Genomic DNA, 72,089 nt, shown 5'->3' with positions numbered 1-72,089 from the left:
ACGATGTCAAACTCTGTGAGTAGGATTTACCATTTTGTGAACCTGCCACTAGGCTTTGGCTTTTTGAAGATGTACTTCAAAGGATCCATTCTGGATATGAGGTAAGTAGTGTAAGCGAAAAGATAATGTCTCAGGTTCTGAGCGACCCAAGTCAAGGCACAACATGTCCTTTCTAAAAGGATGTACTTAACCTCATAATCGATGAACTTCTTGCTCAAATAATAGATTGCCTGTTCCTTTCTGCCTGTTGCATCATGCTGCCCCAGAACGCATCCAAAGGAATTATCCATCATTGATAGATATAAAAATAAAGTCCTACCAGGTTCAGGTGGGACTGGTACAGGGGGTTTTGACAGATAATCTTTGATCCTGTCAAAAACTTTTTTGGCAATCCTCTGTCCATCTGGCAACGACATCCTTTTTCAGCAAATTAAAGATGGGATCACACTTGGTTGTGAGCTGAGCAATGAACCTACTGATGTAGTTCAACCTCCTGAGCAAACTCATGACCTTCGTTTTGTTCTTTGGGGGTGGTAGATCTCGAATGGACTTTATCTTAGATGGATCCAATTCGATGCCTCTCCGGCTAACTATAAAACTGAGGAGTTTCCCAGATGGAACCCCGAATGCACACTTGGCTGGATTAAGCTTAAGGTCATACCTACGAAGCCGTTCGAAGAAATTTTCCAAATCACACACGTGATTGGCTTGTGTCTTTGATTTTATGATGACATGGTCGACATATACTTCAATCTCTTTGTGCATTATGTCGTGAAAAATGGTGGTCATGACCCTCATGTAAGTTTCCCCTACATTCTTTAAACCGAATGACATGACCCTGTAACAATAAGTACCCCATGGCGTGGTGAAAATGGTCTTTTCTGCATCATCCTTATCCATTAGAATTTGGTGGTACCCAACATAGCAATCCACAAATGATTGGATCTCATGCTTTGCGCAATTATCTACAAGAATGTGGATGTTTGGAAAAGGAAAATTGTCCTTTGGACTAGCTTTGTTCAGGTCCCTATAGTCGACACAAACTCTGGTTTTTCCATCCTTCGTTAGCACGGGCACAACATTTGCCACCCAGGTGGTGTATCGGACAACTCTAACCACATTGGCGCTTAGTTGCTTCATTATTTCTTCTTTGATTTTGTCGCTCATGTCTGTTTTAAATTTTTGTTGCTTTTGTTGGACTGGTGGAAAACCAGGATACGTAGGAAGCTTATGAACCACCCGATCAATGCTTAAACCCGGCATATCTTCGTAAGACCAAGAAAACACATCTCTATATTCAAATAAAAGTTGAATCAAGATATCTCTGGTTTTTTGTTCAGTGTGTATGCTTATCTTCGTTTCTCTAACTTCTTCAGGACTTCCGATATTAATCGTCTCAGTTTCATTGAGGTTTGGCTTAGGCTTGTTTTCAAATTGTTACAACTCTCTTTTTATTTCCTCAACAATATCATCTTCCTCATAGTCAACCTCTTGATGTGTTATTTCGATATTAGACAGCTTTTCAAGATCTAGGCATGAATTCCGCATGCATGTCATGTTATTAAAGCCAACACTAACAAAACTGAAATGAAAATAAAATGACAGGAATTAGGAAAAGGAAAAGATAGGAAACTTAATAGGAAACTGAATGCATTTTATTGAATTCGCAAAACAATCATCCTGAGATATTTAGATTACAACCCAGAAAGTAACCCAAAATACAAAAAAGAAGCTGCAAAAGCAAACTACCAAGACTCCTTCCTTGTGGGGAGAGGAGTTGCTTCCCAGTTGGTGAGCGTGGTGTCTGGGTTAATTAGTTGCACATCGGCACGACTAATGCCTTCACCAGCCTGGATCATATTCACTTCAGAAAACATCTCGCTGAGGTCATGGCAAATTTCATCAATGTTTGCATGCGCCGAGGAATTTTGACCATCTCAGAGTCGTGGCTTGACAAAAGTGTAGAAAATATGAGGGATAGGCTGTTGCAAGACCCATCTACTCTTTTTGCGGTGTTTGGATTTGTTTTTGTCTGCTTGTGTTGGCCTGAAGCCTAAGCCAAAAGTACCCTGGTTGCCTAACGGAGAAATAGGCTCTGAAATTCCTTGCAATGATGCCCCCAAACCTTTTCCTCGCTCATAACCTTGTCTCATCATAACCGTAGCCACCATTACAGATGTGGCTGAAAGATGAGGATGCAGAATGTGCTTTCCTTCCTCGATATGGTCCACAACAACCACTTCAAAATCTTGATAGACAATGGACTCAAAACCTTTCTTGGCCTCAATACAGGGGATTAACGAGTCTTTATAAACGGAAGACTCGTCTTCTCCATGAATAATAATTTCTTGCCCGTCATGTTCGAATTTGAGCATCTGGTGCATGGTGGATGGCATAGCTCGGGCTGTATGGATCCATGGCCTTCCAAGAAGAAAGTTATAAGAAGTGACCATGTCCACTACTTGGAAAACAATCTCAAAGTCCACCGGCCCAATCGTCATGGTGAGGTTGATTTCCCCCATGGTATCTCTCACTGAGCCATTGAAAGCACCGATGCGAACATTACTGGGTCGGATTCTGTCCGTATTGATCTTCATGCTTTGCAAAGTAGAGAGAGGGCATACATCTACACTTGAGCCTCCATCAACCATGACTCTCTTTACATAATGCCCCTCACATTTGACCATCAAGTTCAAAGACCTATTGTGCCCGGCTCCTTCCTCGGGAAGTTCATCATCGGTAAAAGAGATTCTGTTTACCTCAAAAAATCTATTGGCCATATTCTCTAACTGATTCACTGTGGTCTCCTCTAAGATATGTGCCTCATTCAGGACCTTGATTAGTACACGAGCATGCTCTTTGGAATGTATGAGCAGAGATAGTAGAGAGATTTGTGCGGGAGTCTTTCTTAGCTGGTCAATGATTGAGTAATCCTGAGCTTTCATTTTCTTCAAAAACTCTTCTGCCTCTGCTTCAGTGACTAGCTTCTTTACCGGCAATTGGCCTTCTCTGATTTGCTTGGCCTTTATCAACTCTTCTGGAGAATAACACCTTCCCGATCGAGTCAAACCTCTAGTTTCCCCCACTTCCTCTATGATTTGCTTGCCTTTGTAGGTCATTACAGTTTTGTTGTAGCTCCAAGGAACAATTTTCGTGTTTGTCACAAGGGGTTGCACGACAGGTTTGATTATGATCGGCTCTGTTATGCCATTCGTACCACCCCGATTCTGCCTTGTGACAGGGTGGCCTCCAAGGAAATACAACCTTGGGCTTGGAACATTAGAGCGAACCTCTAACCTCGAGACCTTGGGCACAAATAAAGTTACCTTTTCTGAGTTCGGGGCACCTTTCACTATCAACTGCATATCTCAGCTTGGTCTTATTTCCATACTTGTTCCTTCTTGAATTGCTCCCACTGTCATTTCTGTTTGGACGACCGGCTTGTATTCCTGATCTCGGCCAATCATTCCCACGAAATGAACATCGTTGTGTGCCAACAATGGGTTGTTTGTCACATTAGGAGGGTCCTTGCCATTCGTTACTACAATCAATTTTTCAGAAATGAGTCTTTCTATGGCTCCTTTCAGAGTCCAACAGTCATCGGTGCTATGCCCTGGGGCACCTGAATGATATTCACATCTAGCATTTGCTTGAAATCCATGTGAATTTGGATGCATATGGTGGGGAGTGATGGGTCTAATTACGCCCATTTGCTTCAGCTTCTGGAATAAACTAGAGTATGATTTAGCCAATGGAGTGAATTTTTCTGTCGGCCTTTGCTCTCGGCCATAATCCTGTCTGGGACGAGCATTGTAGGGTGCCCAAAATTTTTGTTGCTGAGGTCGGGGGCCCCTTGGTGCTAGTGCCCGTACCTGTTGATTAGGAGGCCGAGCATATGATTGAGCATTGAACACTGTATATTATGGTAGGCCCACACAGTATTGAGGAATTAGTGGGGGATAGTAATGTTGAGGGTAGATGGATCGTCCCTGCTGAACTTGCACATAAGGGTGCGATGCCCCTCTTTGAACTTCCCTACATCCTGAAGTCATCATAGAACCTTCATCTCTCTTTTTCCTATTTGCAAAACTTCCCGACCCATTTTGGATCGCTTGGGTGGTGGCTTTGAGAGCAGCCTGACTTACAATCCTGCCAGTCTTTAGGCCATTTTCGACCATTTCCCCTATCTTGATTGCTTCAGCAAAAGGCCTACCCATTGCAGACATCATGTTTTGGAAATAATCAGGCTCTTGAGCCTCCAAAAAGACAGTGATCAACTCATGATTATCCATGGGTGGCTTAACTCTGGCCGCTTGCTCCCTCCACTTGATGGCGTACTCCCTAAAGCTTTTCGTTGGCTTTTTCTTCATATTGGATAGGGAATTGCGGTCTGGTTCAATATCAATGTTGTATTGGAATTGCTTGACGAAGGCCTGGGCCATGTCATCCCAAACATGCCAGTAAGAGATGTCTTGGTCAATGAACCATTCAGAAGCTACCCCCACAAGGCTTTCTCCAAAGTAAGCCATCAGCAACTCTTCCTTTCCTCCTGCACCCCTCAGCTGGTTGCAGTACCTTTTCAAATGGGTGATAGGGTCACCGTGTCCATCATATTTCTCAAATTTTGGGGTCTTGAACCCTCGTGGCAAATGGGTGTGAGGGAACATGCATAGATCACTGAATGAAACGCTTTTGTGACCACCTAGTCCCTATATGTTCTTTATATTCTGTTCAAGACTTTTCATTTTCCTGGGCATCTCATCTGGCTCAATCGTTGTGGCAGGCTTTTCATTTTCCACTGGTTATTCGTATCGAGGAATCTAATTGTATGGAGCCGAGACCCCAAAAGCCATATTAGGAGAATAACATTGTCCATCATAAGCATGAGATAATGGCTCATTGTTTGGCCTCGTCACAGGAGGTAGTGGCGGGATTGTATATATCGGTGCACCAGACACGACAAGAGGGGTGTTCCTGACCGGTACGACTGGAGGTCGCATAATAGAGGTACTGGGGGCAGCATGGAGGCTGTAGTTCGGCACATACCCTGGTGGTATAATGGGATCGCTCGTTTCATGGAGTGGTGGTTGAGTAGCCTGGGTTATGGTGTAAGTTCCCTCTGAGGGACCTTGGGGTGGAGGTAGACCGGAAACCCAAGCTTGATATACATCTGACAGTTGTTGTCTCAATTTTATTATCTCCTCAAACTCTTGCTCAACTGACTGACCCTGCGAATTGTCACTGACCAACTCGATTTCATCACTGTTATCCATTACTACTGGTCCCTTAGATCTTGTGAAGTAATGATGTGCTACCAGATTTACCACAAACCAATCACTTTAAACTTACTGATTAGGATTCAACAAACGTGTTAGGGTTAGGCATTTTATAGATATGAATTACACGTAATATGTCATGCTCCTAACATCGCCACCATTTCTAAAATGCTTTTGGAAGGCTTCAATGTTTCATTCCGGCCTATCAACTTGTTGCTTATTGACACAGTTATTTCCTTCTTCTTTTTTTCATTTTTTTTCACTCTCCTTATTTGACCCCTTACTTTAGAGCCATTTTAAAATAAATACTTGATCGAACCTTTTGTGGGTTGCCTACGTATCATGTCGCTGCATGAATCAGATCATTACGTAGTTTAGAGATGCAAGACACTTGATTGATTTTTTTTAAACAAAAACAAACACACACAATATTTTGAAAAATAAAATCTTTTTGGGTTTTCAATATATATTTTTTGTTTTGGTACAAGACGTTGAAACAAAATGCGCAAAGAAAACTACAATAGACTCGACTAGATTGAAACAAGACTCCACAAAACCAAAGTCACAAACAGACCCCTCATAGACTCAAAAATAAAAATACACCTACTAAAACATCTTAAAAAGTGAATGCAATAAGGACTCCAAATTTGCAGACTATCCACTTGTCATCATCTTGGTTGGGGCGCTCCCTGCCCCAATTGGTTGGACATATCTTTGTACAGGGCCTCCAGATCTGTAGCAATGTGACGAGCGAGGTTGATTGCGGATTCGATAAACATTTTCCTATTCATTTTCTTACAATCTGTGCACCCCAGAGTAGTGTACTCGGCTATCTCAACTATCCTTCTTTTAACATTCTCCTAGAACGCAAACATGCCATCGATTTGACGCCCATGGGTATCGGCCAAATTCAGTGCATCTGCCTCGCGGTCCAATGCTGAGTTCCTTTGTTTCATGTCTTCGGTCAAATCATTTTGTATCCGACCTATTACCTCATGATAGTGACGTTTCTCCATCTCGAATTCAGCTAGTGGATGATTATCAATCGACTCGAATTTTTCCCTCTGGAGATCAAACTCCATTTGTTGTTGGTGCATTGCTTCCTCGACGATGCTCAGGTCTTCTTGCAACTTGTGTATTTTAGAGAGTCGACCCTTCTCAGCTTTTTTAGGGCCGACTTAACCATGTATGCAAGTTGTTCCTCTAAACATGCCAGATTCATATGAGTGGTCTTTAAATCCTTATCCATAACCTGCAGGGTGGCTTGGTAGTCTTTATTAACCTCCAACCGGATCTGAATGATGTTGGCCTGATATTGGGCTTGTTGTTGAAAGATGGTTTCTCTAGCTTGGTCCAGTTCTTACTTTAGCATTTGTACAACAAGGTGGTCACTTCTTCTTCTGTTGGACCCTTCTGGCCTATCTACCAATGATGAGGGGTCGTGAAACCAAGCAAGGTACCCCAGGGCCACCTCCCCTCTTTCACGGTCTTCTACCATATTATGAAACTCAGAAATTCCACCCCCGAACCAACTGTTCATAACTTCCTTATCATCGACCGGCTCTTCTGGAGAAATGTCATATGCGAACTTGCTCATGTCCCTTATTAGTGGTATTTCTCGGCATCGGCCTAATTGGCGCATCACTCGAAGCGGAGCGTAAGGTTGGACGCCGTTGAGCCCCATTAATATCAGGAAAGGTTGATAAGAGGATTCATAAATAACATCCTTCGCAGAAGACCAATGGTAATTTAAAGTGACTCGATCTGCAGTCAAGGTGATAAATAACGCTTTCCAAGCTCCAATTCCTTCAGGAAACTCACGTGTTTCAATCCTCTCTTCATGATTTTGAACAAAATTAGACCAATGCGGGTCGAATTTCTCGATGACAGGATAACGGTAGAAGTGTTACAAAATCCACATCTGTAGTAATATGTTGTAGCCCTCAAAAATTTTTTGTCCTTCTCGGCACCTGGTCAAAGCCCAGAATAAACTTGAAAGAATCATAGGGACAAGAGTGGGTTTTTTCATGGTAGTCAAAGCTTGTACTACCCCAGCTAATTGAATGTCGATACGCCCGTCTACATCTGGAAAAATCATATGGCCCAAAAATGCAACCATATAGGCAAAACGCCTATGCATCTTCCTTGTTTCTATGTCCCCGTCATTTTTGAGTTGACCAAAATTGTTTTCAAAAGCATCTCTATTGCTATATCTGTCAAACAAGAATTTCAAGTGACCCATCGATCGGATAACCCCTTATACTTTCCATGATTGATCTTCAAAAGTTCCAAAAATTTGCATGCATGTACTCTTTTTGGTATGATAGGTCTTTCATGGGGAAGATATTGGCCTATTCCAATGAAGCTCGCGACCTCTTCTAGTGTGGGCGTCATTTCACAATCATTAAAGCGAAATACATTGTTATCCGGGTCCCAACAAGGAATTAGAGCTTCTATAACATCATTTCTTGGTTTGATCTCTATTATGTGAACCAAATGTCCCAAGTATCGTTTTATTTGTCTTTGTTCATAACCATCTATGTCATTCCACCAAATTGATAGAAGTGTGGGTACCTCATCGACGATAAAAAATTGCGGTGTCTCCTCGTCCATAGGTCTCTTTTCAAATTGTTGACTCATCGTACTCATGTCGTACCTGAAAAGGAGAGAACATGGCTACGACTTATCTAGACCGCAAAGCTCGAATGTATTGATCCTTTGACTCCCACAAATCCCACTTGAGGATAACCCTCATTTAAATTGTGGTCAATTAAAACCCAAATAATCAAGTAAATGACTGACCCAACTAATTCGGCGGAGAAGAAATAAGCCCTAGACATATTACCTATGTGCCCAACCTCAAAGGCAAAATATATGTACATGCAGCTTGTGCAAAATAATATTTGAAAGCAAACATCTACTCTAGGAATATTTTGATAAAACAACACGACATGAGGGACCCTTAATAAAAATGGCTAACTTAACGTAAACAAAACTGCAACACATCCTAGGAAGGTTTCAAGGCTATCACGGTGAAAGGTAAAACAAAACAACAAAAGGAAAAAGGATAAAAATGAAAAAATTAACTATTTTACAAAAACAACCGCTCTGCACTCCCGACGGAGGCAAAAAGCGCAAGAAAATATTTTTTGAATTTCTTTTTTTTTAAATTGGGGTCGGAACTGATGAGGTTTGCCTACGTATCTCACATCCGGTGAGATATCAGACCCGCGTAGTTCGGTCAAAATGAGTATTTTTCTCTTTTGATTTTATATAAAAAATTAATCTTCACACATCACGCTAGACTACTACAAAATCTTAGTAAAGAAATGATTATTTGTGCTAAACTAGGAGAATGATGATTTTTTTTTAAAATTATGCTAAACTAATTTTCTAAAGCCGGTGAACAATGCAAACAAGACTTCCAAATGATGTAGCAAGTATCACATAAGTGGACATGCTGGTCTCAAAGAGGATATTTGTCTTATACGGACCCGACCCCTGTGCCGAGCTTCGCTAAGTCGAACGATGCAAAACAAAAATGATCCTACTAGGAATAATCAGGAATGTGGCTTGTTCTTCTAGGTTTTTTAAATCCTACAGGAGAAAGTATCTAGACTGGCTTACTCGAGCGAACAACTTGAGCCGAGGAGCGTCAGTGTGCCGGCCGTAGAACGGTTCCGGCTTTACTGGTGGTTTTCCCCGCCTAAACATGTGTGACTAAATCTTTCACCAGGAGCAGGTCTACACACTGGCTTTATCTCAAACAGAAAATTTTATGGAGCTGGTCAGCACACACAACACTATTATTTATCAGAAGACTCAGATGGGGTGTGCGAGAAGATAATTTATATATACAGTCAAGACAATATCAAAGCAAAAAAAAGCGAACAAGTACCACATTAGGCCCAAATAAATCATAATATATACAAAAATTAATAAAGCCAAATAAAGTTAATGTACAAGCTCGAATTCTTGAAAAATTCCCCAGCAAAGTCGCCAGAGTTGTCACACCCCCTTTTTACCTCTCCAAGAGATAAGTGTAAAATATTATATATTTCTTCATTCTTCTCCACCAATAGTGCTGTCTCAAATCCTGATACATCTTCGCAGTACCCGGATGGATGGAATACCACGAGGTATGGGCCTCCTCCAAAATCAACTTCCGAAGCCCATCCACATTGGGCACACAAATCCGGCCCTGCATCCTCAACACCCCATCATCACTGATGGTCACATCTCTGGCATCATCATGCTGAACTCAATCCCTAAGGAAAAGCAAATGCGGATCATCATACTAGCGCTCTCTGATGCGATCATATAAGGAAGACCGAGAAACCACACAAGCCAACACCCGATTGGGCTCCGAAATATCCAACCTCACAAACCAAATGGCCAAGGCCTGAACATCAACTAAAAGAGGTCTCTCCCCAACTGAGATATATGCCAAACTCCCCATACTCACTGCCTTTTGGCTCAAAGCATCGGCCACCACATTGGCCTTGCCCGGATGATATAATATAGTGATATGATAATCCTTAAGCAACTCCAACCATCTCCACTGCCTCAAATTAAGATACTTTTGTTTGAACAAATACTAAAGACCGCGATGATCAGGGAACACCTCACAAGATACGCCATACAAGTAATGCCTCCAAATCTTCAATGCATGAACTATGGCAGCCAACTCCAAATCATGAACAAGGTAGTTCTTCTCATGAGGCTTCAACTGACGAGAAGCATAAGCAATAACTCTACTCTCCTGCATCAACACACAACCAATCCCAACTCTCGAAGCATCACAATACATGGTATATGAACCTAAAGCTGATTGCAAAACTAATACTGGAGTTGTTGTTGTCACACCCCCTTTTTACCCCTCCAAGAGATAAGTGTAAAATATTATGGATTGTAGGTTAAAGAGCTTTTCCAATTAAAGTGATAAATTTAAAATAGGGATTATTTTATTTACAGAGTCGCCACTTGGAATTGATTTTTGCTGGTGTTCCAAGTCACCTTTTATTTGAATCCCTATTCAAAGGAAGGTTTGACTCTATTATTATTGGTCTGCGAAAACAAAGTCCGGGTAAGGAATTCTGTTGACCGGGGAGAAGGTGTAAGGCATTCCCTGAGTCCCGTAGTTCTAGCACGGTCGCTATATTGACTACATTTGACTTGAATTAAACTTGGATAAACTGTGATTTATTTGATTTTTATGCTTTTCTTATGTCCGTTTTTATTTATTTTAAAACAAATTAAAGAAAAGATTTGAATAATAATCTATAACTTAACTAATGAGAGAAAATTATTGTTATGAGAACTAATTTAAAATATGAAAGTAATGAGAGAAAATTATTAATTGACATTGCTTAAAACTAGTAAGATGTGGGTTTGTCTTGACATTGAATGAGTCAGTCCACTATTGGGTTGATGGAGTCAAATGGGCTCATGTCCAAGACAAAATCCAAAGCCCATATGCTTTTGGACTTTAAATCTGCATATATGGTCTTTTAAAGCTATGTTACAGATTTGGCCCTATCTTGCTATTTGCAATCCGTAGCCAACTATTTACAAAAATAAGTTTACAGATTGTCTTTCTAATCTACAGCTTAACTACCTTACTAAATAAGTATTTTTTAAGAGATAAAAAAAGATTATTGGGACTCTAAAATATAATAATAATAATAATAATAATAATAATAATAATAATAATAATAATAATAATAACTTAGTTTGGTGACAACAAAGGGACAAACATGGCCACAAGAGTTCAAATTTTAATATATATGCTCCTTTCAGACAACCAAATGCCAGTGGAATTATATCTAATGCTTTGCAAAAATAAAAATAATTAAAGATGCTGTGAGCACGTGATTTTTGTTTTCGCGCGACAATTGCTCCAAAAAGAAATAAAAAAAAATATATATATATATATATAATTGGCCCTGCTGTACAATTTTCGGATTTCTGTGCGGCACCTTGTTGATTTATTTGTGACTTTGACCCATTTTTATTTATTTACTTCATTAAAATAAAATTCAAAAATATATGTGTCCTGCATAATTCAAACCGTAATCCGGTCGTTAAATAGAAAATCATGAATAGGCATTTTCGTCCGTGATTTTATTTGGTTTGACTTTACCTGTTTTGAAATATTTTAAGTATGTGTGCAAATAATTGTATTTGAGTGTGTATTTAATTTTAATTTGATTTTTTGGCTTAGTTTTGTTTTAAAATAAATAAGAAAAGGAAATAAAAAAAAATAAAAAAAAAATAATAAAAATAAAGAAAAGACCCCTTCCCTTCCGGACTTGGGCCAATTTTAACAAAATTGGCCCAAACAAACAGCCCAAGACCCAGGCCTGCCCGGTCCAGGCCACCTGATGCCCAGGACGTCCAAACGACGTCGTTTGAGTCGTGCCTGATCTGGGCCGTTGATCTCAGAGTGATCAACGGCCAAGATCAATTCCCCATAACCCATCAATAAACCCGACCCATCTTACCCGGACCGAACCCAACCCTCAACCCTCAAAACGACACCGTTCCATTTAAGCCTTCAGATCCAGACCGTAGATCTAGATTGATCTAACGGTCGAGGTTCACCCACCCACTAACTATATAAACCATTCACCATACCCTGCCCCCCTAGCCAACACCCCCGCCTTCGTCTTCACCAAACCCATCCCCTTCAAACCCTAGCCGCCCCTGCACACCTTCACCAAAAACCCGGCGGCCTGAACGCCGGTGACCTCCACCTGAACACCATAGAACCCCCATGCCACCCTGAACCTAAATCTACCAACCACACACTTCGAATCACCCCCCAGGTCCTCGAATCTTCATTTGAAGATTCGAGTCAAAACTCGATCTACACCAAACAACCCCAGCTTCATACCAGACACTCCCCGGACCCTCCTCGTGACCAAACCATACTTGGTTTGGTCCGAATCTAACCAGGGAAACATGAATCCCGGATCTGAGTTTTGGAACTTTGTAGTTCCTCGTCACTAGTTCATACCCGTTCGAGCCAAAGAAATTAAGGTCCAAGGGACCTTAATCGAAGTGTTTCTCATCTGAGAAACACTTCGATTAAAGTCCGTTCAGCCTTAAGAAAGTCTGTCCAAGTCCGAGTCAAGGTTCCCGATTTTTCAAGATTTGAGGTGAGTCTGCCTTCTTCCCTTATTTGTTTTGGTCCATGTGAGTGATTAAATGTCTGTTCATGTTTTGTTTCAATTTGTGTCTTTGAATTTTTACCAACTTCCGTTTGTCCACCTTGCCTGAACCACTATGTTTGTTTGAACCCCTCATATTCTGATAAGACATATGTATTGGTTGTATTCCAAATTTGTACTGATTAGTTGACTCCTCGAGGGTATTTCTGTTTAGTCAGTATAATTCAAACCATGTATCGACACTGTTTAAATGTCTGATTTTTGGCTACGATTGTGTATGTTAATGCTAATATAGTCGAGTCGACATGTGTCGTCAATTAGTTTCAACTGTCTGAACAAAGTAAACCGATTTGCTTCTGATGAACATTTGCTTTGAGCCAATTAAGAACCAGTTTTTGCTTACTTATAGCTTGTGTGAATTGATCAATAATGTAAAAAGGATTGTTTTGTTTAAAGTTCTGAAATGGAGGGCATGTGCACTTGGCACAACATGTGCATTGGTGCACCTCATGTGCCTTGTGCACAGCCTGTTTTTCCTGCATAAAAGGGCTTTCAATTTTAAAAATGGTTTGACAGCATATGCTGTCAGATAGATTCTACTGCCCATACATTGCTTTAAGTTTAAAAAGTATTAAACCTTTTAAAAGTTAAATCTACCAGGGAATGTTGATGGAGGTTAATACTTAAATAACTAATAGGAATCTGAAAATGGGAATGCACATGGGAGGGTACTGTGATATTCTGAAAACAGGATGTTAAAAGGGCTGAGGTTTAGGCTTATAAAAGGGGATATACATACACCATAGAAAAAAAAGAAGGGAAAAGAGATACAGAGAGAGGATCAGACCTGAAAAGAAAATATACACACACAGTGAGGGGATTGGGAACTTTAAGAGCTGAAAAGGAAAAACAAAAACACAGATAGAGAGAGGTTAAGGGATAGAAGCTATACAACCAACAATCAGAAGCTTTTTCCTCCTATTATTACTGGGTTTCAGTTGTTAAACCTGTTTCAAATCAATTCTGATTCTTTGAAATTCCAGTTGTGTCTATTAGTCGAGTGTTTTCATTGGTTTACTACTGGTCTGGTCTGTTTGGATTTCTGTTTCTATTCCACTGGGTGTTGCTGCTATTTGGCTATTACTTTCTATTGGCCATATTTGCATCTCTGCACTCGAGCCTGTTTCTTGCTATTTGTTTTGCCTGCTGCTATTCTGCCCTGTTGCTGTTGGTGCTGTTACTGCTGCTGCATTTGTTCATTGTTACTCTACTGATTGCCCTTTTTCTTCAATTGCAAATATTCCCAGGTACACAACCTTTGAACCTTGTATTGTTGAAAGTTTGAAGTTGAAGCAGAAATAAAGGAATGAACGCCAGTTTATGTTATAGCATTGGTGTAAAAAGATAGTTCGAATGTTGTTTGGGCCTGTATTCTTACTGTGAACTGCAAATATTCTGTAGGAACTAGCATACATTTTGTTTAAGATGAACTGTTAGATAGCATGGCTCAATAGTAATGACAGTATGACATGGACAACATGTTTTGATTTAGTATACATTCAGTTCAAGTATAACACTTGTTTGATTTAGTATGACTGTATAACATAGAGTCATGGTAAGCATTGTATGTATTTTGCCTAGACCACTGAATTGACAAAACTGCGATACTGGGGTCCGGGATAAATGTATCCCCAAACAAACTCCCATACAGTCACACTAAGAGTATGGCTATGAATGCCAGTTCTCTTGTCAGTTCATTCGTTCCAATACAGGTTCGATACTGGGTTTCGTTACAGATTTTTATTTCGAAATGATGTAATGATTGTTGAGAAAAACTGATAATCATTTTTGAGTTCAATTAGTAGTAATTTTTCCTAATAAAGCAGCCGATTTCTTTATCAATTTCGAATAGGTTAGAGTGTTAAGAATAGAACTTGGAGGTCGTTAAAACATAACTCAACATATGTTGTTAGTTTGTTTGCAATCTCACTTAGCGAATTAATAAGCATATTCACTTGTTGAAGACAAAGCATGCCGTAGCTCTCACCTCATGAACAATCAATCAAGTAATCAAACAAGTTTAGGTTCGGCAAACATAATAAGGATTCAGTCCGTATTTGTCTAAACCAGCAAAATTCGGCATCATCCTTCCCTTAAAAGATAAATGTAGTAAAATGTAGTTCTTGTAGGGTACCCTTCTAAAATAATGAGACGAGCCTCGCCAAATCAAAAGGCAAATTGCGGGGCCCTCAATAATTGGTCATAATAAATACTTAGAATTTGGGACGGGCTGTTTAGTGAATTCCACTGCCCTCCCGAAGACAATAACGCGTTAGATTCTTTAGGCGCGACTTAATCAAATCACATTCTTAAATTCGGGTGCGCATTTATGTGACCCAATTTCAAATCTCAACGGAGTCGAAATGTGTTAACAACTACGGGTGCATTGATTGTGACGTGGTTCGAGATACATTTTCACGACGTTGCAATTCTATAAAAGTAAATGATAATAATAAAAGCGGTTAAAACTTAATAAAAGCACATAAGTCACAACATGTATTTAAATCAGATATTTAGCCATTATAACAATTTAAGCGACCGTGCTAGAACCACGGGATTCGAGGGTGCCTAACACCTTCCCTCGGGTCAACAGAATTCCTTACTTAGAATTTCTGGTTCGCAGACTTCATTTGGAAAAGTCGAAAATTTCCTCGATTTGGGATTCAAGATAAACCGGTGACTTGGGACACCAAAAGCCAAACCTTTCCCAAGTGGCGACTCTGAATTAAATAAATAATCCCATTTCGAATATTGTCACTTAAATTGGAAAAACTCCCCTCGCGCATTTAACCCTTCGGGGCGGGCGCGCAAAAAGGAGGTGTGACAGCTCTGGCGACTCTGCTGGGGACTGCTGTGACCCAGAACCACTGGTTCAGGGTCCAAGAATTCGAGCTTAGAATAATTGTTATATCTGGCTTATTATCTGATCTTTATTACATGTTTTGCATAAAAGTGCTAAATGTTGTCTTTTACCGCTTTTGATATTATCTGAACTGTATATAAACTGTGCCGAAACCCTTCTTTTCTTACCTCCGGGGAGAAGCTCGCTGGTCGAGACTCCCTATTCTGTTAGTGTCAATACTTGAAATAAGAAAGAGGTCGGACAAGTTACAAAGCCGGACGATCTCGCGGGTCCCCGGTACGTAGCCCCCTCCTCGACTCGAGTTGTCCGCTCGGGTACACAGTCTAGGGCAAATACCAAGGTTTAAACCTAGTATAACGAAACTTCATGCCGGATCCCTAGTAGGAACGCTTATTTGCATCATATGGCATTTGACTTAGGGGACTCAACACAGGGGTTGGGTCCGTCTAGGACAGGCAACCTGAAATGGAAAGACCATCATGCTGCATTCCTATCTGTGTTATGCATTTATTTGCTTCGGTTCCGCATGTCGACCGGTTCTTAAAAAAAAAAAAGAAGGGAAAATAACAGCGCAGGGGAGATAATTACTTATTTTTGGAAAATAAAACCAATGTCCAAGTAGTGTCAAAACCTCGCCGGAATTTTTCTAAAAAAAAAACTGTTTTGTTTATTGAGAGTTGTTAAAAAAAATATATACAAAATTTTTTCTTTTATCACTTTCAAAGATCAAAAAAAAAAGAAAAGGTATTTATTTTAAAAGTAAAAAAAATCGAAAATTCATAATTCAAAAAAATGAGTTGTTTCTTTCGTAGTACCCCTTTTATGAATTCAGACTAATAGTCCAAATTTTTATAAATTCAGACTGATAGTCCAAATATTGCAAAAATTATTTTTTCTTTAGTCTTTATCTTTCTTCAAAAATAATAAAAAATACTTATTTCTGATTTTTAGGTTTATTTAATTTTCTCTATTCACGGTATGCCCGAACTACGCCGGTTTGATTCTCACCGGATGTGAGATACGTAGGCAACCCTCGTCGGGTTCAACCCCCATTTTGCTAAAATAGCCAAAATCAAAAAAAAATATGTTTCAAATTTTTAAAGAGTCATAAATAAGTCAGGTGATGCTGTTTTGTCATAAATAGCCGAATGTTCCCGAAAGGGACACCAGAAGGCTAACTTTGCATAAACAACCACCTTTGGGTCATTTTTAAGGTTTAGTCCAGTTGACCCACACAACCTTAAAATCTTCGTCCCCTAGGCGTTGAAAGGTCGTGTTAGCAATATTGAGTTTCCTAATTTTTTTAAAAAAAAAAAAAAAAAAAACGTTAAAAAGGGTCGTAAATGAATAGGGTGACGCTGTTTTGACATGAATAGCCGAATGTTCCCGAAAGGGACGCCGGAAGGCTGACTTTGCATAAATAGCCACTTTTGGGTTTTGCTTAGCATTTTTAGACCCACACAGCCTTAAAATCTTCGTCCCCGAAGTGCTTAAAGGCCGTGTTCAAAGCTTGGTCCCCTCTGTAAAATATTTTGAGTCAGTCATTTTTGTTAAAATCACCTTAATAAATGTGCAGGATGAGCACGATGCAAAATGAACATTTTTCAATAATGACCAAAATCCCTATCAAGTTACGGCTATGGTGGAATGATCTAGGTGTTGAAGGGCAAAATGAGGTTAAGAAAAATCTGAAAGGTCTTGTGGGTCTGTTGGAAATCCAGCCTCGGGGAGATATCATAAGAGCTTTGGTTACCTATTGGGACCCGGCGCACAATGTTTTCCATTTCTCTGACTTTGAGCTCACCCCAACTTTGGAAGAAATGGCCGGATACATCGGGAATACTGAACTTCCGTTGAGGGAAAAATACGTGGTCGCCCCAAGAGTCGTCACGGCACATCGATTCCTAGATTCATTGAAGATACCCAGAACAGTCCACAACCCGGATCTAGCAGCCGGATTCTGTACTCCATGCTTCATATATGATAGGTACGGTCATGAGGGGGGATTCAATAATCCAATCAACAAACTGTGCAGCAAAGGAGTTCGGCAGAAGTGGGACGAGCACAGACGGGTAGCATTCATGATGATGTTCCTGGGCCTTCTGGTATTTCCCAGGAAAGATGGAAACATTGATTTGAAGATATCTGGGGTCGTCAGCACCTTTACTCACGCAAAGTGACAGTACTCTCGCGCCTATGGTGGTATCCGACATCTTTCGAGCTCTCACAGCTTGTAAAGCTGGGGGAAATTTCTTCGAAGGTTGTAACTTGCTCCTGCAGATATGGATGACCGAGCACCTTTGCCATCATTCCGAGATTTTGAGCCATGGTTCCCCGGAAAAGACCCGCATAGAAGAATCTTACGCGAGAGCCAAAGAGATCAGTTTGCCCGAAGGAGTCCTGGCTTGGACCTCGTTCTTTCAAGCTCTTACTGCCAGCCAAATACAATGGAAGTTGGGATGGTTGCCCGTTGATGAGGTCTTATATATGTCAGCGGCTAAAACTCATTTCTTGCTGATGGGGCTTAAGAGCATTCAACCTTACGCACCCTGCCGAGTTTTAAGACAGTTCGGAAGATGCCAGACAGTACCTCATGAGGAAGATCTAAGCACTCAAGCAGTTGAGATAAGTCCTAACGGACAGTTCCCAGAAGCAAAGATTCGCCAAATCTGGAATGAGGGTCAATATTTGAAATCAGATACTTGCGTGCGGGATCAAGCCAAAGGAGAAACGGCGCCAGGTTACCTTGCATGGTACAGAAGGGAACTCGAGCATGAAAGGCCAGCTAAGAGACCCCACATCCGGAATTTTACCGAATCATCACAAAAGCAGTGGGATTGGTTAGCAAAAGAAAGAGGCTATTGCACCGAAATCAGCAGGTTAAAGCAACAAGTGGAAAACTTGAAATATGAACACAACGTGCAAGTTGCTACCGATCTGGGAGAGCGGAACAGGTTAATTCAAGAAAATGAAATGCTCAGAGCCCAGATCAAACAGATAAGGTTGGATGCAGATAGACAACCAAGGCGTCGATCGGACGAGCAGCTGATAAAAGGGCTAAAAGGTGAAATCAGGGAATGGCGAGATGGTTTGGAGAAATCTGAAAACATCATAGCAGAGCTCAAAGCACAGTGGGATACAAGAACGGATAAGCATCGCAGGTACCTGAATCGATTGGAAAGCGACCATGAGAAGACTGTTGCTAAGATAAAGAGAGAGATGGCTGCACTTGAGATCAAAGCAGCTAATCAGGCCAAGGATTTCCAAATTGAGAGCAGATACTGGTATGACTCAATAGCCCAGATGAAGTTGGAAGTACGACGACTGAAGCATCAGCATGTACAAGATGCTCAAGTTTTCAAGATATGCAGCGATCAGACAAAACGCCTGCTCGTAGAGAAGAAGCAAACCAGAGATAGGATCAAGGCCATTGCCCATGCCATCACCAGACGATGCCTACGATGTGAGAACATGTCCAGCGCTACCGTCCTCTCGGCAGTAATGGGTTATGTCAAGCAGACTATGCACGAGCTGGAGCAACTTGAGAGGGATCTCACGCCTAGGACCGCGGCGAGGCCGAACGATGCCCCGCGGAAACCGATTTTTAAAACCATAATGCATTCATAGGTCAAATCTGTATTTTAGCATCTTCTGCCTATTATTTTTTTTTCATCAAGGTGATTTTCAGTCTATTTTGAGTCTAGGTTCATTTTCCAAGTTTGCTTTTTCTTTTGCAGAATGTAGCTTGTAATAGAACATTTCAACAATGAAGAGGTTGTTTCTTTTACGTCCATTTGTGTTTTTCGAACTACGTAATGATCTGATTCACGTAGGCATCATGATACGTAGGCAATCCTCATGGGATCCGGTCGCATTTCTTTTACTACAAAAATAAAAAATATATATATATATAATAAATAAAATAAAAGGGAAAACAAAAGAGAAAAGGAAAGAAAAAAAAAGGGAAAAACTAATAAGAGAAAAAAATGCCGGAATGACGCATGCTCTTGTAGCAAACATATAGTAATCCACTTAACTGTATAGGTGCATCATGCCCAACGTGAGATTAACTATCTATTATTTGCTGCAGAATTAACCGTGCGTTTGTCATTGAGCATTTTTCCCAGGGTTTTTGAAAAGACGGTTGGTTTGGTGAAAGTCTGGCCTCGCATTCATACTTCACGAGATCAAGGAGAGGTGTTCAACTACCTGTTGTTAGGACTAGAAGCAGTACTCACACTTACTTCACCAGGTCAAAAGGAAGTGTGGAAATGTCTTCGGAAATTCCATTGCAAACAGTCCCCGTCTCTGAGGAGAGCTCAATCTCAGCCGTCCTCACGCCTGAATCCGCAACTGCGGAAGAAAATAGAATCCTACGGCTCCGCATGTTGGAAATGCTGGATGACTGGAACAATGGGAAAGAGCCGCCAAGTGTCGTCCCCGGATTCCCTGAATTATTCTCCAGGTCAGGTGGGACTTCTAATGTCCCCATAAATTACCCTGCTACCCCATTCGGGTACCCAGCCAACTCCGCCTTCTCCGCAGGATCACCTTCTGAGCCTCATCCCCGAATGTCGGCCACTGATGCAAGCATGAACATCTTTACTGCATCGCCTTGCCCAGCTACGGCACAGCCTGCCACATACAAGCCAAGCTTTGACTCATCCTCTTTTACATTCCAAGCACCATCGTTCTCAATGGAACCAACTAGGTTCGCTACCAATAATAATCCTCTACCGCCTCAGTGCGAACTCGCACCGGGACAGGATCAGAACCCCAGGATTGCAGAACAAAATGAGATTGCTAAGAGAATGAGAAGCCTTGAACAAAGTTTGAAGAATATGCAAGGGTTGAGCGGACAAAAGAGCGTCTCTTACGCCGACCTGTGCATGTTCCCTCACGTGCACCTGCCAACGGGTTTCAAGACCCCCAAATTCGAGAAATACGATGGGCACGGTGACCCCATTGCACATCTTAAGAAATACTGCAACCAATTGCGGGGAGCCGGCGGAAAAGAAGAACTGCTCATGGCATATTTTGGGGAAAGTTTAGTAGGGATAGCTTCGGAATGGTATATGGATCAGGAAATGTCCCGATGACATATATGGGATGATCTCGCCCGAGATTTTGTAAAGCAATTCCAGTATAACATCGACATTGCGCCAGACCGAAACTCTCTGTCGAATTTGAAGAAGAAGCCTTCGGAAAGCTTTAGAGAGTATGCTATTAAGTGGCGAGAACAGGCGTCGAGAGTGAAGCCTCCCATGGATGAAGTGGAAATGGTCACTACCTTTCTCCAGGCTCAAGAGTCTGACTATTTCCAAAACATGATGTCGGCCATGGGTAAGCCATTCGCGGAAGCGATCAAGATAGGAGAGATGGTAGAGAATGGGCTGAAAACGGGTCGGATTCTGAGTCAAGCAGCCATAAGGGCAACCTCTCAGGCCGTCCAAAGCGGGTCTGGAGGGACGACAAGGGGGAAGAAGAAGGAAGAAACGGCTATGGCAGCCTCTGAAGCAAGGGAGTATCGTCATCCCAGGCCCCATTTTCCGGAAAGGGCCCCACAACACTACTACCCCCACTCAAATGTGGCATATGCTCATCAACCTTATATGGTCATGAATGCCCAACCTTATAACCATCCACCACAACAAGCCAACCGAGGCCCAGCTCCACCTCCCAGAAATCAGCCTCCTTACCGCAACCACTATAACCCACAACCCCCGCAGAATAACTACCGCCCCCAGGAGCCACCTCGACGGCGGACTTTCACGCCCATCGGTGAACAATACTCTACATTGTTCCCTAAGCTAGTCCAGTTGGGTTTCTTGCAACCAATTCCCCAAACAAGGCAAAACCCGACATCTCCTTCTTATAAAGCCGGAGTCAGATGCGCTTATCATTCAGGGGCCGAAGGACATGATACAAATGACTGCTGGTCATTGAAAAGAGTGGTCGAAAATTTGATAGAGCAGGGGAAGATAGTGCTAAGGGACGAAGAGATCCCAAATGTGACTAACAATCCATTGCCCGCTCACAATAATGGGCCGCTGATCGGCATGATTTGTGAAGACAAAGAGTTCGACCCTGCCTTGAAAGCCATAATTGCCATTGTCGACACGGGGAGGAGGCCTGAAATAGACCAGAAATCAGAAAGGGGGGAGGAGGCCAAGGCTGCAGAAAGCAAGCCTGAAAAGAAGGTGGAGAAGAAAGTAGTACCAGCAAAGGGTGGAGTTCTTTACATACCGCGAGGTCAAGCCAAGAAGACGCAGAACTTCGGGATCAAAAAGACAAAACCTATGTATGTGCCAAAAGGGGCCTATGTGGTCCGGGGGACGATTCAACCACCTCGGCTGAATGAGCCAGTGGTTATCGGACGCGTGCCACAAAAGCCAATGACCAACCCGTCCACAGTGCCGTGGAATTATCAAAAGACTTTGGTAACATACAAAGGTAAGGAGGTCATGGAAGAACTTCCAGAAAATACTTTCGTTGGAGGGTACTCAAATACCCAAGAACTGAACAACGCCACACAAAGGCGCTTCCCTCCAAAGGAGCCCGTGAGTGTTGAAGAAGCGGAAGTGTTCTTCCAACAGATGAAGATGCCGGATTACGAAGTGATAGATCAGCTGCGCAAGCACCCTGAGCAAGTATCCATGCTGTCATTATTAATGAGGTCAAACGAGCATCAAAAGATCCTGCTGAAAACCCTGAATGAAGCATATGTACCGGTCGAAACCTCGGTGGAGCAACTAGAGCGGATGACAGAAAGATTCTTCGCTGTCAACCAAATCTCTTTCAATAAGAATGATTTACCCCCGGAAGGAGCAGCACACAACAAGGCCTTACACTTAACAGTGAAATGCGAGGACTACTATGTCAAGCGAGTAATGCTGGATGGGGGATCAGGTGTTGACATTTGCCCGCTCTCCACGCTACAAAGAATGGAAATTGGGGCAGGAAGAATCCGACCCAATAACGTCTGCGTGAGAGCTTTCGATGGCATCAAGAGAGATACCATGGGAGAAATAGACCTGTTGTTGGTCATAGGACCAGTCGAATTTCGAGTCACTTTCCAAGTGATCGACATGGACACATCTTACAATTTCCTCCTTGGCAGGCCTTGGATCCATGCGGCAGGAGCCGTGCCTTCTACTCTTCACCAGATGGTGAAGTTCGAGTATGAAGACCAAGAGATCGTGGTCCATGGAGAAGACGAACATGCCATTTATCGGGACCCATCTATCCCGTATCTTGAACCAAGAGAAGGGAGCGAGCATACGGTCTATCAAGCTTTCGAGGTGGTATTGGCAGAGCAGCACGAAGAGGGAGTACCTTGCCCCCAGCCTTTCTTGTCTAACGCTTCGGTTATGGTGGCCAAAGAGATGATCCGACACGGATTTAGGCCAGGGAAGGGGCTTGGACGAACCCTTCAGGGAATGACGGAACCCATTACTTTACCAGTCATCAAGAAACCTTTTGGACTAGGTTTCAAACCTACTCCAGCAGACGAAAAATGGGCAAAGAAAAGGAGAAATGAGGGCTGGAAGTTGCCTCAACCACTGCCGGATTTACATGCGACTTTTGTCAGGCCAGGGTACACTGAAGAAGAAGAAGATGAGGTCTTCACAGTTGAGGAAATCGAGGAAATATGTGGGGCAATGAGGGAAATGCTCTACGAGGTCCACATGGTTCAACCAGGCGAAGGCACGAGCACTGCTGAGATGATATACATGGGGCCAAACGCCAAGCTCCAAAACTGGGAGATCACGCCATTCCCAACTAGACGGAAGTCCGGGTAGACCTGTCCTGCCACCTTTCCTGTATCACAAGTTATCTCCGGGACATAACTTGAACATTTTCTTCTTTTCAATTGTTGTTTTGAATTCCCAGTTGTAAACATTGTTGTCTTCCAACTTTCCAAAGAAAATATACAAAAAAATCATCATTGCTTTCCTATTCTTTCTTTTGCTTTGATTTTTTATTAGTTTTTCTTTTTATCTTCCTTTTCAGTCCTAATAATGCGGCTTTGAATATGACATGCTTGCGGACTTCACGCCCAGATCACAATGAGCTATTTAACTGCGAATTAATGAACCCAGAACCAGAATATGATGCGGAAGAGGCTTTTAGGGAGATAAACCGAGAGTTGGAATATTTTGAGAATAAACCTAAGCCGAATCTAAATGACACTGAACCGGTAAATTTAGGAACCCCGGAAGAAATCCGGGAGACCAAGATAAGCATTCACACGGACAAGAAAACGAGAGAGGCGATAATTCAACTTCTTTTCGAATTCAAAGACGTGTTTGCTTGGTCATATGATGACATGCCGGGACTAGGTGTCGATCTAGTGGTTCACAAATTGCCGATTCATCCTGATTGTCCTCCAGTTCAACAAAAGCAACGAAAGTTCAAAACTGAGGTTAGTGACAAGATTAAAGAGGAGATCACCAAGCAGCTGAAAACGGGAGTGATCCGGGTAGTCCAATATACAACATGGCTGGCGAATGTGGTTCCAGTACCGAAAAAGGACGGGAAAACTCGGGTATGTGTAGATTACCGAGATCTGAACAGAGCAAGTCCTAAAGATAATTTCCCGCTGCCTAACATCCACATCCTCGTTGATAATTGCGCCAAACACGAGATACAGTCTTTCGTAGATTGTTACGCTGGATACCATCAGGTGCTGATGGATGAAGAGGACGCCGAGAAAACCGCTTTCACCACGCCTTGGGGCACCTACTGTTATCGGGTCATGCCATTTGGTCTAAAGAATGCTGGGGCTACTTACATGAGGGCCATGACCGCCATTTTCCATGACATGATGCATCAGGAAATAGAGGTGTACGTGGACGATGTAATAGTCAAGTCCAGGACACAGGATAATCACATCCAAGACTTGAGGAAATTCTTCGAGAGGCTAAGGAAGTATGACTTGAAGCTAAATCCAGCCAAATGCGCTTTCGGAGTTCCGTCAGGTAAACTTTTGGGTTTCATCGTAAGCAGGAGAGGTATCGAGCTAGATCCGACTAAGATAAAATCTATCAAAGATCTACCTCCCCCAAGAACGAAGAAAGACGTGATGAGTCTTTTGGGCAGGCTGAACTACATCAGTCGGTTTATTGCCCAGCTGACAAGCACGTGTGAGCCCATATTCAAGTTGTTAAGAAAAGATGCGGCGATTAAGTGGACAACGGAGTGTCAAGAAGCCTTTGATAAAGTCAAAGAGTACCTTTCGAATCCCCCAGTCTTGGTCCCTCCAGAACCGGGAAGGCCACTTTTCTTGTATCTGACAGTCTTAGAGAACTCTTTCGGCTGTGTCCTCGGGCAACACGACGTAACCGGGAAAAGGGAGCAGGCGATCTACTACCTGAGCAAGAAATTCACCAGCTACGAGGCCAAATACACTCTGTTGGAAAAGACATGCTGCGCTCTCACATGGGTTGCTCAAAAGCTGAGGCATTATCTCCAAGCCCACACTACATTCCTCATAAGCAGGTTGGATCCCTTGAAATATATATTTCAGAAACCAATGCCTACTGGGAGACTGGCTAAATGGCAAATCTTGCTTACGGAATTCGACATAGTTTATGTCACTCGCACGGCAATGAAAGCCCAGGCGTTAGCAGATCATTTGGCCGAAAACCCGGTCGATGAGGAATACCAGCCATTGGATACCTACTTTCCAGATGAAGAGGTAAACACCGTAGAAGTGATCTCAGAGGAAGCTCATGTTTGGAAGATGTTCTTTGACGGAGCCGTGAACGCCAAGGGTATAGGGATTGGGGCAATTTTGATCTCACCTGCCGGTCAGCATTATCCCGCCACAGCTAGACTTCGTTTCTTCTGCACAAATAATACAGCTGAATATGAAGCCTGCATTATGGGCATACATATGGCAATCGATCAGGATGTCAAAGACTTACTGATTATGGGAGATTCTGACCTGATCATCCGGCAAGTTCAAGGCGAATGGGAAACTCGGGATGTCAAACTTATCCCATACCGACAACATGTGGAGGACCTCAGCAAGCGCTTTACCTCAATAGAATTCAGGTATATTCCGAGGTGTCACAATGAACTGGCAGATGCACTTGCTACTCTGGCTTCTATGCTACCCTACCCGGGCAACGCCCACGTCGATCCTTTGGAAATCCAAATCAAGGAAAGACACGGTTACTGCAGTGTAATCGAGGCGGGATCAAATACGCAGCCTTGGTACCATGACATCAAGAAATTCCTGAAGACACAAGAATACCCCGAGCACGCTACTGGAGATCAAAAGAGGACCATTAGGCGACATGCAAGTGGTTTCTTTTTGAGCGGTGATTTGTTATATAAGAGGACTCCGGACCTCAATCTCCTAAGATGTGTCGATATCGAGGAAGCGAAAAAGATCATGCACGAAGTACACGCAGGTGTGTGCAGACCTCACATGAACGGGTATGTCTTAGCAAAGAAGGTCCTTAGAGCAGGTTATTACTGGATGACCATGGAGAAGGATTGCTTTAGCTTTGTTCGGAAGTGTCATCAGTGTCAGGTGCACGGTAATTTGATTCATGCACCTCCCACGGAACTGCATCCCATGTCCGCACCTTGGCCATTTGTCGCTTGGGGCATGGACGTCATTGGACCAATTGAACCAAAGGCTTCGAATGGACACAGGTTTATACTGGTTGCCATCGATTACTTCACAAAATGGGTAGAAGCCGTCACTCTCAAGTCGGTCACCAAGAAAGCTGTGGTGGATTTTGTACACTCAAATCTTATCTGTCGCTTCGGTATTCCTGCGACTATCATTACAGATAATGCAGCAAACTTGAACAGTCACTTGATGGGAGATGTGTGCGAGCAATTCAAGATAACACACAGGAATTCCACTCCTTATCGGCCAAAAGCCAATGGTGCTGTGGAAGCTGCAAATAAAAACATCAAGAAGATTTTGAGGAAAACAATACAAAGTTCCCGACAGTGGCATGAGCAGTTACCTTTTGCATTATTGGGGTACCGCACTACGGTGCGCACATCGGTGGGAGCAACTCCTTATCTTTTGGTTTATGGGACCGAAGCTGTAATACCGGCAGAGGTAGAGATTCCTTCGCTTCGAATCATTGTCGAAGCCGAAATCGAAGACAGCGAGTGGGTCAAGGCTCGACTGGAGCAATTGACGTTGATTGATGAAAAACGGATGGCTGCAGTTTGTCACAGACAGTTATACCAACGAAGGATGGCCCGTGCTTACAACAAGAAAGTCCGACCCCGGAATTTCGAAGTAGGTCAGTTGGTACTAAGGCGTATTTTGCCGCATCATGAAGAAGCAAAAGGAAAGTTTGCCCCAAATTGGAGAGGCCCATACATCGTAAGGAAGATATTGCCGAGAGGAGCATTGTATTTGGGTGATATCGAAGGAAATGACCCCGACACAGCAGTAAATGCAGATGCAGTCAAGAGGTATTACGTCTAAAGCATACTCCAGTGGTCCTGACACGTTGAAAATGGCGAAGGCGTTTGTTCCCCACTACTCCTCAAACACTACCCAATCCTCTCCACCAACTTTTGAGCCGCTTACAAAACAAAACAAAACAAAAAAAAAGAAAAAAAAAAAAGAAAAAAAAACAAATTTGATTGAGGCCTGAACTACGTTTGACTTGATTCCGAAAGGATACGTAGGCAGCCTCTCCCTGAGGTTCAGTCACACCAACAATAAAATCCCATTCACCCTGAAATTGAAACTGGGGCACGTCGAGCAGTTTAGGAGTTAGTATCATCTACCTCTCTTTACCAAGCACAAACCTTCAAATCAATTACCAAATATGATGGGGAATCAATAAGCGTCACAAACAAAGACCATCACACTCTGAATTGAGAGAGATAAAATGAGAGAGTCTCGGCGGTGAAAACCTTCGGGCACCACGAGGCGACGGGAGTAGAGAAACCAAAATGAGAGAGCTTGTTTAGTAAAAACTCGCAAAGAGTGCTATCAAGCGATGACAGGAAGAGAAATGAGAGAGGTCAGCCAGCGAAAACCCGCAAAGGGCGTTGTTGGCCGAAAAGGAATGACGCCACCCCAAGAGGGTCTCGGCAAAGTTCCACCGGTTTTGGAATCACAAATCTGTTCTGGTTCAGGAAAACGCAAGTTCATGGAAGGTCGGACGTCCAGTCCAAAGAGCATGTCATGTCATTTAAAGCCAGCGTTATCTTCCTCAGATAAGTCTTTCTCGTCCCGGAAAGGGTATTCTTTTTCTGATTTGTTTTCCCCTTCTTTGTTTCTTTTCGAATCCCTTTTGCATTTTAACCCCGAGTTCAGGACACACCGGAAAGAGCAGGTGGCAGGTTTGTTTGCACGGAATCCCGTCTCATGAAGGAAAGCACCTCATCTCGTTGATATGATTACCCAAGCATGATGAATCATGACGTCCCGGAGTAGAGGAAAAAGAGAGAAATCTTGAAATCTTCCCCAGCAAGTCCACCTTCGGACAAATCCCCACAGAGTCTCCCCCTGTACAAAATCCCACAGAGTCTCCCTTTTTGTACAATCTCCCACAAAGTATCCCTGTTGGAAGTTCATCAGCACATCCCCAGCGAGTTCTTTTGTAAATATTCCCCAACAAGCTTACCCCAACAAACCCTGGGAAACCCGTTTTGAAACCAAAACCCAGCATACCCCATTGTACAGAATCCGCACAAAGAATCCACTTTGTAAATATTTCCCCCACATAGCTTCCTGTTGTACAGTTCCCACAGAACACCTCCAATAAAATCCCCGTTGAGAACCTTCAATCAAAACGGGACAAAAAAGAAAAAAAGGGCCTTACGAGGCAAATCATCACAGAATCCGGAAATACAAGCCTGAGCAGTCTAAAGGCTTCGCCGTTCAATTCGAATCAATGGCGGGATTTCGCAACAGAAGTAAAGACGCAACGAAGCAATTGGGAACGATCAAGGTCACCAAACCGACCGTCATTTTCAAACTAACAATTGTTCTTTGTCTGAGAAATTGAAACAGGTGTTAATCCAAGACAACCGTGCAAGAAGCAGGTGTCGCCCAAAGAAGAAGGTACACGGGTACAAGAAACATTTTGGCAATAAGGAATTCACTCGAAAGGTAGGTTTCCACGAAACTCCCTTTTATCTTCTACTAAAATAAGAAAATTCAAAAAAAGAGGTCGCTTAACTTTGTCCCCAGCCAGTCAGCATTAGGGTTTTAAACCCTAAACTGAACTTTTTCCTTTCAGCCAGCATTAGAGTTTTAAACTCTAAATTGAGCTTTTCCATGCAATCAGCATTAGGGTTTTAAACCCTAAACTGAATTTTCCTTTTAGTCAGCATTAGGGTTTTAAACCCTAAACTGAACTTTTCTCTTTCAGCCAGCATTAGAGTTTTAAACTCTAAACTGAGCTTTTCCATGCAATCAGCATTAGGGTTTTAAACCCTAAACTGAATTTTCCTTTTAGTCAGCATTAGGGTTTTAAACCCTAAACTGAACTTTTCTCTTTCAGCCAGCATTAGAGTTTTAAACTCTAAACTGAGCTTTTCCATGCAATCAGCATTAGGGTTTTAAACCCTAAACTGAATTTTCCTTTTAGTCAGCATTAGGGTTTTAAACCCTAAACTGAACTTTTCTCTTTCAGCCAGCATTAGAGTTTTAAACTCTAAACTGAGCTTTTCCATGCAATCAGCATTAGGGTTTTAAACCCTAAACTGAATTTTCCTTTTAGTCAGCATTAGGGTTTTAAACCCTAAACTGAACTTTTCTCTTTCAGCCAGCATTAGAGTTTTAAACTCTAAACTGAGCTTTTCCATGCAATCAGCATTAGGGTTTTAAACCCTAAACTGAATTTTCCTTTTAGTCAGCATTAGGGTTTTAAACCCTAAACTGAACTTTTCTCTTTCAGCCAGCATTAGAGTTTTAAACTCTAAACTGAGCTTTTCCATGCAATCAGCATTAGGGTTTTAAACCCTAAACTGAATTTTCCTTTTAGTCAGCATTAGGGTTTTAAACCCTAAACTGAACTTTTCTCTTTCAGCCAGCATTAGAGTTTTAAACTCTAAACTGAGCTTTTCCATGCAATCAGCATTAGGGTTTTAAACCCTAAACTGAATTTTCCTTTTAGTCAGCATTAGGGTTTTAAACCCTAAACTGAACTTTTCTCTTTCAGCCAGCATTAGAGTTTTAAACTCTAAACTGAGCTTTTCCCATGCAATCAGCATTAGGGTTTTAAACCCTAAACTGAATTTTCCTTTTAGTCACTGGGGCAGAAAATTTCGTTCGTTTGTTTGTTTTTTCCCGCAGGTCTAACCTCGAGCCACACGGATCGAAATGACCTACGAGACGAGTCTCAACTCAGAATCAAAGAAGAAAAAGACAAAAAAAAAAGAGAGACATTCCGAGATATCAGAGTGAATAGAGAGCGGATTGACTCCGACGTTTAATTAAGGTCTTGAACCTTGCCAATCGCGTCCCACTCAGTATCCCAGAGGTTACACAAGTCGCCGCAACTCGCAAGCATCAAGATTCAGATCGGAGTCTACAAGCAGAATCAGCTAAGACCCAAGATCAAGTCGTAAAAGAATCATAGATAGGAATCTTGTAACTAGCAGTTGACATACACATAAGTAGTTAGTTCAGTTTCTAATTTTCGTCTGTTTGTAATAAGGCGGTCAGTGACGTAGCAGTGACAACAACAGCAGCAGTAGCAGCAAGCATTGCAATCCCATGGTAGTCCCAGCTACCAAAACTTCCCGAACTACATTGACCTGATTCCTGTTTAGCCCAGGATATGTAGGAAATCTTTGAAGCAAGATTCGGTCAAATCTTTCAGAAACATGCTTCATACGGAGTAGTCCATAGGCAAAAATCGCTCATACACGCTCACTTTATCTTTGCACGAAAACTCTTCGTGTTTCCGAACAAAGAGGGGCAGCTGTGAGCACGTGATTTTTGTTTTCGCGCGACAATTGCTCCAAAAAGAAATAAAAAAAAATAAAAATATATAATTGGCCCTGCTGTACAATTTTCGGATTTCTGTGCGGCACCTTGTTGATTTATTTGTGACTTTGACCCATTTTTATTTATTTACTTCATTAAAATAAAATTCAAAAATATATGTGTCCTGCATAATTCAAACCGTAATCCGGTCGTTAAATAGAAAATCATGAATAGGCATTTTCGTCCGTGATTTTATTTGGTTTGACTTTACCTGTTTTGAAATATTTTAAGTATGTGTGCAAATAATTGTATTTGAGTGTGTATTTAATTTTAATTTGATTTTTTTGGCTTAGTTTTGTTTTAAAATAAATAAGAAAAGGAAATAAAAATAAAAAAAAAATAATAAAAATAAAGAAAAGACCCCTTCCCTTCCGGACTTGGGCCAATTTTAACAAAATTGGCCCAAACAAACAGCCCAAGACCCAGGCCTGCCCGGTCCAGGCCACCTGATGCCCAGGACGTCCAAACGACGTCGTTTGAGTCGTGCCTGATCTGGGCCGTTGATCTCAGAGTGATCAACGGCCAAGATCAATTCCCCATAACCCATCAATAAACCCGACCCATCTTACCCGGATCGAACCCAACCCTCAACCCTCAAAACGACACCGTTCCATTTAAGCCTTCAGATCCAGACCGTAGATCTAGATTGATCTAACGGTCGAGGTTCACCCACCCACTAACTATATAAACCATTCACCATACCCTGCCCCCCTAGCCAACACCCCCGCCTTCGTCTTCACCAAACCCATCCCCTTCAAACCCTAGCCGCCCCTACACACCTTCACCAGAAACCCGGCGGCCTGAACGCCGGTGACCTCCACCTGAACACCATAGAACCCCCATGCCACCCTGAACCTAAATCTACCAACCACACACTTCGAATCACCCCCCAGGTCCTCGAATCTTCATTTGAAGATTCGAGTCAAAACTCGATCTACACCAAACAACCCCAGCTTCATACCAGACACTCCCCGGACCCTCCTCGTGACCAAACCATACTTGGTTTGGTCCGAATCTAACCAGGGAAACATGAATCCCGGATCTGAGTTTTGGAACTTTGTAGTTCCTCGTCACTAGTTCATACCCGTTCGAGCCAAAGAAATTAAGGTCCAAGGGACCTTAATCGAAGTGTTTCTCATCTGAGAAACACTTCGATTAAAGTCCGTTCAGCCTTAAGAAAGTCTGTCCAAGTCCGAGTCAAGGTTCCCGATTTTTCAAGATTTGAGGTGAGTCTGCCTTCTTCCCTTATTTGTTTTGGTCCATGTGAGTGATTAAATGTCTGTTCATGTTTTGTTTCAATTTGTGTCTTTGAATTTTTACCAACTTCCGTTTGTCCACCTTGCCTGAACCACTATGTTTGTTTGAACCCCTCATATTCTGATAAGACATATGTATTGGTTGTATTCCAAATTTGTACTGATTAGTTGACTCCTCGAGGGTATTTCTGTTTAGTCAGTATAATTCAAACCATGTATCGACACTGTTTAAATGTCTGATTTTTGGCTACGATTGTGTATGTTAATGCTAATATAGTCGAGTCGACATGTGTCGTCAATTAGTTTCAACTGTCTGAACAAAGTAAACCGATTTGCTTCTGATGAACATTTGCTTTGAGCCAATTAAGAACCAGTTTTTGCTTACTTATAGCTTGTTTGAATTGATCAGTAATGTAAAAAGGATTGTTTTGTTTAAAGTTCTGAAATGGAGGGCATGTGCACTTGGCACAACATGTGCATTGGTGCACCTCATGTGCCTTGTGCACAGCCTGTTTTTCCTGCATAAAAGGGCTTTCAATTTTAAAAATGGTTTGACAGCATATGCTGTCAGATAGATTCTACTGCCCATACCTTGCTTTAAGTTTAAAAAGTATTAAACCTTTTAAAAGTTAAATCTACCAGGGAATGTTGATGGAGGTTAATACTTAAATAACTAATGGGAATCTGAAAATGGGAATGCACATGGGAGGGTACTGTGATATTCTGAAAACAGGATGTTAAAAGGGCTGAGGTTTAGGCTTATAAAAGGGGATATACATACACCATAGAAAAAAAAGAAGGGAAAAGAGATACAGAGAGAGGATCAGACCTGAAAAGAAAATATACACACACAGTGAGGGGATTGGGAACTTTAAGAGCTGAAAAGGAAAAACAAAAACACAGATAGAGAGAGGTTAAGGGATAGAAGCTATACAACCAACAATCAGAAGCTTTTTCCTCCTATTATTACTGGGTTTCAGTTGTTAAACCTGTTTCAAATCAATTCTGATTCTTTGAAATTCCAGTTGTGTCTATTAGTCGAGTGTTTTCATTGGTTTACTACTGGTCTGGTCTGTTTGGATTTCTGTTTCTATTCCACTGGGTGTTGCTGCTATTTGGCTATTACTTTCTATTGGCCATATTTGCATCTCTGCACTCGAGCCTGTTTCTTGCTATTTGTTTTGCCTGCTGCTATTCTGCCCTGTTGCTGTTGGTGCTGTTACTGCTGCTGCATTTGTTCATTGTTACTCTACTGATTGCCCTTTTTCTTCAATTGCAAATATTCCCAGGTACACAACCTTTGAACCTTGTATTGTTGAAAGTTTGAAGTTGAAGCAGAAATAAAGGAATGAACGCCAGTTTATGTTATAGCATTGGTGTAAAAAGATAGTTCGAATGTTGTTTGGGCCTGTATTCTTACTGTGAACTGCAAATATTCTGTAGGAACTAGCATACATTTTGTTTAAGATGAACTGTTAGATAGCATGGCTCAATAGTAATGACAGTATGACATGGACAACATGTTTTGATTTAGTATACATTCAGTTCAAGTATAACACTTGTTTGATTTAGTATGACTGTATAACATAGAGTCATGGTAAGCATTGTATGTATTTTGCCTAGACCACTGAATTGACAAAACTGCGATACTGGGGTCCGGGATAAATGTATCCCCAAACAAACTCCCATACAGTCACACTAAGAGTATGGCTATGAATGCCAGTTCTCTTGTCAGTTCATTCGTTCCAATACAGGTTCGATACTGGGTTTCGTTACAGATTTTTATTTCGAAATGATGTAATGATTGTTGAGAAAAACTGATAATCATTTTTGAGTTCAATTAGTAGTAATTTTTCCTAATAAAGCAGCCGATTTCTTTATCAATTTCGAATAGGTTAGAGTGTTAAGAATAGAACTTGGAGGTCGTTAAAACATAACTCAACATATGTTGTTAGTTTGTTTGCAATCTCACTTAGCGAATTAATAAGCATATTCACTTGTTGAAGACAAAGCATGCCGTAGCTCTCACCTCATGAACAATCAATCAAGTAATCAAACAAGTTTAGGTTCGGCAAACATAATAAGGATTCAGTCCGTATTTGTCTAAACCAGCAAAATTCGGCATCATCCTTCCCTTAAAAGATAAATGTAGTAAAATGTAGTTCTTGTAGGGTACCCTTCTAAAATAATGAGACGAGCCTCGCCAAATCAAAAGGCAAATTGCGGGGCCCTCAATAATTGGTCATAATAAATACTTAGAATTTGGGACGGGCTGTTTAGTGAATTCCACTGCCCTCCCCGAAGACAATAACGCGTTAGATTCTTTAGGCGCGAACTTAATCAAATCACATTCTTAAATTCGGGTGCGCATTTATGTGACCCAATTTCAAATCTCAACGGAGTCGAAATGTGTTAACAACTACGGGTGCATTGATTGTGACGTGGTTCGAGATACATTTTCACGACGTTGCAATTCTATAAAAGTAAATGATAATAATAAAAGCGGTTAAAACTTAATAAAAGCACATAAGTCACAACATGTATTTAAATCAGATATTTAGCCATTATAACAATTTAAGCGACCGTGCTAGAACCACGGGATTCGAGGGTGCCTAACACCTTCCCTCGGGTCAACAGAATTCCTTACTTAGAATTTCTGGTTCGCAGACTTCATTTGGAAAAAGTCGAAAATTTCCTCGATTTGGGATTCAAGATAAACCGGTGACTTGGGACACCAAAAGCCAAACCTTTCCCAAGTGGCGACTCTGAATTAAATGAAATCCCATTTCGAATATTGTCACTTAAATTGGAAAAACTCCCACTCGCGCATCTTACCCCTCGGGGCGGGGCGCGCAAAAAGGAGGTGTGACAGATGCTTAACACAATTTTATTAACTAACATATCGTTATAACATTATCAAACATTCAAGAGCATATATAAATGAATTACAATAGAAGGATGAAGCTACTAATATTTCCCAGCGTCATTATCTTTCATTCCAACTCGATTTTATGAGTTTACATGGTTCGAAAATTACCTGGACAGTAGAAAGAAGAACAAATACAACAGAGTCAGCTCTTTCCAAAATCAACAGCAAAACAATTAAACGGGCAACAACAATAGAAAAAAACAGCGACAACCGGCAGATTCAAACCCAAGAAAATAAACTAGAAATACCCCAGCAAAACATTACAATTATGTAATTCTAGAAAAATCTTTCAAGACTACTCTATTTTTCTTAAACAAGTTTTTCACTTAAGAATCAACTCACAAAAGCTACTAAGGGATATTATAGCTACTAATTTTTTTCTCTTTTTGTGTGTAGAGATCTCTCAGTAAGATGGAGTGTCCTCCTATATATCAAAACAACCAACTATTTGAAAAAATTAAAAATCAATCTTTTTGACAGATTTTTCTACAAAATCTGCTCTTAAATTCAAAAGGCCAGACTTTCTGGTTCAAATCTTGTCAAGTATTTCAAACAAAATCTGCTCTCTACTATTCAAAGACAGACTTTTATTCAAACACTGTCCAAAGGTCTACATTTTCTTACCAAACAATTTGACTTTTGAGTGTTGTACTCAAAGAGTCTTGAAGCAGTAAATAAACAACCAAACAAGTACCATATACTCTTAAGTATTTTTAACTACCTCACTTCTATCAACGCAAAACTATTTTACTACTTCAACAAGTGCAAAAACAGAAAAATTAACATTTCAACTTAAAAAACTAATGCTAAAATAATTAATAATATACAAAAATAAAAGCTGAAAAAATAAAAATAAAATAAAAAAATCAGCCATGAAAAAGAATAGAATTTTTACCATTTTACAATTCAAGTGGCCAAAAAAATGGTGGTATACCAAAAGAGGGTGTTCGGGGAGGTTGCCGGAATTTGGCCGGATTTTGGGGTAGAAATTGGAATCAAAAGGTAGGTCTTGAGGAGTTCTATCCATTGATGTAGGTATTGTGGGATGGTAGTAGCCGGAGCTTCAAGAATTTGGGGCAAAAAAATGGCGGTTAAAATTTCCTAGATCTAAGATTCAAGGAGTTTGAGGGAGTTTTGAAGGATTTGGTTTGGAGATATGGAAAGAGGAGGTGTTGGAGATTACATGGTGAAATTTTAGGGTGGATTGGAGGACGTCCGCCGCCGGTGGGGGATTTCCGGCGGCGGCGATGGGGCGGCAGCGGCTTAGGGGGAGAGAGAAGAGTGAGTGATGAGAGGGAAAGAAGAGAGAGGAAATAAGGGGAAATGGGGCAAATTTTTGGGGATTTTAGGCTTTATATACCTAGGATGAAGATCAAACTAAGACCGTTGGATTAAATCAAGATGGGTGGATGAGATTTAATCTTGTCACTTAACCAAAACGATGTAGTTTCAAGACAAAACTATGTCGTTTTAAGCTCTTCTTGGCAGCCCCCCTTTGGGCCGGATTTGGGCTCTTTGGGGTCAAAATTTGGGCCAATTTTGGCACAATTTTAATTAAATTACACTAGCCCAATCCCAACCTCATTTATCAAACCATTACTCAACTCTTAAAACCTATACATACAAATAAGAACAAACACACACACAGAGATATATATATATATATACATATACATATACATATATACAAGGCAAAAATTAGGCATTTACAGCTGCCCCTCTTTGCTCGAGAACATGAAGAGTTTTCGTGCATAGACAAATAAATGCCATGGATAATTTTTGTGCACATTCACTCTAGTGGAAGCATTTTGAAAAAGGTGGTGACCGAACCTTGCTTTTGAGGTTGTCTACATATCCTTGGCTATAAAGGAATCAGGTCAGTGTAGTTCAGGGAAAATTTGGTAGGTGGGACTACTAGACACTGGAGTTAAGACTGCTGTTGTTGCTGCTGTTGCTGATACTCTTACCGTTACTGCTTCTTACATCAAAAGAAAAAGAGAAGAGCACTACATATGTCTGCAAACTAAGAGTACAAAAATTCCTATCCACGTGTCTTCCGGAGTCAAATCTTGATTCTTGACCTGCTGGCTTATGTTGACCTTAGATTGGATCTTAATTCTTTTGAAGAAAAGATTATGACTCAATCTCGATGGCTTGCTTTCTGGATCAGAATTTGAGAAGATGAATCTCGAGAAGCTGGGCTACTGACACATTATCAAAGCTAAACTCCGACTATCTTGTGATTGAATGATCTGATGAGAAACTGAAACTGCAAGCTTTAATCGTCACTTGTGCTATACGGCAGAGCCTGCAAAGCATTCAAAGACAAACAAAAACGAACAAAATTTTTCTGTCCAGTCTAGCAATAGAAAATTTTTGTGAGTTATTAGGGAAATCAATAAATTATCTAATTTATTGAAAAGGAAGACAGAAACAGTAGTAAAAACTAGCTAAAAAGGGATAAAATTTGGTAACGAATGATTGTGTAACCAGGGATCGGTACCCCGTACTACTGAAAGGAAATGTAATTAGGGGTTGGTACCTTCTCTTACTAGAAGGAAATAGAATCGGGTGTTAGCACAATGTATTATTGATAAAGTGTTGAATCCTTCTAGGTGAAAAAAGGTTTGATCTGAGTTAAACTGTATTAAACAAACTGAGCGAAGATTACTTCTACCCGATACTACGAACTGGATCACCCTAGGCAAAACGGTTCTATCTGGGTTAAGCTACATAAAACACCCTGAGCGAAGAGTACTTCTTCCCGGAAACTATGAGCTAGATCCCCCTAGGCGAAATGGTTCTACCTGAGTTAAGCTAACACACCCTGAGAGAAGAGTACTTCTACCCGGAACTATGAGCTGGACCCCCCTAGGCGAAAAAGGTTCTACCTAGGTTAAGCTACATAAAACACCTTGAGAGAAGAGTGCTTCTACCCGGAACTATGAGCTGGATCCCTCTAGGCGAAAAAGGTTCTACCTGGGTTAAGCTACGTAAAACACCGTGAGCGAATAGTACTTCTACGCGGAAGCTATGAGCTAGATCCCCCTAGGCGAAAGGATTCTACCTGAGTTAAGCTGCGTAAAAACAATTTGAGCAAAGAGTACTTCAACTCAAAACTATGAGCTGGATCCCTCTAGGCGAAACGGTTCTACCTGAGTTAAGCTACGTAAAACACCTTGAGCAAAGAGTACTTCAACCCGGAACTATGAGCTGGATCCCTCTAGGCGAAATGGTTCTACCTGAGTTAAGCTACGTAAAACACCCTGAGCGAAGAGTACTTCTATCCGGAACTATGAGCTGGATCCCCCTAAGCGAAAAAAGTTCTACCTTGGTTAAGCTACGTAAAAATAACCTGAGTGAAGAGCACTTCTACCCGGAGCTATGAGCTGGATCCCCCTAGGCGAAAAAGGTTCTACCTGGGGTTAAGCTAATGTAAAACACCCTGTGCGAACAGTACTTCTACCCAGAAACTATGAGCTGCATCCCCCTAGGCGAAAGGATTCTATCTGAGTTAAGCTGCGTAAAAACAACCTGAGCGAAGAGTCCTTCTACCCGAAACTATGATATGGATCCCTCTAGGCGAAACGGTTCTACCTGAGTTAAGCTACGTGAAACACCCTGAGCGTAAAGTACTTCTACCCGGAACTATGAGCTGGATCCCTCTAGGCGAAACGGTTCTACCTGGGTTAAGCTACGTAAAAATAACCTGAGCGAAGAGTACTTTTACCCCAAGCTATGAGCTAGATCCCCCTAGGCGAAAAAGGTTCTACCTGGGTTAAGCTAATGTAAAAACAGGAGGTGTGAACAATAGTGATGTATGCCAAAAGTAAAAGAAGTAATGGAGATTTTAAGGAGCTTATGTTTGGTGACATTCGTTCTTTTAGAATCACCATTCTGCATGCTTTGTTCCTGCTTCAAACAAAGAAAAATTTATGAGTTTTCAAAGTGGTGGTTGGTTTGTGGCCTTGATGCCCTGAGTAGCTTGATTCACGGCCACTGCTGTCGAAGAACCGATTCTGTCAGTGTGGTACCGAGATGCTTTGCCGCTCTATATCATTTTCTAGAGACCTTGGCTTTATAATGTTGCCCCCAACTGTTTCATACACCAGATGTCCATGGTAACGCTACCCTTATCTCTAAGGCAAGGCTATTTTTCTTTAAAATCAAGCCCAGTTGTCTTGTACCCAGTATCAGTTTGTGTCCGTAGTGCTTTATCGACTTTTCTCATGAAGCAGGTCTTGCTTAGGCGACCTTTTCAGTTTCTTTGAGACACTTTGTTTGCCTTATAAAATGAGATCACAGATGGATTCGTGCCTTTGTCAATGCCATATATGCCCCAAATTGTGTTCGACATTACGGGGAAACTGTAGCTAGTTTTGCAACCCTTTCTTTGCTTCGATTTTGATGCGAGATTAGACCGAAAGGGACTCAAAGAAAAATTATGGGTAAAAACAGAATACTAATTGGAAGCAAAAAAGAATTGTGCTTAAACAAAAGGTGTCCCTTTCGGGGGAAGGAATATGGAGACTTATCTGGAGGTATGTGCCGACTTTAATGAACCATGGCATGCATTTTGGACTGGACGTCTGATCTGTCTGAGCTGTCTAATTCTCAAAATTCGTCGCAAATGTTCATCTTGAATTTGTCTTGGTTGTGCTCATGTCGGAGAATCAAGGACCCTTATTCGGCTAGTAGCACCCTTTGCAAGTTTTCGCTAACTAACCTCTCTCATTTCTCTACTAACCGTCGCCTTATGGTGACCATATGAGTTTTCACCAATAAGACTCTCTCATTTCTCTTCTCACTGCCACCTTATAGTGCACGTGCGGGTTTTCACTGATAAGACTCTCTCATTTCTTTTTTTCTTTTTTTTCTTTTGTTTTTGACTAAGATACTGTATGAGGGAGGTTACCCAACACCTTGGGCCTGGGGACTTCAATCATTCTTAAAAAACATCGATCAGAAGTTCTTGAAAGGTAAAAAGGCGAAATGAACCTTGAACTGAATTACAACTTTTGGAATCATTTTTACAGAAAAATCGTGAAATAAAACAAACTTCTGCCCCAGTTTTGGAGTATTGGGAATATGGATTTTTTGTTTTGATAGGACTGAACCCAGGGTAAGGTTGCCTACGTATCCTTTCAGAATCAGGTCGGACGTAGTTCAATGATTTAGGGATTTGTTTTTTTTTACAAGTACACAAGTTCCAAAAAGTAAGAAACAAAGAAGACAAATACGGCTCAAAAGGATTAACAAAAAGGGTGACACCTATTTGGAATAGCGGGCAAATTATAGCCTTCGCCACTTCAATCTGAGAAAATCAATGCATGAAAATTCTATAATGGGTATATATCAGACATAATATCTTTTGACTGCATCTGTGTTAATAGTCATGTCTGGTACCCGTCTTTCTTCATCTACCAAGTGCAAGACCCCTTTTGGTAACACTTTCTTGATGATGTAGGGTCATTGCCAGTTCGGGGCAAACTTTCCTTTAGCTTCTACCTGGTACAGAAGGATGCGTTTCAAAATCAGCTGGCCTACCTCAAACTGCCTTGGGCGCACTTTCTTATTGTAAGCGCGTGCCATTCCTTGTTGGTATAATTGGCCGAAACACACTACTGCTAGCTGTTTTTCATCGATCAACATCAATTGTTCTAATCGGGTCTTGACCCACTCTGTGTCTTCAATCTCTGATTCCACAATAATTCAGAGAGAGGGAATTTCGACTTCAGCGGGTATTAAAGCTTCAGTTCCGTATACAAGTAGATACGGAGTTGCGCCAATAGATGTGCAAACAGTCGTACGGTATCCCAAAAGAGAAAAAGGCAACTTTTCATGCCATTGCCTGGAACCTTGGATCATCTTCCTACGAATCTTCTTGATGTTCTTGTTTGCCGCTTCAACGGCTCCATTGGCTTTTGGCCGGTAACGGGTAGAATGGCGATGCATGATTTTGAATTGTTCGTATACCCCCTTTATCAAATGACTATTTAGATTGGCTGCATTGTTAGTGATAATGGTCTTTGGGATACCAAAGCAACAAATGATGTTGGAGTGAACAAAGTCTACCACTGATTTCTTGGTGACTGCTTTGAAAGTGACGGCTTCCACCCACTTGGTGCAGTAATCAATTGCAACCAAAATGAATCTATGCCCATTTGAAGTCTTTGGCTCGATCGGCCCAATAACATCAATTCCCCAAGCTACAAAAGTCCACGGAGAGGACATGGGATGAAACTCCGAAGGAGGCGAGTGAATCAGGTCACCATGAATCTGGCACTGGTGACACTTGCGAATAAATCTGAAGCAATCTCGCTCCATGGTAAACCAGTAATACCCTGCCCGCAGAATCTTCTTTGCCAAAACATATCCATTCATGTGAGGTTCGCATACCCCTGAATGCACTTCACTCATGATCCACTCTGCTTCTGTAGCATCTATGCATCTCAAAAAGTTTAAATCTGAGGTCCTCTTGTACAGAATTTCCCCATTCAGGAAGAAACCACTGGCGAGTCGCCTTATAGTTCTTTTTTGATCGCCTTTGGCATGCTCTGGATATTCTCTTGTTTTCAGGAATAGTTTTATGTCATGATACCACGATTCACCATCTGGTTCTGTCTCGATTGTATTGCAGTAACCGTGTTGATTTCGAACTTGGATTTCTAGTGGATCAATATGAGTGTTGCCTGGATAAGGGAGCATCGAGGCTAGAGTAGCCAAGGCATCGGCTAGCTCATTGTGAAATCGAGAAATGTACCTGAACTCGATGGATTTGAATCTTTTGCTCAAGTCTCGCACACATTGTCTATACGGAATAAGTTTGATGTCTTGAGTCTCCCATTCGCCTTGGGCTTGCCGGATAAGCAAGTCAGAATCTCCCATAACCAATAGTTCATGCACATCCAAATCAATGGACATTTTCAAACCATGATACAAGCTTCGTATTCTGCGGTATTATTGGTACAGAAGAACCAAAGTCGGGCTGTTGCAGGGTAATGATGTCCAATAGGTGATATGAGGATTGCCCCTATCCCAACTCCTTTGATATTGACAGCCCCATTAAAATACATTTTCCATACAGGGTGATCGTCTGGAACCATTTCCTCTATTGAGTTGACCTCTTCATCTGGGAAGTATGTGCTAAGTGGCATATATTCATCATCAACTGGATTCTCTGCCAAATGATCTGCCAAAGCCTGTGCTTTCATCGCGGTGCGAGTGACATAGATGATGTCAAACTCTGTGAGCAGGATTTTCCATTTTGCGAGCCTGCCACCTGTCATTGGCTTTTGGAAGATGTACTTCAAAGGATCCATTCTGGATATGAAATAAGTAGTGTAAGCCAAAAGATAATGTCTCAGCTTCTGACCGACCCAAGTCAAGGCACAACATGTCCTTTCTAAAAGAGTGTACTTAACCTCATAATCAGTGAACTTCTTGCTCAAATAATAGATTGCATATTCCTTTCTGCCTATTGCATCATGTTGCTTTAGAACGCATCCAAAAGAATTATCCATCACTGATAGATATAAAAATAAAGGCCTACCAGGTTCAGTTGGGACCGGTACAAGGGGTTTTGACAGATAAACTTTGATCTTGTCAAAAGGCTTTTGGCAATCCCCTTTCCATATGACAGCAGCATCCTTTTTCAGAAAATTAAAGATGGGATCGCACGTGGTTGTGAGCTGAGCAATGAACCTACTGATGTAGTTCAACCTCCCGAGCAAACTCATGACCTCTTGTTTGTTCTTCGGGGGTGGCAGATCTCGAATGGACTTTATCCTAGATGGATCCAATTCGATGCCTCTCCGGCTGACTATAAAACCGAGGAGTTTCCTAGATGGTACCCCAAATGCACACTTGGCTGGATTAAGCTTAAGGTCATACCTACGAAGCCATTCGAAGAACTTTTTCAAATCACACATGTGATTGGCTTGTGTCTTTGATTTTATGATGACATGGTCGACATATACTTCAATCTCTTTATGCATCATGTCGTGAAAAATGGTGGTCATGGCCCTCATATAAGGCCCCTACATTCTTTAAACTGAATGGCATGACCCTGTAACAATAAGTACCCCATGGCATGGTGAAAACGGTCTTTTCTGCATCATCCTCATCCATTAGAATTTGGTGGTACCCAGCATAGCAATCCACAAATGATTGGATCTCATGCTTTGCGCAATTATCTACAAGAATGTGGATGTTTGGCAAAGGAAAATTATCCTTTGGACGTGCTTTGTTCAGGTCCCTATAGTTGACACAAACTCTGGTTTTTCCATCCTTCTTTAGCACGGGCACAACATTTGCCACCTAGGTGGTGTATTGGACAGCTCTAACCACATTGGCGCTTAGTTGCTTCATTATATCTTCTTTGATTTTGTCACTCATGTTTGTTTTAAATTTTCGTTGTTGTTGTTGGACTGGTGGAAAACTAGGATACGTAGGAAGCTTATGAACCACCAGATCAGCGCTTAAACCCGGAATATCATCGTAAGACCAAGCAAACACATCTTTGTATTCAAATAAAAGTTGAATCAAGATATCTCTAGTTTTTTGTTCAGTGTGAATGCTTATCTTCGTTTCTCTAACTTCTTCAGGACTTCCGATATAAATCGCCGCAATTTCATTGAGGTTTGGCTTAGGCTTGTTTTCAAATTGTTCCAACTCTCTTTTTATTTCCTCAACAATCTCATCTTCCTCATATTTAACCTCTTGATGCGTTATTTCGATATTAGACAGCTTTTCAAGATCTGGGCATGAATTCCACATGCATGTCATGTTATTAAAGCCGGCATTAACAAAACTGAAATGAAAATAAAATGACAGGAATTAGGAAAAGGAAAAGATAGGAAACTTAATAGGAAACTGAACTACATTTTATTGAATTCGAAAGGATAGAAGGGTTAATATCAAAACAAAACAATCATCCTAAGATATTTGGATTACAACCCTGAAAGTAACCCAAAATACAAAAAAGAAGCTGCAAAAGCAACTACCAAGACTCCTTCCTTGTGGGGAGAGGAGTTACTTCCCAGTTGGTGAGCATGGTGTCTGGGTTAATTAGTTGAACATCGGCAGGACTAGTGCCTTCACCAGCCTGGATCATATTCACTTCAGAAAACATCTCGCTGAGGTCATGGCAAATTTCATCAATGTTTGCATGCGCCGAGGAATTTTGACCCTCTCGGAGTCGTGGCTTGACAAAAGTGTAGAAAATATGAGGGATAGGCTGTTGCAAGACCCATACACTCTTTTTGCAGTGTTTGGATTTGTTTTTGTCTGCTTGTGTTGGCCTAAAGCCTAAGCCAAAAGTACCCTTGTTGCCTAACAGAGAAATAGGCTCTGAAATTCCTTGCAATGTTGCCCCCAAACCTTTTCCTGGCTCATAACCTTGTTTCATCATAACCGTATCCACCATTGTAGATGTGGCAGAAAGACGAGGATGCAGAATGGGCTTTTCCTTCCTCGACATGGTCCACAACAACCACTTCAAAAATCTGATAGACAATGGACTCAAACCCTTCCTTGGCCTTAATACAGGGGATTAACGGGTCTTTATAAACAAAAGACTCATCTTCTCCGTGAACAATAATTTCTTGCCCGTCATGTTCGAATTTGAGCATTTGGTGCAAGGTGGATGGCACAGCTCAGGCTGTATAGATCCATGGCCTTCCAAGATGAAAGTTATAAAAAGTGACCATGTCCACTACTTGGAAAACAATCTCAAAGTCCATTGGCCCAATCGTCATGGTGAGGTTGATTTCCCCATGGTATCTCTCGCTGAGCCATCGAAAGCCCGAATGCGAACATTGCTGGGTCGGATTCTATCCGTGTTGATCTTCATTCTTTGCAAAGTAGAGAGAGGGCATACATCTACACTTGAGCCTCCATCAACCATGACTCTCTTTACATAATGCCCCTCACATTTCACCATCAAGTTCAAAGACCTATTGTGCCCGGCTCCTTCCTCGAGAAGTTCATCATAGGTAAAGGAGATTCTGTTTACCTCAAAAAATCTATTGGCCATCTTCTCTAACTGATTCACTGTGGTCTCCTCTGAGATATGTGCCTTGTTCAGGACCTTGATTAGTACACGGGCATGCTCTTTGGAATGTATGAGCAGAGATAGTAGAGAGATTTGGGCGGGAGTCTTTCTTAGCTGGTCAATGATTGAGTAATCCTGAGCTTTCATTTTCTTCAAAAACTCTTCTGCCTCTACTTCAGTGACTGGCTTCTTTACCGGCAATTGGCCTCCTCTGATTTGCTTGGCCTTCATCAACTCTTCTGGAGAATAACACCTCCCCGATCGAGTCAAACCTCCAGTTTCCCCCACTTCCTCTATGATTTCCTTGCCTTTGTAGGTCATCACAATTTTGTTGTAGTTCCAAGGAACAATTTTCGTGTTTGTCACAAGGGGTTGCACGACAGGTTTGATTATGATCGGCTCTGTTATGCCATTCGTACCACCCCGATTCTGCCTTGTGACAGGGTGGCCACCAAGGACATACAACTTTGGGCTTGGAACATTAGAGCGAACCTCTAACCTCAAGACCTTGGGCACAAATAAAGTTACCTTTTCTGAGTTCGGGGCGCCTTTCACAAACAATGGCATATCTCGGCTTGGTCTTATTTCCAAACTTGTTCCTTCTTGAATTGTTCCCACTGTCATTTCTGTTTGGACGACCATCTTGTATTCCTGATCTCGGCCAATCATTCCCACAAAATGAACATCGTTGTGTGCCGACAATTGGTTGTTTGTCACATTAGGAGGGTCTTCGCCATTCGTTACTACAATCAATTTTTCAGAAATGAGTCTTTTATGGCTCCTTTCAGAGTTCAACAGTCACCGATGCTATGCCCCGAGGCACCTGAATGATATTCACATCTAGCATTTGCTTGAAATCCATGTGAATTCGGATGCATATGGTGGGGAGCGATGGGTCTAATCATGCCCATTTGCTTCAGCTTCTAGAATAGACTAGAGTATGATTCAGTCAATGGAGTGAATTTTTCTGCCGGCCTTTGCTCTCGACCATAATCCTCACTGGGACGAGCATTGTAGGGTGCCCAAAAATTTTGTTGCTGAGATCGGGGGGCCTTGGAGCTAGTGCCGGTACCTGCTGATTAGGAGGTCGAGCATATGATTGAGCAGTGAACACTGTATATTGTGGTGGGCACACAGAGTATTGAGGAATTGGCGGGGGATACTAATGTTGAGGGTAGATGGATTGCCCCTGCTGAACTTGCACATAAGGGTGCGATGCCCCTCTTTGAACTTCCCTACATCCAGAAGTCATCATAGAACCTTCATCTCTCTTTTTCCTTTTTGCAAAACTTCCCGACCCATTTTGGATCGCTTGGGTAGTGGATTTGAGATCAGCCTGACTTACAATCCTGCCAGTCTTTAGGCCATTTTCGACCATTTCTCCTATCTTAATTGCTTTAACAAAAGGCCTACCTATTGCATACATCATGTTTTGGAAATAATCAGGCTCTTGAGCCTCCAAAAAGACAGTGATCAACTCATGATTATCCATGGGTGGCTTAACTCTGGCCGCTTGCTCCCTCCACTTGATGGCGTACTCCCTTCTTCATATTGGATAGGGAATTGCGGTCTGGTGCAATATCAATGATGTATTGGAATTTCTTGATGAAGGCTTGGGCCATGTCATCCCAAACATGCCAGTGAGAGATGTCTTGGTCAATGAACCATTTGGAAGCTACCCCCACAAGGCTTTCCCCAAAGTAATCCATCAGTAGTTCTTCCTTTCCTCCTGCACCCCTCAGCTGGTTGCAGTACCTTTTCAAGTGGGCTATAGGGTTGCCTTGTCCATCATATTTCTCAAATTTTGGGGTCTTGAACCCTCGCGGCAAATGGATGTGAGGGAACATGCATAGATCAATGAATGAAACGCTTTTGTGACCACCTAGTCCCTGTATGTTCTTTATATTCTGTTCAAGATTTTTCATTTTCCTGGCCATCTCATCTGGCTCAATCGTTGTGGCAGGCTTTTCATTTTCCACTGGTGATTCGTATCGAGGAGTCTGATTTTATGGAGTCGAGACCCCAAAAGCCATATTTGGAGAATAGTATTGTCCATCATAAGTATGAGATAGTGGCTCATTGTTTGGCCTCGTCACAGGAGGTAGTGGCGAGATTGTATATATCGGTGTGCCAGACACGACGAGAGGGGTGTTCCTGACCGGTACGACTGGAGGTCGTATATTAGAGGTACTGGGGGCAGCATGGAGGCTGTAGTTCGGCACATAACCTGGTGGTAGAATGGGATCGCTCGTTGCATGAAGTGGTGGTTGAGTAGCCTTGGGTATAGTGTAAGTTCCCTCTGAGGGACCCTGGGGTGGAGGTCGACCGGAAACCTAAGCTTGACATACATCTGACAGTTGCTGTCTCAATTTCTTATCTCCTCAGACTCTTGCTCAACTGACTGACCTTGCAGATTGTCACTGACCAACTCGATTTCATCACTATTATCCATTACTACTGGTCCATTAGATCTTGTGAAGTAATGATGTGCTACCAGATTTACCACAAACCAACCACCTTAAACTTACTAATTAAGAGACAACAAACGTGTTAGGGTTAGGCATTTTATAGATATGAATTACACGTAATATGTCATGCTCCTAACATCGCCACCATTTCTAAAATGCTTTTGGAAGGCTTCAATGTTTCATTCCGGCTTATCAACTTGTTGCTTATTGATACAGTTATTTCCTTCTTTTTTTTTTCATTTTTTTCACTCGCCTTATTTGATCCCTTACTTTAGAGCCATTTTAAAATAAATACTTGATTGAACCTTTTGTGGGTTGCCTACGTATCATGTCGCCGCATGAATCAGATCATTACGTAGTTCAGATATGCAAGACACTTGATTGATTTTTTTATTAAACAAAAACAAACACACACAACATTTTGAAAAATAAAATCTTTTTGGGTTTTCAATATATATTTTTTGTTTTGGTACAAGACGTTGAAACAAAATGCGCAAAGAAAAATACAACAGACTCGACTAGATTGAAACAAGACTCCACAAAACCAAAGTCACAAACAGACCCCTCATAGACTCAAAAATAAAAATACACCTACTAAAACATCTTAAAAAGTGAATGCAATAAGGACTCCAAATTTGCAGACTATCCACTTGTCATCATCTTGGTTGGGGCGCTCCCTGCCCTAATTGGTTGGACATATCTTTGTATAGGGCCTCCATATATGTAGCAATGTGACGATCGAGGTTAATTGCGGATTCGATAAATATTTTCCTATTCATTTTCTCACAATCTGTGCACCCCAGAGCAGTGTACTCGGCTATCTCAAGTATCCTTCTTTTAACATTCTTCTGGAACGCAAATATGCCATCGATTTGACGCCCACAGGCATCGGCCAAATTCAGTGCATCTGCCTCGCGGTCCAATGCTGAGTTCCTTTGTTTCATGTCTTCGGTCAAATCATTTTGTAGCCGACCTATTACCTCATGATAGTGACGTTTCTCCATCTCGAATTCAGCTAGTGGATGATTCTTAATCGACTCGAATTTCTCCCTCTGGAGATCAAACTCCATTTGTTGTTGGTGCATTGCTTCCTCGACGATGCTCAGGTCTTCTTGCAACTTGTGTATTTTAGAGAGTCGGCCCTTCTCAGCCTTTTTAGGGCCGACTTAACTCTGTATGCAAGTTGTTCCTCTAAACATGCCAGATTCATACGAGCGGTTTTTAAATCCTTATCCATAACCTGCAGGGTGGCTCGTTAGTCTTTATTAACCTCTGACCAGATCTGAATGATGTTGGCCTGATATTGGGCTTGTTGTTTAAAGATGGTTTCTCTGGCTTGGTCCAGTTCTTACTTTAGCATCTGTACAACAAGGTGGTCACTTCTTCTTCTGTTGGACCCTTCTGGCCTATCTGCCAAAGATGAGGGGTCGTGAAACCAAGCAAGGTACCCCGGGGCCACCTCCCCTCTTTCACGGTCTTCTACCATATTACGAAACTCAGAAATTCCACCCCTGAACCAACTGTTCATGACTTCCTTATCATCGACCGGCTCTTCTGGAGAAATGTCATATGCGAACTTGCTCATGTCCCTTATTGGTGGTATTTATCGGCGTCGGCCTAATTGGCGCATCACTCGAAGCGGAGCTTAAGGTTGGACGCCATTGAGCCCCATTAATATCAGGAAAGGTTGATGAGAGGATTCATAAATAACATCCTTCGCAGAAGACCAATGGTAATTCCAAGTGACTCGATCTGCAGTCAATGTGATAAATAACGCTTTCCAAGCTCCAATTCCTTCAGGAAACTCACGTGTTTCAATCCTCTTTTCATGATTTTGAACAAAATTGGACCTATACGGAGCAAATTTCTCGATGACAGGATGACGGTAGAAGTGTTCCAAAATCCACATCTGTAGTAATAGGTTGTAGCCCTCAAACAAATTTTGTCCTTCTCGGCACCTGGTCAAAGCCCGGAATAAACTTGAAAGAATCATAGGGACAAGAGTGGGTTTTTTCATGGTAGTCAAAGATTGTACTACCCCAGCTAATCGGATGTCGATACGCCTGTCTACATCTGGAAAATCCATACGGCCCAAAAATGCAACCATATAGGCAAAACGCCTATGCATCTTCCATGTTTCTATGTCCTCGTCATTTTTGAGTTGACCAGATTTGTTTTCAAAAGCATTTCTATTGCTATATCTGTCAAACAAGAATTTCAAAGTGACCCATCGATCAAATAACCCCTTATACTTTCCATGATTTATCTTCAAAAGTTCCAAAAATTTGCATGAATGTACCTTTTTTGGTATGATAGGTCTATCACAGGGAAGATATTGGTCTTTTCCCATGAAGCTCGCGACCTCTTCTAGTATTGGCGTCATTTTACAATCATTAAAGCGAAATACGTTGTTATTCGGGTCCCAACAAGGAATTAGAGCTTCTATAATATCATTTCTTGGTTTGATCTCTATTATGTGAACCAAATATCCCAAGTATCGTTTTATTTGTCTTTGTTCATAACTATCTATGTCATTCCACCAAATTGATAGAAGTGCGGGTACCTCATCGATGATAAAAAATTGCGGTGTCTCCTTGTCCATAGGTCTCTTTTCAAATTGTTGACTCATCGTACTCATGTCGTACCTGAAAAGGAGAGAACATGGTTACGACTTATTTAGACCGCAAAGCTCGAATGTATTGATCCTTTGACTCCCGCAAATCCCACTTGGGGATAACCCTCTTTTAAATTGTGGTCAACTAAAACCCAAATGATCAAGTAAATGACTGACCCAACTAATTCGGCGGAAAAGAAATGAGCCCTAGACATGTTACCTATGTGCCCAACCTCAAAGGCAAAATATATGTACATGCAGTTTGTGCAAAATAATATTTGAAAGCAAACATCTACTCTAGGAATATTTTGATAAAACAACAAGACATGAGGGACCCTTAATAAAAATGGCTAACTTAACATAAACAAAACTGCAACATATCCTAGGAAGGTTTTAAGGCTATCACGGTGAAAGGTAAAAAAAAACAACAAAAGGAAAAAGGATAAAAATGAAAAATTTAAACCGCTCTGTACTCCCGATGGAGGCAAAAAGCGCAAGACATAGGGACATTGTTGATTTATTATTAAAGATTTTGAAAACACACCCCTTTTTTTGAAAAAATTTTTTTATTCATTTTTTTTGTAATTTTCCAAAGAAAAAAATATATATATTTTTTGAATTGTGGAAGAAAGGCTTCTAACAAAAAGGAAGAAAACATTTTTTGAATTTCTTTTTTTAAAAAAAAAAAATTGGGGTCGGAACCGATGAGGTTTGCCTACATATCTCATATCCGGTGGGAATCAGATCCGCGTAGTTCGATCAAAATTAGTATTTTTCTCTTTTGGTTTTTTATAAAAAATTAATCTTCACACATCACGCTAGACTAATACAAAATCTTAGTAAAGAAAGGATTTGTGCTAAACTAGGAGAATGATGATTTTTTTTTTTAAAATTATGCTAAACTAATTTTCTAAAGCCGGTCAACAATGCAAACAAGCCTTCTAAATGATGTAGCAAGTAGCACATAAGTGGAGATGCTGGTCTCAAAGAGGATATCTGTCTTATATGGACCCGGCCCCTGTGCCAAGCTTCGCTAACAATGCAAAACAAAAACGATCCTACTAGGGATAATCAGGAATGTGGCTTGTTCTTCTAGGTTTTTTAAATCCTACAAGAGAAAGTATCTAGATTGGCTTACTCGAGCGGACAACTCGAGCCGAGGAGCGTCAGTGTGCCGGTCGTAGAACGGTTCCGGCTTTACTGGTGGTTCTCCCCGCTTAAACATGTGTGACTAAATCTTTCACCAGGAGCAGGTCTGCACAATAGCTTTATCTCAGACAGAAAATTTTGTGGAGCTGGTCAGCATACACAACACTTACTTATCAGAAAACTCAGATGGGGTGCGTGAGAAGATAATTTATATATACAGTCAAGACAATATCAAAGCAGTAAAAAGTGTACAAGTACCACAATAGGCCCAAATAAATCATAATATATACAAAAATTAATAAAGCCAAATAAAGTTAATGTACAAGTTCGAATTCTTGAAAAATTTCCCAGCAAAGTCGCCAGAGTTGTCGCACCCCCTTTTTACCCCTCCAAGAGATAAGTGTAAAATGTTATGGATTGTGGGCTAAAGAGTTTTTCCAATTAAAGTGACAAATTTGAAATAGGGATTATTTTATTTACAGAGTCGCCACTTGGAATTGATTTTTGCTGGTGTTCCAAGTCACCTTTTATTTGAATCCCTATTCAAAGGAAGGTTTGACTCTATAATTATTGGTCTGCGAAAACAAAGTCCGGATAAAGAATTCTATTGACCAGAGAGAAGGTAAGACATTCCCTGAGTCCGTGGTTCTAGCACGGTCGCTTTATTGACTACATTTGGCTTGAATTAAACTTGGATAAACTGTGATTTATTTGATTTTTATGCTTTTCTTATGTCCGTTTTTATTTATTTTAAAAAAAATTAAAGAAAAGATTTGAATAATAACCTACAACTTAACTAATGGGAGAAAATTATTGTTATGAGTACTAATTTAAAAGATGAGAGTAATGAGAGAAAATTATTAATTGACATTGCTTAAAACTAGTAAGATGTGGGCTTGTCTTGACATTGAATGAAGCAACCCACTATTGGGTTGATGGAGTCAAATGGGCTCATGTCCAAGACAAAATCCAAAGCTCATATGCTTTTGGACTTTAAATCTGCAGATATGACCTTTTAAAGCTGTGTTACAGATTTGGCCCTATCTTGCTATTTGCAATCCGTAGCCAACTATTTACAAAAATAAGTTTACAGATTGTGTTTCTAATCTACAACTTAACTACCTTACTAAATAAGTATTTTTTAAGAGATAAAAAAAAGATTATTGGGACTCTAAAATATAATAATAGTAATAGTAATAATAATAATAATAATAATAATAATAATAATAATAATAATAATAATAATAATAATAATAAAAACTTAGCTTGGTGACAACAAAGAGACAAACATGGCTACAAGGGTTCAAATTTTAATATATATGCTCATTTCAGACAACCAAATGCCAGTGGAATTATATCTAATGCTTTGCAAAAATAAAAATAATTAAAGATGCTTAACACAATTTAATTAACTAACATATCGTTATAACATTATCAAACATTCAAGAGCATATAAAAATGAATTACAATAGAAGGATGAAGCTACTAATATTTTCCAGCGTCATTATCTTTCATTCCAACTCGATTTTATGAGTTTACATGGTCCGAAAATTACTTGAACAGCAGAAAGAAGAACAAATACAGCAGAGTCAGCTCTTTCCAAAATCAACAGCAAAACAATTAAACGGGCAGCAACATTAGCAAAAGATAGTGACAACCGGCAGATTCAAACCCAAGAAAATAAACTAGAAATACCCCAGCAAAACAGTACAATTATGTAACTCCAGAAAAATCTTTCAAGACTACTCTATTTTCCTTAAACAAGTTTTTCACTTAAGAATCAACTCACAAAAGTTGCTAAGGGATATTATAGCTACTAATTTTTTTCTCTTTTTTGTGTGTAGAGCTCTCTCAGTAAGATGGAGTGTCCTCCTATATATCAAAACAACCAGCTATTTCAAAAAATTAAAAATCAATCTTTTTGACAGATTTTTCTACAAAATCTGCTCTTAAATTCAAAAGGCCAGACTTTCTGGTTCAAATCTTGTCAAGTATTTCAAACAAAATCTGTTCTCCACTATTCAAAGACAGACTTTTATTCAAACACTGTCCAAAGGTCTACATTTTCTTACCAAACAATTTGACTTTTGAGTGTTGTACTCAAAGAGTCTTGAAGCAGTAAATAAACAACCAAACAAGTACCATATACTCTTAAGTATTTTTCACTACCTCACTTTTATCAACACAAAACTATTTTACTACTTCAACAAGTGCAAAAACAAAAAAATTAACATTTCAAACTTCAAAAACTAATGCTAAAATAATTAATAATAGACAAAAATAAAATCTGAAAAAATAAAAATAAAATAAAAAATCAGCCATGAAAAAGAATAGGATTTTTACCATTTTACAATTCAAGTGGCCGAAAAAATGGTGGTATACCAAAAGAGGGTGTTCGGGGAGGTTGCCGGAATTTGGCCGGATTTTTGTCGTCGAATTTTTGGGGTAGAAATTGGAATCAATAGGCAGGTCTTGAGGAGTTCTATCCATTGATGTAGGTATTGTGGGATGGTAGTGGCCGGAGCTTCAAGAATTTGGGGCAAAAAAATGGCAGTTAAAATTTCCTAGTTCTAATATTCAAGGAGTTTGAGGGTTTTTTGAAGGATTTGGTTTGGAGATATGGAAAGAGGAGGTGTTGGAGATTACATGGTGAAATTTTGGGGCGGATTGGAGGTCGGTCGTTGCCGGTGGGGGATTTCCGGCGGCGGCGGCTTGGGGGGAGAGAGAAGAGAGAGTGATGAGAGTGAAAGAAGAGAGAGGAAATAAGGGGAAATATGGCAAATTTTTGGGGATTTTAGGCTTTATATACCTAGGATGAAGATCAAACTAGGACCATTGGATTAAATCAAGATGAGTGGATGAGATTGAATCTTGTCACTTAACCAAAACGACGTAGTTTCAAGACAAAACTACGTCGTTTTAAGCTCTTCTTGGCAGCCCCTTTTGGGCCGGATTTGGGCTCAAAATTTGGGCCAATTTTGGCACAATTTTAATTAAATTACACTAGCTCAATCCCTACCTCATTTATCAAACCATTACTCAACTCCTAAAACCTATACATACACAAATAAGAACAAACACATACACACACACACACACACACACACATATATATATATACATATATACAAGGCAAAAATTAGGCATTTACAGTGGTCAAAGCTGTCTTCAGCTTCTGAAAGCTCTCCTCACACTCGTCTGACCATACAAATGAAACACCCTTCTGAGTTAACTTGGTCAAGAGCGATGCGATAAATGAGAACCCCTGAACAAACCAGCGATAATAGTCTGCCAAACCAAGAAAGCTACGAATCTCTGTGGCTGAAGATGGTCTATGCCAACTCTGAATCGCCTCTATTTTCTTCGGATCAACCTGAATACCCTCGCTGGACACCACGTGCCCCAAGAAAGCCACTGAACTAAGCCAAAACTCACACTTGGAGAACTTTGCATAAAGTTTTTCCTCCCTCAATCTCTGCAACACAACTCTCAAATGCTTCGCGTGCTCCTCCTGACTACGTGAGTACACCAGAATATCATCAATGACGACGATCATAAACAAATCAAGATAAGGTCGAAACACACTGTTCATCAGATGCATGAACGCTGCTGGGGCATTGGTCAGCCCAAAAGACATCACCAAGAACTCGTAATGACCATATCGGATCCTGAAAGCTATTTTAAGAATATCTGAATCCCTAATCTTCAACTGGTGATAGCCCGAATGGAGATCAATCTTAGAGAACACTCTCGCTCCCTGAAGTTGGTCAAATAAATCATCAATGCGAGGCAAAGGATACTTGTTCTTAATTGTTACCTTGTTCAATTGCCTATAATCAATGCACATTCTCATTGTGCCATCCTTCTTCTTCAAAAACAGAACCGGCGCACCCCAGAGTGACACACTAGGCCGAATGAACCCCTTATCTAGGAGTTCCTGAAGCTTCTCCTTCAATTCCTTCAACTCTGCTGGTGCCATACGATACGACGAAATAGAAATGGGCTGAGTGCCCGACACCAGGTCAATACCAAAATCAATATCCTTGTCCGGCGGCATGCCCGACAGGTCTGCAGGAAACACATAGGGAAATTCCTTCACAACTGGGACAGAATCAATACTGGGAGTCTCAGCTCCGACATCCCTCACAAATGTTAGATGAAAGACAACCCTTCCCAACCATACGCTGGGCCTTCAAGAAAGATATCACTCTACTAGGAACATAATCAGTCACGCTACGCCACTCGATCCGCGGCACACTCGACATAGCCAAAGTAATTGTCTTAGCATGACAGTCTAGAATAGCACGACACAAAGACAACCAGCCTATGTCTAAAATGATATCAAAATCCACCATGCTCAATAGCAATAGATCCACTCGGGTCTCTAGACCCCCAATAGTCACCACACATGATTAGTAAACACGGTCTACAACAATAGTATCGCCCACCGGGGTAGATACATGAACAGGTAAAGCAAGAAACTCCCGGGGTGTACCCAAATAATGAGAAAAATATGAGGACACATAAGAAAAGGTGGAATCGGGATCAAATAATACAGAGGCGTCTCTGTGGCAGACTGAAACAATACATGTAATGACAGCATCTGAAGTAATAGTATTTGGCCTGCCTGGGATAGCATAGAAACGATCCTGGCCACCGCCTGATCAACCTCCCCCTCTAGGATGACCCCTGGCTGCCTGACCTCCACCCCTAGCTGGTTGGGCGGGGTGGTGAAGTAACTGGAGAAGAAGTCAAGGGCTAACCCCTCTGCTGAGATGAACTAGCAACCCGACGAGGACACTGCCTCCACATGTGGCCTATCTCTCCACACTCATAACAACTCCCAGGTACTGGAGAAGGGGACTAAAGGGAACCCCTCGCACTGGAGTGACTAGTAGATGTACTCGGTATAGAAGAGCCCTGAGCTGATGGGGCACGAGATGAACTCTGAGCTAGTAGGGTGCTAAGTGATAACTGGCCATACTGAGATCCATGATAACCATGACCTGAAGATGCCCCGCGATACTCTAGGCCGACTTACTGAGCAGGACTGAAAGAACAGCCTCTACCATGCTGAAACTGGACCCGCGAAGGAGAACCACTATAACTGTTCGATCCATGAGGCCTCTTGGCCTCCCTCTCCTCTCGCTCATGATGGAGAACCGTCTCAATCTCACGAGCGATATCAACCACCTCCTTGAACATAGCACTCATCACTCTCTCTGGTCATAAGAATACGGAGATGATAAGTAAGGCTATCAACAAATCTTCTGATCCTATCACGATCTATCGGAACTATCCAGACAGCATGATGAACTAACTTAGAAAACCTCGACTCATACTATGACATAGTTATATCCCCATGTCGCAACCACTCAAACTGCCTATGCAGCTCCTCTCTGCGGAACTGCGACACATACTTCTCTAGGAAGAGAACGGAGAACTCCTGCCAAGTGAGGGGCGCTGCTCCTACAGGCCTACGCCTCTCACACGCCTCCCACCAAGTGAAGGCAGCCCCAGAAAACTAAAAGGTAGTAAATGCCACACTACTATACTCAAGAATCCCTGCTGTACGGAGCATCCGCTGGCACTTATCCAAGAAACCCTGGGCATCCTCGCCCTCTGCTCAGCTGAATGTCAGAGGCTGGAGTTTACCAAACCTCTCAAGACGACGCTTCTCATCATCCAATATAATTGGCACAACAAACTCGTGAGCTGGTGCAACCGGTTGGGCTGGAGGTGCCCCCGGTGTCTGAAGTCCCTACACTATCTGCTCGTGTGCGAGCAGCGGGGGTCTGATTGCCTCCCCCGGCCTATGAAGTAGTTGCTGCTGTAGTGGCTGAAACTGCCTTAGCCGGGCCTGTGCAAACTGATAAGATCTGTGCCAAGGCCTCCTGAAGACCCGGAATAACGATGGGCATAGCTGGTGCCTGAACTGGTGCTACTGGAGCATCCATAGCTGGAGCCTCATCCTGAGCTAGGGCAGTTAGTGGGTCAACAAGTGCTGCCCTCGCTGCTCTGCCTCTACTACGACCACGACCGCGTCCTCTGCCTCTGGTGATCTTAACTGGTGGCACTGGGGGTCATCCACCCTGTCCGGTAGCTCGCGTCCTCACCATCTGTGAGGGAATGGAATAACAGAAGTTTAGTACTCGGGCCAACAAGTTCGCATGACAAGAATTTCAAGAATATGGAGTTTTTCCTAAAGGTTCTGCAGCCTCTCGAGTATAAATACAAATGTCTCTGTACCGATCCGCGAGACTCTACTAAGCCTGCTCATGACTCGTAAGACCTATGTAACCTAGGCTCTGATACCAACTTGTCATGACCTTAACCCCGAACCCGGTCGTGATGGCGCCTCTCTCAAAGACAAGGCCAGCCAATTTAACACAATTCACCCTTTTAAGCAATTAAATTACATAAAGATACTTTAAACATGATTTAATAGCAAAATTTAATGGAAATAGAGATAACAAAATGGAAACCCAACCCGACACAGCCCTAACCGGGGTGTCACAAGTCATGAACAACAAAGGATCCTGTTACGAGTCTACTAAATACAATATATGGTACAACTATTTGAAGAACATAGAAATAATAAGATAAGTGAGACACGAAGGCTGCGGACACCAACAACTACCTTGTAGTCTCCGAAACACCGCCTGGACTGGAAGAATCAACACTCAGGAGCGAGACCTGCTACGCCTGAATCTGCACACACAGTGCAGGGAGTAATGTGAGTACTCCGACCCAGTGAGTAATAAATATAAATAATGACTAAAAGTAAGAAAACACGTAAAACACTAGGCATTCTATATCGAAGCAGTAAACTCACTAAAAATCGGTAAATCAGTGAAGAATCAAGTAAAATCCCTTTTTCAACAGGTAAAATAAGTAATTAACAGGTAAATAACAAGTAAAAGTTCGCCCCTCGGGCACAGTATCAACAAAACTGCCCCTCGGGCAACATCTCAGAACAATACCAGTCCCTCGGGCTCAATCTCAGAACAATACCAGCCCCTCGGGCTCAATCTCACCTCACAATGGGTACCCGCGCTCACTAGGGGTGTACAGACTCCGGGAGGGGCCCCTTATGGCCCAAGCGCAATATCAAGCCATCTCGTAGCATCAAATCTAGGCCCTCGACCTCATGTCAATCAAGCCACCTCGTGGTGTATATATGTATCTCGGGCCATTGACCTCATATCAGTCAAGCCACCTTATGGCGTATATACGTATCTTAGGCCCTCGGCCTCATATCAGTATCAGTGTATCCTCACATCTGGCCCTCGACCGTACTCAGTCCGAAAATCATCACAAATCCCCAGGGCATTAGTAAAACAGTAGTTCTCAGCCCAAAATATCATTTAAAATATCATTTAAGTCTCAAAATTGAGTAAAATGGCTGAGTATTAAAACAGTGGAAAACAGCATTACTGAGTTCACGTAATAAGTCAAAATAGTGAGGAAATAGTGATAAAAATCCACGAAGGGTTCAAATAGTTGGCACGAAGCCCAAATATGGCAATCAGCCCAAATCATGATGATAGCAAATAAGGTTCAGTCAAATATGCGGTAAAATCATCAATCAGGACGGACCAAGTCACAATCCCCAATAGTGCAGGACCCCACACTCGTCATCAAGCGTGTGTCTCACCTCAATATAACACTATGATGTGCAAATCCGGGGTTTCAAACCCTCAGAGCATCATTTACAATTCATTACTCACCTCGAACCAGCTAATTCTCTAGCTCGCGACGCCTTTGCCTCTCGAATCGGCCTCCAGGCACCTCGAATCTAACCAAAATCAGAACGAATACATCACAATATGCTAAGGGAACAAAGTCCAAGTGAAAACAATCGAAAAATACCAAAAATCCTGAAATTAGCAAAACCCGAGCCCCGGGCCCACTTCTCAAAACTCAGAAATTTTCACATCATTAGATTCCTTATCACCCCACGAGTTCATACATATCAAAAGTTCTCAAATCCGACCTCATATGGTCCTTTAAATCCCAATTCAAAAGTCCAAAATCCCAAGCCCTAGTTCTTCTATTTTTAGCTTAAGTTCCATGATTTTCTTGGTAGATTTCACAATAGAATCGAGTTTTAGGTCCGAAATTCTTACTTTCAAACGTTTCCCCTTGAATCCCTCTTTAATCTCCTTCAAAAAGCTCTCAAAATGCTTAATTATGGAGGAAATGAGCCCCAAAATTGCGGATGAAATGACTTAAAAACATTCTGCCCAGGCATTGTCGCATCTGCGACTCAAGAACCTCTTCTACGGTACTGCATTTGCGGTCTTCCATCCGCTTCCGCGGAATTCATTAAACCAGCCACCACCGCATCTGCGAACTCCCTCCGCATCTGCGATTCCGCAGATGCGATACCAATAGCCGCTTCTGTGGTCCAGCTCACCTAACGCCTTTTCGCTTCTGCGCCTAACTCGCCACTTATGCGGCACCGCACCTGCGGTCCCTAAACCGCAGGTGCGAAAACACCAGAAGCAACAAAAATCTACAATCTCTCAAGTCTTAAAACTTCCCGTTAGCCATCCGAAATCACCCTGAGGCCCCCAGGACCTCAACCAAAAGCACAAACATAACTCAATACCTTATTCAAACTTGTTCCAATCATCAAAACACCTCAAACAACATCAAATCTACCAAATCACATCGGATTCAAGCCTAAGTTTCTCTAATCTTCTGAACTACACTTTTGATAAAAAAACTAACCAAACCACGTTCGAATGACCTGAACTTTTGGACACACATCCCAAATGACATAACAAAGCTACTGCAACTCTCGGAAATTCATTTTGACCCTTATATCAAAATCTCACCCATCAACCGGAAATCGCCAAAATATCAACTTCGCCAATTCAAGCCTAATTCTACTCCGAATATCCAAAACCAATTTTGATCACTCTCCTAAGACATAAATCACCTCCCTAAGCTAACTGAACCATCGGAACTCACATCCGAGCTCTCTAACACATAAGTCAATATTCTGTTGATTTTTTCAACTTAAACCTTCCTAAAAGAGACTAAGTATCTCATTTCTTACCAAATCCTCTCCGAATTCAAACTGATCAACCCGATCACATAAAAAATGGATAACGAAGCATAAAGAAGCAGAAATGGGAAAAACGGAGCAGTAACTCATTAGACGATTGACCGGGTCATCACAGGTGTGCCCGTGTCTATCATTTTGGACCGAGGTACACAGTTTACCTCACGTTTCTGGAGAGTAGTTCAGCGAGAGTTGGACACGCGGGTTAAGTTGAGCACAACATTCCATACTCAGATGGACGAGCAGTCCGAGCGGACTATTCAGATTTTGGAGGATATGCTCTGAGCTTGTGTCATTGACTTTGGAGGCTCGTGGGATCAGTTTTTGCCTTTAGCAGAGTTTGCTTACAACAACAGCTACCTATCGAGTATCCAGATGGATCCTTATGAGGATTTATATGGTAGGTGGTGTTAGTCTTCGGTTGGATGGTTTGAGTCGGGAGAGGCTCCGTTGTTGGGTACAGATCTGGTTCAGGATGCCGTGGACAAGGTCAGGATCATTCAGGATAGGCTTCGTACAACTCAGTCCAGGCAAAAGAGCCGACCGCAAGGTTCGAGATTTGGCTTTCATGGTCGGTGAGCGGGTATTGCTTCGAGTGTCGCCTATGAAGGGCGTGATAGGATTTGGGAAGAAAGGCAAGCTCAGCCCTAGGTTCATTGGCCCGTTTGAGATTGTTGATCGAGTGGGAGAGATGACTTATAGACTTGCATTGCCGCCGAGCTTATTAGTCGTGTGTCAAGTTTTTCATGTATCCATGCTACAGAAATATCACGGCGATCCATCCCACGTGTTAGATTTCAGCACTGTCCAGTTGGACAAGGACTTGTCTTATGAAGAGGAGCCGATGGCTATTCTAGACTGGCAGGTTCGTTAGTTGAGATCGAAGAGTTTTCCTTCTGTTCATGTTCAGTGGAGAGGTCAGCCTGCTGAGTTATCGACCTGGGAGTCCGAGTCCGATATGCGGAGCCGTTATCCCTATCTTTTTCCCGACTCAGGTACTTCCTTCTTCTGCACGTTCGAGGACGAACGGTTGTTGGTCATCACTTGTTTTTAAATGAAATTCTACCTTTCGAGGCTTTAAAAACCTCTTTTAGCATCACTTCAATTTGCGTGCGCAGTCCGGGCGCATAGCCGGTAAGCTTATATGTGAAAATTTATGAAAAATGATAAATTTTGACTATAAAATGAATTAATTTGACTTCGATCAATGTTTGGGTAAACGGACTCGGACCCGTGATTTAATGGTCCCGGAGGGTCCGTAGGAAAATAAGGGATTTAGGCGCATGCCCGGTATTGAATTTCGAGGTCCCAAGCCCGAGAAATGAATTTTTGAAGAAAATTATTTTCTGAAATTATTTATAGAGTTTGGAAATAAATTTTGATTAGAACATGTTGGTATCGGGCCCATATTTTGGTTTTGACGCCCGGTACATGTCTTATATATGATTTAAGATGACTCTGTGAAGTTTAGTAAGAAACGGAATCCGTTTGACGTGATTCGGACCTTAAATGCAAAATTTGATGTTTAAGAAGTTTTGATAAATTTCATTGATATTGAGGTTTAATTCGATGTTTCTGATGTTATTTTGGTGATATGAGTACACAAATAAGTCCGTGGGATGTTTTTGAAGTTGTGTGTATATTTGGATTGGAGCCCCGAGGGCTCGAGTGAGTTTTGGATAGGCCACGGGGTGCATTTGGAACTTAGAAAAATTGCAGAATTTTAGCTGGTGTGCCCAGGCCTGCAGGTTTCGCATTTGCGAAGCCTGGCTCGCAAATGCGAAGGCTGGATCGCAAATGCGAAACCAGCACAGGCCTGCCTTGGCTCGCAAATGCAAGATTTTCTTCGTAAATGCGAAGATTTGCCAATGGGCTATGTATCGCAAATGTGACCTATGTATCGCAAATGTGAAGTCGCAAATGCGACACTATTTTCGCAAATGCGAAAGTTCAGCATTTCTGAAGCGGTTCTCAAATGCGAACCCTGTTTCGCAACTCCCATGTTAGCAGAGGTCGGGGTAACCCCTATTCGCATTTCCCATACGTGCGACCTGCAACTTTATACTTAGACGATTTTAAACCCATTTTCACATCTTTTCAAAACACACACTCCTTTGGGCGATTTTCCAAGAACAACTCTTCTTCCAAATCGATTGTAAGTTAATTTTAACTCATTTCCTTCAATCATTGACATTTTGTAACATGATTTCATCTCAAAATCAATGATTTTCATGAGGGAAATTGGGTGTTTTGGGTAGAACCTAGGTTTTTCAAAAATTGGGATTTGGACCTCGATTTGAGGTCCGATTTCAAAACAAATTATATATTTGGGTTCATGAGGGAATGGGTAATCGGGTTTTGGTTCAAACCTCGGGTTTTGACCATGTGGGCCCGGGGACAATTTTTGACTTTTTGGGCAAAACTTTGGGAAATTCATTCTCATGCATTCAAATTGATTCATTTAACATTTATTGATGTAATTAAGTAACTTGTGACTAGATACGAGCGAATTGGTGGTGGAATCGAGGGGTAAATCTATAATTGAATCGTGAATTGTGTTCGTGGCATCGAGGTTAGTGTTTGGTCTAACCTTAGCTTGAGGGATTAGAAGTTATGTCCTATTTGCTCTTTGCTTCTTGTTGAGTACGATGTATAGGCATGGTGACGAGTATCTATACGTTGGTGTCAAGCATGACCGTGAGTCTTATATTGTGATTTTCATGACTTCGTTGTATTATTCATGCCTTGGTGAAGATTTCTATTTGTTGTGTAAAGTTGTGGAAAGAATTGCGACATATGAACATTGAGGAGCGTTGGCTCCAGTTGTATAACGAATTGTGAAAGTATAAGTTGTAAGCACGTGATTTTTGCTTCGCGGAAATTACTCCAAAAAGAAAAAGAAAATATATGCATAAGTGTTTCTTGTTATTGGTTGATTTTTACTAAATGTTAATTTGTGGGTGTATAAATTTATTTTAATTATTCAAGAGTTTTTGTTTAAATTAAAATGGAAAGGGAAGGAGGACACTCGGTATTGGGCCAGGAAATTAAACAAAAATAGGCCCAAAACGAGTTGGCCCGATGAGCAAAATGGCCCGTCTCCTTAAAGGGGTCCAAACGGCATCGTTCTGTCCCGTCTAAGCTGGGCCGTTGATCTCAAACGGATCAACGGCCAGGATCACACCCCAGATCCGTTTGCATGACCCGTTCCATCCCCCTACCCGGTCTCAACCCACCATCAACCCCCGAACGACGTCGTCCCTCTTCAATGAGTAGATCCCGACCCTTGATCTCACATGATCCGACGGCCAGGATCTAAACCTCAAAATCATATATAAAGCCCAAATTGGTTACCCCGCCCCCTATCCAAAACACCCCCCCGGCTTCATCGTCTCCTTGACCAACCCTAGCAACCAAACCCTAGCCGCCACCCCACCCCTTCGCCTGAAAGCCGGCGGCAACGGTGCCGTTGGCCATGAGTCTAACACCCCTGAACCACCATGACCCCCCCTCCAAATCCACACTCAGCTTACCTCGAATCTTCCCCGAATGTCTCGAATCTTCATTCGAAGATCCGAGACCAAACCTAGATCTACACCAAACCACCCCATATTCACCCTAGTCACTCCCCTAACGTCCCTCAGGCCTTAATCAGCTTTGGTTCCGGTCAAATGCAAGCAGAACTTGTCGAATCCCAAACCTGAGTTCAAGAACCCTAAAAAACCAAACCTGTTTCATTTGAGGTAAGTGTCCGATGTAATCGTCTTTTCTTTCCTCTTGTTTAGGTTTATGCATATGTTTGTGGATTTGTTCTAGATTATTTTTTATTATTTTCTGTCCATCTTCAAAGACCCTTTTGTTTGGTCGATTTCTTTTCTCAAATGTTAGTTGAGTGTTATAAGATGTTTAGTCGCCTCGATTGATGTTGTCGACCAGTTAATTTTCATAAACTCCATGTTAAATGCCCCGAGTTTGGAAATAAATTGGTGCTTTGTTTAGTCTATGATGTTTGTCGATTAATTGTTACGTATATTAGTTCGTATAGTCGACCTGAGTAAAGTCGTCAAATAATTAAGTGTTGTAAAGTTCCATTGTTGTCCGAAAAAGGCCTGAAACACTCAGTTTGTTTCTGTTTTAAGTTTAGTTGATTAGCGACTAATTAGTATACGTTATAACTCGCAAAGTCGACTCGACACATGTTTGACGTTAGTTTCGCAGTATTAAATAACAAACGACCTAACTCTTACTGGCTGATTTTGTTGATTGTTTGTGTTGGACTGATTATAGGTTGGTTTGTTAGCTGTGGGGGGTTCGAACTAGTTCTCAAAGGGTCATAACTGACAGATTCAATAGAATGAAAGGATGGGGCAAAACAGCAATGATCCAGGGTCTGTTGGGTAATCTTGGTTGGGAAAAGACTGATTAAATATTCAGGATTAATGGGCTATCAGTTGTTTAATCAGAAATGCTATTAATCTAGTATTAGTAGGGACAAAACATAAGAGTATGGGAGTTTAATACTTAACTAAACCCATGACTCTTGAATAGAGAAATAGGCCAGGCGTGGGGAACCAAATAACTGGCATCAAGAAGATGCCTAGGCATGGGGAATGAAGGGGATGGGCAGACCTTAGGCTGGAAATTCTAGGCAGACCTGAGGGGGTTCTCTTTTAGGTTATAAATAGAGCTATTTTTAGCTAAGAAGGGGCTGGACATTTTTTAGTCTTCAGAGAGGTTTTAAGTTGGAAAAACTGAAAGAAAGAAAGAAAAAGAAAAATTTCAGAATATTGTAACCAAACATTGTCTGAAAACTACATAAGAGTTCAAGTTGGTCAAGCTGTCTTTGCCAATTGCTGTTGGTTATCTGCCGAGCTGTTTGTGATTGTTGAACTGCTGGTGTTGTTACATTGAATACTCTGTTTTTCTGCTGGATTCATTGTTCTGTTTCTGGGATTGTTTGTTTGTTGCTCGACCACTTGTGAGCTTCATCATTGTTGGCGGGTTGTTGTTGCTGTGTTGTTGCTGTGTATCTGCTGTTGCTGTGTTTGTTGCATACTACTCAGCTGATCATTCTACTTCTTCTTTTGCTTTGCTATTACCAGATACACGATTAATACACTGTCAATGTAACTTGAAAGTTGAGCATGGATACAAAAGAGAAGAGTTGAAGATGTTTATTTCATACATAGACTGTTATATGGAACATCATTGTAATGCATAATAGTTTACATTTCTGTTTGGATACTGGCATTAGCCCTCATACATAGCAAAATGACAATTGTAGGGTAACTTGATATTTTAGTATGTGTGTAGGTTGATAGATGAAAGGTTTGACAGTATACTAGGTTATAGCTCAGAAACTAGTTATGTCTGTGATTAACATGACCATGAATGCATGAAAGCTGCCAACCATTAGTTAATCTTCTTCCCCTTTGATCAACTGCCTTGTTATAACTGATAAACTACATCTTAGAACAAAGAACCAGTTCAGGGCCTCAACCTCACGAAGGTCGAGCCCAAGTCGAAACGGGCTAAGCAGGCTTTCACCGGAAATCACTGGCTCAGGTCTGGCGATTCCCGCATAAGCTGGGTTTGGGCCCATGAGGTCCGATTGCTCGCCCATGGGTATGGCCCTGTTTTTTATTTTTGTTTGAAAAAGCATTCGGAATCCTGCTGTAAATAACTTTAAACATGTAAATAACTAGGGCTATTTCTGCTTTCAACTGGTAGAGACAAATGCGACAAGAAACATAGCCACTATAGGATACCCTTTAAAATAAAAAGATGAGATGAGCCTCGACAAATAAAGAACGCACAAGCTGCGAGGCCCTCGTTAAATGTATATGTCAAAGCATTCAGTTTCCGGGGCGGACCATTTAGCAAATTCCACGGCCCTACCAAAAATAACAATACGCTAGTCGCTTTAGGCGCGTATCTTAATAATCTTACCTTCTTAAACTCGGGTGCGCATTTCATGCGACCCAAATCCAAATCCTAAAACATTGAACAAAAATATGTTCCGGACCGCGGGCGCATTTCATGTGACGCGAGCTAAAGACATGTTTTACGCAATGTTCACGTTTCTTTTAAAATAATAATAATAAAGCGGTAAAAAGTTAAAATTGGCACATCGGTTCATAAATGTATTAAAATCAGATAAATAAGCCGAATATAATAGTTGAGCGACCGTGCTAGAGCCACGGAACTCGGGAATGCCTAACACCTTCTCCTGGGTTAACAGAATTCCTTATCCGGATTTCTGGTACGCAGACTGTAATATGGAGTCATTCTTTTCCTCGATTCGGGATTAAAATTGGTGACTTGGGACACCCTAAATCTCCCAAGTGGCGACTTTGAAATAAACAAACCAATCCCGTTTTGATTGTTCTTTAATTGGAAAAAACTCCCTTGTACCCTCGCAGGTGCGTAAAAAAGAGGTGTGACAGCTCTGGCGACTCCGCTGGGGAATTTTATCCAGAGCCACTGGTTCAGGGTTAGAAATTCGAGCTTAGATAAATTGTTATATTTGGTTTTACCTGATTTTTACATGTTGAGCCTAATGTGCTAAATGCTGTTTTTACCGCTTTGATATTACGTGAACTGTATATAAACTGTGCCGAAACCCCTATCCTTTCTGAGTCTTCTAAATCATGAAGAAGGGGGTACTTCGTACGACTTCTTTTCTGTATAGTGTCATATCCCAATTTAGAACGAGGTTCGGACAAGTTGCTAAGCCGGTGAAGCTTCTGTATTCCCGGTACGCTGCCCCCTCGGCTCGAGCTGTCCGCTTGGGTAAGCCAGGTCTAGAACAAACACCCAGGTTCTGAACCTAGAATAACTCAACTTCATGCTGGATCCCTAGTAGGAACGCTTATCTGCATCATGTGCATTTTTGACTTAGGGGACTCAACACAGGGGTTGGGTTCGGCTAGGAATAGCAACCTGAAACAGAAAAGGTCATCCTGATGCATCCTGCTCACTGCTTGTGCATTTATTTGCTTTGAACATGCATGATGACCGGTTTTGAATGTTGGGAAATTTTTACAAAAAAAATGACAAAGTTCAAATAGAAGAGAAAATGGGTATGTTTTATTTTAATAGTTTGGTTTTACTAAAAACAAAGGAAAAGAGAAAAGAGAAAAATAGCATGCTGAGAATGAGGAATGAGTTTTTATTTTAATTTGCTTTGTTTTCAAAAAAAATATATATATATATATATAAACTAGTTAGTTTATTATCCGAACTATGTCGGTTTGATTCTCACCGGATGTGGGATATGTAGGCAACCCTCATCGGGTCCAACTCCCTGTTTCATTTTACCAATAATGATATACAACAAAGTATATATGTATAAATATATATACACATGGATATATATACATATATTGTTTTTTTCGAAGATTTTTTGTTTGGAATCAAAATAAAGATTTTTGCTTTCGCCTAAAAACACCTTAATAAATGTGCAGGATGAGCACAGAGCAAAATGAACCGTTCTCGGCCCTCAGCGAGGTCCCTCTACAACTCCACATGTGGTGGAATGACTTGGAAGTCGATGGCAAAGAGATAGCGGGAAGAGTATTGGGAGGTTTTGTCGATTTGCTGAGTGTTAGGCCAAGGACAGATATTCTTGAAGCTTTAATACCATTTTGGGACCCAACCCGTAGTGTATTCCGTTTCGTTGACTTTGAACTTTCACCAACACTGGAGGAAGTCGCCGGATATGCAGGATTGAATGGGAGGTTAAGAGGGCAATACCTACTTTCGCCAAGGCCGGTATCTCCGCATGCGTTTCTGGATCTGCTAAGCATCAGTCGAAAGATACAACATGATGATTTATCGAGAGGATGTTGTGATCTCCATTTTTTGTATCAGCGGTATGGAACTCCGCAAGGTTTCGAGGAACCAAGCCTCGGACTAACTCATGGCGGGAACAGAAACAAATGGGAAGCAAGACGTACTTTGGCTTTCATCACAGCGTTCTTGGGAGTCGTGGTCTGTCCAAGGAAGGATAAAAAGATAGAGATAGGCCTTGTAGGGATGGCCGACGTTGCAATCAAAAGAACCGACAGTACTGTGGTTCCTTTGATTTTGTCCGAAATCTACCGAGCTTTGACTGTATGCCGAGAAGGAGGCAAGTTCTTCCAAGGTTGCAATCTGTTACTTCAGCTATGGATGCAAGAACACCTCCATCACCGAGTAGGATACATGAACCACGGGTTGACCGAGAGGAATTGTATCAGCGGCTTCGAGAAACGTATGACAGGCTCCAGATTTCCTGAAGGTGTCGAAGCATGGTTTACACGGTTGAGGTCAACAACAGCGGACCAAATTGAATGGGCATTCGGTTGGTTGATTGATACTGAGGTGATCTACATGTCGGCTGAAGAATGTCATATTCTCTTAATGGGACTTCGCAGCATCCAGCCATATGTCCTCATCGGGTATTACGATAGCTGGGCAGGTTTCAAGTAATCCCTACTGATGAAGATCTGAGCAAGCATGCTATTGAGCTGAGCCCGGGAGTCATCTTTCCCGAGGGGAAGATTAGAAAGTTGTGGCACGAATGTAGATTCTTGGAACCCAAGACCATGGTACGAGAACTAGCCAAAGGTGAGGCAGACCCAAAGTACGATGCTTGGTTCGAAAGAAGGTTTCAGATTCGGCAAAGACCTGCTAAAAGAGCCCACGTCCAACAATTCACAGATGATTCGCAGGAGCAATGAGGATGGTTAAAAAGGGAGGAAGGTTACCGGGTTGAAATCGGGAAGCTAAAGCAACAAGTTGAAAGGCTTTTATTTGAGAACAACGTGCAAGTCGCCTCGGAGCAGGCTGAAAGAAACAAGCTAGCCCAAGAGAACCAAACACTGAAGGCCCGCCTTCGCCAAGCCAGTAAGAGTAACATTGACCGACAGAAGCGTCGCTCCGACGAAAGATTGATAGCAAGTTTGAGAAATCAGGTCATCCAAAGCCAAGAAGAATTAGAACAATCAGAAGCTTGCATAGCAAGGATGAAGGTCAAATGGGCAAAAGGTACAATGGCCTGGAGGCAGCGTCTGCAACAGGTCATAAGGGATTATGAAATGAGCATCGGGATATTAAGGAAGACGAACTCCACTCTTCATGATCAAATCGTCAAACAAGCACGAGATGCTCAGGCCGACAGAAGACATTGTTACGATGCAATGGCCTGCATGGAAAGACAAATAGAGATATTCCAAGATCGACTTGCTGACAATGCTCAAGCACTGGGATTAAAGAACCGGCGAATAGAGCAGTTGTTCGCTGAAAGGGACAACATTCGAGGAAGGATCGACGAGATTGGGCGCCACATCTACATGAGATGCCTAGCATGCGAGCAAAATGCCTCGGAAAACCCTCCTTGTTTCCATCATGGGCTGCGTCCACCGGATCATGAATGAATTGAAAAGCTTGCAGAGAGACCTCACACCTAGAACCACGAAAATGCCGAATGATGCCTCGAGGGCCCCCAAGTTGGAAGTCATGTTCATTTGACCTTTTGTTTTCCCATATGTTGTTTTCTTTTCTTTTAGTCAAATCGGGTTAAGAACTGTGGAGTCTGTACTATTTCCATTCTTTGTTTGAAGTAACTTGTAATCAAAATTTTGAGAATGAATTTAATGATTCCAAAAGAATTTTGCGTTTCTTTACTTTATGGCAGAACTACGCATGGTCTGATTCGCGCGGGGACGTGATACGTAGGCAATCCCCATAAGATTAGACCGCTTTTAATAAAGAAAGAAAGAAAAAAAAAAGAGAAAAAGAAAATACAAAAATAAAATAAAATACAGGGTTTCCCAAAGTACTTTAAAAAAAAGGACAAATGAGCAAGCCAGGATGACACATGTTGTTTGAAGCAAAGCATGTAGAAAACGGTTAACTGCCTAGGAGCATTGCATCCTCTATGTGTTGTGATCAAAGCTGTTAAACTCTAACGCTAACAAAGTCTGTTGTTGTCTGATTACCAGACAAGTTAGTTGTTAAAGAATTCTGGCAACACACTCTTACCAAACCAGATCCAAAGGACCGGTAGCAACAAGCATGACTACTTCAGAGAATAGTAACGAGGAAGAAAGGCCGATGAGCCAATTGTTAAAAGAAGCGATGGAAAAGATTGAAAGGATGGGACTAGAGATGAACGCAATGCAGCTAGCTTTAGCCAAGGCACAAAAGAGCCCTGAGCTACTGGGGCACATGCCGGAATACCCTCACTCCGGCCCTTCAACAAGCCTCCCGAATCCCCGTTATCATCAGGAAAGAAGCCCCCATGATTCCCAAGCTCCACCACCCCATCAACCTCTCCCAACGCCAAATATTCCCACTTTTGTGGGACCCACATTAGCAACCATGCAAAGAACAACCAGTGAGCCATTGTTTCAGGCTCACGATACGCAATACTATCCCCCTGAGCCTACATTCCATGCCCCCGAACCACAGGCCTACAATCCGCACTTGGAGGTACTGGCAGAGACTGAAAAGCCGATTAAAGCCCCTAAATAGGAGGAGGTATTGAGGAAGTTCAAAAGCCTGGAGCAGTCCTTCAGGAACCTGCATGGATTGGGCAACCAAGTCAGCGTGGCTTACAAAGATCTATGCCCTTTCCCGGACGTCCAACTCCCGGTTGGGTTCAAGATGCCCAAATTTGATTTATATGAAGGGCACGGTGATCCCATGGCACATTTGCGGGGATTCTGTAGCAAAATGAGAGGGGCAGGCGGCAAAGATGAGCTGCTGATAGCTTATTTCGGCCAAAGTCTGAGCGGATCTGCACTGGAATGGTATACCAGGCAGGATTCCAGCAGATGGTACACTTGGGATGATCTGGCGCAGGCTTTCGCGGGTCATTTCCAATACAATCTCGAGATAGTCCCTGACCGTCTCACATTATTGAGGACCGGGAAGAAACGCGGGGAAAGTTTTTGCGAGTTCGGGTTCCGCTGGAGAGAGCAAGCGGCCAGAGTCGATCCTCCCATGAGAGAGGGAGAGATGGTGGACTATTTCTTGCAAACATTGGATCCAACCTACTTTGGTCACTTGGTGACGACGGTTGGAAAATCCTTCAACGAGGTGGTGAAGATAGGGGTCATGATAGAAGAGGGTCTGAGGTCTGACAAAATCCTGAATTACTCAGCACTCAAAGCGACGACCCAGGCTATTCAGAACGGCACGCGAGGTGCACTGAGAAGAAAGAAAGAAGAAATTGCCACGATCGAGGCAGACAGTTGGTCCAGGTCTGGCAAGCCACACTACAACCAACCCAGACCTCACAGGCCAAACTACCCATACAACCCACCACATCACTATTATCCACCCCAAGAACCGCATTTCACCGTCCATCAAGCCTAGACATACACCCAACCACCAGTTAGCCCACAATGGCGTGCGTCAGCTCCCCACAATACATACCCAGCTCCACATAATACTTACCCACCACCACAAAGTACCTACCCTCCACCCAGAGCATACAGGAACCCTCTAGGGACAGGTTTTCGAGGGAGTCGAGCTGCTAAGAATGATAGGCTACAAAAACATAGAGCCTTTACTGAGCTGGGAGAGTCCTATACCGCCGTATTCCACAAACTGAGACGGTTGGGTCTGGTGAGTCCTGTCGAACCTAGAGCGCAAAACCCCCTATCCCAAAATGTGAACAGGTCAATAAGCTGTGAGTACTGCTCAGGAATGCTGGGACATGAAACTGAAAAATGTTGGAGACTGAAGCAGGCGATACAAGACCTCATTGATGCTAACAAAATCGAGGTCCAGACGCCGGAGGCACCTAACATCAATCAGAACCCACTGCCAGTGCACCACGAGACTCACATGATCGAGTTGGTGTATGAGGGAGGAGAGTTGAGACAGCCCTCACAGACAGTGATGATGATCCAGGCTTCTCCGAAAGAAGGATCGACCAATGGAGGGACGGGGGTACAGTCGCAGGGAGAATGCGTCAAGCCAGTAGTGATATTGGGAAAGAGCCCGTCCGCCATAACAAGCAAACTCGAGCCCAACAAGTTGGTAACATCAGGGACTCCACCCACGCCTGCAGTTGTGTTGAAAGGGGCGTACAGGGAACTGGTCACTATAAAGCCTGTAGTCCAGCTGCCGATGATTGATAGCAAGGCTGTGCCTTGGAAATACGAGAAGGCAGTGGTGATGTACAAAGGA

Source organism: Nicotiana sylvestris, chromosome 8 (genome assembly GCF_000393655.2).
Source record: "Nicotiana sylvestris chromosome 8, ASM39365v2, whole genome shotgun sequence".
Taxonomy (NCBI): Eukaryota; Viridiplantae; Streptophyta; class Magnoliopsida; order Solanales; family Solanaceae; genus Nicotiana; species Nicotiana sylvestris.
This window is presented reverse-complemented; position numbering follows the sequence as displayed.